At 34.2% G+C, this 72,089-nt stretch overlaps 7 protein-coding genes across 9 annotated transcripts; 1 reads left to right on the top strand and 6 right to left on the bottom strand.

Annotated features, from left to right (window-relative positions):
- The first annotated feature begins 34,346 nt into the window (after positions 1-34,346).
- Positions 34,347-42,647, top strand: LOC111910018 (putative calcium-transporting ATPase 11, plasma membrane-type). 2 transcript variants are annotated; one of them, XM_023905816.3, is made up of 6 exons: positions 34,347-34,756; positions 35,904-35,958; positions 38,649-40,738; positions 40,939-41,110; positions 41,282-41,580; positions 42,184-42,647. In XM_023905816.3, the coding sequence occupies exons 1-6, from the start codon at positions 34,583-34,585 to the stop codon at positions 42,493-42,495; spliced, it is 3,102 nt and encodes a 1,033-aa protein (XP_023761584.1). In that variant the 5' UTR covers positions 34,347-34,582; the 3' UTR covers positions 42,496-42,647. The 2 variants fall into 2 exon arrangements, with proteins under 2 accessions (XP_023761584.1, XP_023761585.1); XM_023905817.3 differs by lacking the exons at positions 34,347-34,756; positions 35,904-35,958 and adding an exon at positions 37,646-37,806.
- A 926-nt stretch (positions 42,648-43,573) lies between these two features.
- Positions 43,574-45,561, bottom strand: LOC111910017 (uncharacterized). The gene is made up of 3 exons (XM_023905815.3): positions 45,405-45,561; positions 44,413-44,697; positions 43,574-43,826 (listed from the first exon to the last, which is right to left on the bottom strand). The coding sequence occupies exons 1-3, from the start codon at positions 45,533-45,535 to the stop codon at positions 43,739-43,741; spliced, it is 504 nt and encodes a 167-aa protein (XP_023761583.1). The 5' UTR covers positions 45,536-45,561; the 3' UTR covers positions 43,574-43,738.
- Positions 45,562-51,228: 5,667 nt separating this feature from the next.
- Positions 51,229-51,845, bottom strand: LOC128127975 (uncharacterized). Its single transcript, XM_052766729.1, has 2 exons — positions 51,629-51,845; positions 51,229-51,587 (listed from the first exon to the last, which is right to left on the bottom strand). Exons 1-2 carry the CDS (start codon positions 51,843-51,845, stop codon positions 51,229-51,231), a joined length of 576 nt encoding a protein of 191 aa, XP_052622689.1.
- A 90-nt stretch (positions 51,846-51,935) lies between these two features.
- On the bottom strand, positions 51,936-54,460 carry LOC111910010 (uncharacterized). The gene is made up of 6 exons (XM_052766727.1): positions 54,437-54,460; positions 54,284-54,340; positions 53,894-53,914; positions 53,473-53,789; positions 52,646-53,372; positions 51,936-52,547 (listed from the first exon to the last, which is right to left on the bottom strand). The coding sequence occupies exons 1-6, from the start codon at positions 54,458-54,460 to the stop codon at positions 51,936-51,938; spliced, it is 1,758 nt and encodes a 585-aa protein (XP_052622687.1).
- A 1,083-nt stretch (positions 54,461-55,543) lies between these two features.
- Positions 55,544-58,884, bottom strand: LOC111910016 (glycerol-3-phosphate dehydrogenase [NAD(+)] GPDHC1, cytosolic). 2 transcript variants are annotated; one of them, XM_023905814.3, is made up of 6 exons: positions 58,720-58,879; positions 57,739-58,645; positions 57,445-57,666; positions 57,106-57,353; positions 56,665-56,804; positions 55,544-55,829 (listed from the first exon to the last, which is right to left on the bottom strand). In XM_023905814.3, the coding sequence occupies exons 2-6, from the start codon at positions 58,583-58,585 to the stop codon at positions 55,709-55,711; spliced, it is 1,578 nt and encodes a 525-aa protein (XP_023761582.1). In that variant the 5' UTR covers positions 58,586-58,645; positions 58,720-58,879; the 3' UTR covers positions 55,544-55,708. The 2 variants fall into 2 exon arrangements, with proteins under 2 accessions (XP_023761582.1, XP_023761581.1); XM_023905813.3 differs by having other exon boundaries at positions 57,739-58,884.
- A 9,703-nt stretch (positions 58,885-68,587) lies between these two features.
- LOC111910009 (uncharacterized) lies at positions 68,588-70,465 on the bottom strand. The gene is made up of 2 exons (XM_023905807.2): positions 70,024-70,465; positions 68,588-69,723 (listed from the first exon to the last, which is right to left on the bottom strand). Exons 1-2 carry the CDS (start codon positions 70,463-70,465, stop codon positions 68,588-68,590), a joined length of 1,578 nt encoding a protein of 525 aa, XP_023761575.2.
- Positions 70,465-71,042, bottom strand: LOC111910008 (uncharacterized). Its single transcript, XM_023905806.1, has 2 exons — positions 70,795-71,042; positions 70,465-70,603 (listed from the first exon to the last, which is right to left on the bottom strand). Exons 1-2 carry the CDS (start codon positions 71,040-71,042, stop codon positions 70,465-70,467), a joined length of 387 nt encoding a protein of 128 aa, XP_023761574.1.
- Between the last annotated feature and the right edge of the window lie 1,047 nt (positions 71,043-72,089).

Raw genomic sequence — 72,089 nt, 5'->3', positions numbered from 1 at the left:
TGGAATGCATAGAGACGTGGAGTGAAGAGCAAAATCAACCCATTTCGTTCAATGGAGACCGAAGCTTTGATGACACGAGTGAAGGAGGTTCGGCAGACAGAGTCTTGCCCATCCTGGTCCGAAGAGTTGCCCGCAATGAAATCCAAGGCAGGACAGCCCTTCAGCGTATCACAAAGGTTGATACAAATGAAGGACTGCACTCCCTTCGCACCAGCCGCCTGGAGCATGCTAGGGAGAGGTCCGTAGCAGACCACGAGGCCTTGCTTCGGGCATTAGCTGAGACTCGGGGTGAAGTCATAGAGCTCCGGGTTCGCCAGAGGGTCTACGAGCGACACCTCCTCGACATGGAACGCCAACTGGCCGACCTTCGAGTTCTCCCGAGAAATATCCGCCGCCGCCGTTAAAAGATGACTAGCGCATCTTTTCTTTTGACTTAGGAATAGCCTTTAGCATCTGCACTTGAATGAAACACTTGTCTATATAATATTCCCATCTTTCAGTATGTTATGTAGTCTTCTAAACTGTCAATCATTTTCCCCTCATATGGTTTGATGTAAGGTCTACTGTTAGGCTATTTTTCCAGAACTTATTTACATCAGTAATACCAGTAGTATTGACAGTTATCTAACCTATTGGGAAAAGTCTATACTCTTATGTCTCCCTACTCGGTATATGACTCTGTTTGACAACTTGTCTGTGGTGATTTAATTCATGACACGCTATCATCATACTCACAATTGTTTCTCACTATTGTCGTCATCCTTATAAATTTTCAGTAAAAGAGGCCGCCTCGCAAGCGTCCAATCAAAGGCATGCCTGCGAACCAAACTCCACCCCCCTCCTCCTCCACAGTTCGATTCGGTGATGTTTCAGACAGCTGTAACCGCAGCTGTGACTGCAGCTATGTCCCAAATAAATTCTGGCGATGCAAGTGGAGCCGGAATGGGCACCAACTCTAGACATGGTGAAATCTACTCTCGTAGATAGGGGTGTACCTATAAGGATTTCATGAGCTGTAACCCCACGTTCTTCAATGGAACCGGAGGGATCATTGCCCTGTCCCAATGGATTGGAAGAACCGAAGCCGTCTTCGAGATGTGCTCGTGCCCCGAGGAAAGCAAGATTAAGTTCGCTGCTTGCACCTTCACCTAAAGGGCCTTGACATGGTGGAATGGCCATGTCAAATCACTCTCCTTGGTAACAGCCAACGCCATGGGCTAGGACACGCTAAAGGACCTTCTGACAAGGGAGTACTGCCCTAGGGGAGAAATCCAGAAACTCGAGGAGGAACTCTGGAACCTCAGGATGAAAGGGATCGACGTTGTGGCTTATACGGCCAGGTTCTGCGACCTGGTAACTATGTGTCCTAACATGATCCACACTGCGGGCAAGAAGATTGAGCGATACATTTGGGGTTTAGTACCTCCGTATAGAGGGAACGTTTTAGCATCACGCCCTACGACCTTTGACAGTGCCAAGGAATTAGCCTAAAGGTTGATTGACAATGAAGCTCCTTCCACTCCATCGATGATAACGACGATTGCTACTACACCCATCAAGACATCCAACAACAAGAGGAAACGGTGGGACCGGAAGAAGGGCAAATCAACCCAATCCTCTTCAAAGAACCAACAAGTGGTAGTTGTCCATGCTGCCACTACTCCTGCTGCCCCTGTGTCAACCAAAACATATGCAGGGAACCTGCCCAAGTGCACCAAGTGCCCTTTTCATCATAACAGCCCCTACCGTGAATTGCACTGCACTAATTGCGACCGGAAGGGCCATACCGTCCGGTTTTGCAAGTCTCAACCCAAACCCATTTCTCAGGTCCCTAGCACGGGAGTAAGCCAAGCCTGCTATGGCTGTGGTGAAGTAGGGCATTTCAAAAGAAACTGTCCGAAAACTGGGAATACTGGAGGAACAGGAAGACTACTTGCTATTGGCCACAATGAAGCAGTAGCAGACCCCATAGTAGTCACGGGTACGTTCCTTCTTGATAACTCTTATGCTTGTATCCTATTCGATAGTGGGGCAGAAAGAAGCTTCGTAAATCAAAACTTTAAACACTTACTTAAACAATCCTCGCAACCGTTAAAAGAAACCTTCGTCGTAGAAATGGCTAACGGAAAGACAGAGAGTTCTAATGAGATCTACATGGGTTGCACTCTCATGCTAGATAATCACTCATTCCCAATCGACCTCATACTAGTATCGATCAAAAGTTTTGATGTCATCTTGGGCATGGACTTGTTGAGTCTTCATCATGCCGATATCCGGTGCTTCGACAAAGCCATCCGTCTAAATCTACCGAATAATGAAACCTTGACGATCTACGGAGACAAGCACAGTACGAGCCTTCGTATCATCTCAAGTATTCAAGCCCAGAAATGCCTGCGTAAAGAATATCGTGTGTTCCTTGCACACGTCGTCGATAAGAGTCAGAAAGCGAAAGATCTAAAAGACTTCCCCGTAGTATGCGACTTCCCCGACGTCTTTCCAGAAGAGCTACCAGGTCTACCTCCCCAACGTCAGGTTGAGTTCAGGATCGACTTGATTCCAGGAGCTACCCCCATAGCCAAATCGCCCTATCGTCTAGCGCCCGCTGAGATGCAAGAACTGTCCGGTCAACTTAACGAGCTGCTTAGCAAGGGCTTTATAAGACCAGGCTTCTCACCCTGTGGAGCACCGGTCTTGTTCGTAAAGAAGAAAGACGGATCGTTTCGTATGTGCATCGATTACAGAGAACTCAACAAGCTAACGGTCAATAATCGTTACCCTCTTCCTTGCATAGACGATTTATTTGACCAACTGCAAGGGGCGAGTTATTTCTCTAAGATTGATCTGAGGTCCGGGTATCACCAGTTACGAGTGCTAGAGGAGGATGTCACTAAAACAGCTTTCCGAACTCGTTACAAACACTAGGAGTTCGTAGTGATGCCGTTCGGACTGACCAATGCGCCCGCAGTATTCATGGATTTAATGAATCGGGTGTGCCATCCTTACTTAGATCGGTTCGTCATCGTCTTCATTGATGATATACCCGTCTACTCTCGAAGTAAGGAAGAGCATAGCGGTCATCTACGACAAATCCTGGAAACCCTACGATCGGAGAAGCTTTACGCGAAGTTCTCTAAGTGCGAATTTTCGATCCGAAGAGTCGAATTCTTAGGACACGTGGTCAGCGAAGAAGGAATCCACGTGGACCCATCCAATATTAAGGCTATTGAGAACTGGTCAGCATCGAAGATGCCTACAGAAATTCGCCAATTTCTAGGTCTCGTTGGCTACTACCGCAGATTCATACAGAACTTCTCTCGAATCGCGAAACCCCTTACAACATTGACTCAGAAAGGTGTGGCCTTCAACTGGGGAGAGAAACAAGAGAAGGCATTCCAAACCCTGAAACGAGCCTTATGCACCGCACCGATACTATCCCTCCCTGAAGGGACAGAAGATTTTGTAGTATACTGCGATGCATCCAATCAAGGGCTCGGTTGTGTTCTGATGCAACGAGGTAAGGTCATCGCCTACGCCTCAAGGCAGCTGAAGACACACGAGGTCAACTACACCACACACGACCTCGAGCTAGGGGCGGTTGTGTTCGCCCTAAAGATCTGGAGACACTACCTGTATGGTACAAAGAGTACGATATACATCGACCACAAAAGCCTGCAACACATATTCAACCAGAAGGAGCTCAATATGAGGCAGCGACGGTGGGTCGAACTACTCAGTGACTACGAATGCGAAATTTGTTATCATCCGGGTAAAGCCAATGTAGTAGCAGACGCCCTAAGTCGAAAAGAATATTCTGGTCGAAGAGTCAAGTCATTAACAATGACTATCCATTCGCATCTATCCGCACAGATTAAGGAAGCTCAGCTCGAAGCCTTGAAACCTGAAAATGTGGCGGGAGAATCCCTACGAGGAATGGATAAGAACTTGGAAGTCAAGGGTGACGGAGCCTTATATCTCATGGACTGAATCTGGACGCCGCGACACGGTGGCTTCAGAGACTTAATCATGAAGGAAGCCCACAACACTCGATACTCCATTCACCCAGGTTCAGATAAGATGTATCTGGACCTTAAAAAGTTATACTGGTGGCCTAACATGAAAGCAGAGATTGCTACCTTCGTGAGTAAATGCCTTACTTGCGCCAAGGTCAAGGTCGAATACCAGAAACCATCAGGTCTACTACAGCAACCGGAGATACCTGAATGGAAGTGGGAGCGGATCACTATGGATTTCATAACCAAGCTACCCAAGACAACAAGTGGGCATGATACCATATGGGTCATCGTCGATAGATTGACCAAGTCTGCGCACTTCCTGCCCATCAAAGAAACAGACATGGAGAAGCTCATATGAACCTACATTAGGGAAATTGTACGATTGCATGGTATTCCCATATATATTATATCCGATAGGGATAGCAGATTCACTTCGAGATTTTGGCAGTCGCTACAAAACTCCTTGGGTACGAGGCTGACATGAGTACAGCCTACCATCCGCAGACCGACGGACAAAGTGAGAGAACTATCCAAACCTTGGAATATATGCTACGAGACTGTGTGATTGACTTCGGTAAGGCATGGGATACCCACTTACCCCTTGTCGAGTTTTCCTACAACAACAGTTATCACACGAGCATTAAGGTTGCTCCATTCGAAGCCCTCTACGGTCGAAAGTGCAGGTCCTCTCTGTGTTGGGCTGAAGTGGGTGACACTCAATTAGCTAGAGGACGAACTCCTAAAAGCACTCTCACGGGTCCGGAGATCATTCGAGAAACGACAGAGAAGATCGTTCAGATTCATGAACGATTGAAAGCCGCTAGAGACCGACAGAAAAGCTACGCAGACAAACGAAGAAAACCCTTGGAGTTCCAGGTGGGAGACCGAGTCCTTTTGAAAATCTCACCCTGGAAGGGCTTGATATGCTTTGGAAAGCATGGAAAGCTGAATCAAAGATACATAGGGTCTTTCGAGATTCTCGCTAGAATCGGCCCCATAGCTTACAAACTCAATCTACCTCGCGAGCTTAGCAATATACATCCTACCTTTCATATCTCAAACCTGAAAAGGTGTCTATCCGATGAGACTCTTGTAATCCCACTCGATGAGATCAAGATCAACGAGAGCCTCAACTTCGTGGAAGAACCTGTGGAGATTATGGACCGAGAGGTCAAACTAACGAAACTAAGTCACATCCTAATTGTGAAAGTTCGTTGGAACGCAAAACGAGGACCAGAGTTCACTTGGGAGCATGAGGATCAAATGAAACTAAAATACCCTCATCTTTTTGCTTAGTTTTTGTGTAATAACTTAGTTGTTTGAACCCTAATTTCGGGACGAAATTCCCTCTAACAGGGGGATGATGTGACAACCCGAAATTTCTTTCTTGTACAAGAAACCAACTAAATCCAAGTTAGACTCATTTTGTTAGCTTTCAACACCGTTTGGGATCTATTGGAGCGTTCTAAACGTAATGCAAATGAGGTAGAAACCTAGAAACAGGATAACACAAAGCGTATCAAACAAAATCGGGCCAAACACTCCAAAACATAGAGTGTGCGGCCACACACTTGAGTGTACGGCCACACACAGGTGTGTGCGGCCGCACACCCGTTTCCAGCCACACGCTCACCTCTATATATAGGGGAGGACCTCCTTCATTCATTCTTTCCTCCTTTGGCTTCAATCTACTTCTCTCTCTACTTTCTCTCCCTAAAAACCTCGTCCAAAGAACACTCTAAGGGCCTCAAGAACGTGAATCACCCCACCAATCAGCTTGTTACTGGTAAAACATCTGAATCTAAGCTTAAAACTCATAGCGTTCTTAGTGTTCTTCATGTGTTCTTCATCCTTTGAAGGAGTGCGGCCGCACACCTTCATATGGTGGCCGCACACCTTCATATGGTGGCCGCACACCTTCATATGACCTAAGAACACCTCAAAAATCAACATTTTGGACACAAATTAGGAATGTACGGTCGCACGCTCTTGTGTACGGCTGCACACACCCACTGTACAGCCGCACACTCATGTGTGCAACCGCACACATGCATTTGTTGTACATTTTGACCATACACTCCCTTGTGTAGTCATATACCACTCATATACAACCTTATATGGTTGTAACACTTCATAATAAGTGTTTACTAGTCCCTAAAGAGGTCCCACTACAATAAATAGTTATTCCAAACACTAATTACACCCATATATATATATATATATATATATATATATATATATATATATATATATATATATATGTCATTATATGGTTAATAGGATTTGTTGGTGCTCAAGTCCGCAATTAACACTCAACCTCCTAAACTGATCCTACCGTCGCATCACTCACTACAGGTGAGTTCATACCCCTTAATCAACCTTTTAAATATTTTTATACGCTTTATGGGGGGGATACAAGTTGAACCAAACAAGTTATAGTACTAATCATATGTGATTTACAACTTGTTATCAAAAGGATTTTCTGTATTACCATGCCAACAAAGTTGTTTAAATGTTTACCAAACTTATTTTCATGTTTAAATATTTCACAAAAACTATTTTCCAATACTTTCAAAACTGTTTTTGTTTTCAAATCATATCTACACCAATATATTTATATAAGTAAGGATTGAAGGACTTAGAACTGATAGCTCACCTTATTTCATGTTCTTGTTTGATTGTGGACTTAGGGTATTCTGTTATCTGTCCGACAGTCGTTGAATTCTTAGTTATATATCATATATATTTTTGTTAGATATAAAAGCCTTCGCTTCATTTCAACACCTTTGTGTATCAAAGGCATTCAACTAACATCTCTATTTAACTATAATAGGTATAGTTAAAGGTTTACACTTATTACTATTGCTACTATGATACTCACTATGGTCAGTACAGTTACGAGTCTATACGTACTATACACTATAATAAGAGAACACTATACACTATAAGAAGAGAATACTATACACTATAAGAAGAGAACACTATAAACTATAAGAAGAGAACATTATACACTATAAGAAGAGAAGACTATACACTATAAGAAGAGAGCACTATAAACTATACGAAGAGAACACTATATACTACATGAAGAGAATGTCATATACTATACGAGAGATGTACCAAAATAGAATGTGATACACTACTTCTCGATACGACACTTAGTTGTGCGATCGTTGTGTAACCAGAGCCTCCTGGAGGGAGAGCGAACGCTATGTGTATAGATCTATACGGGACGGACACTCCCACATTTTGACTGCTAGCTACAGTCCGAGCCGACTAGGCCTAGGGATGACAAAACATCACTACGCTACATGTGACCTGGAGGGTCAACTATTCTACTACTGTCACTCAGTACGGTTACATACGGGTTCACGTTCAGACCTTAATCAAAACCCTAAGTTCTAACATCATTTAAAACCTCATAACTCTTACATGGATGAATACAAAGGACCAAGCTTGCATTTTTTTTAGACCATGCATCCAAAAATGCCTGAAAGAACAACTCAAATTGTCCGGAGTAGTCTATACTCATTAAGACCAAAGTTTTGGACAAAAGATCACAAACTTATAACCAAGGAAGATCGAGCAAAACATGCCATAAGTTTTGAAATTTATACCTGTCACACCCCAAAACCGATTCCGCCGTTCTCGGTTTTGGGGTGTGACAGGTATAAATTTCAAAACTTATGGCATGTTTTGCTCGATCTTCCTTGGTTATAAGTTTGTGATCTTTTGTCCAAAACTTTGGTCTTAATGAGTATAGACTACTCCGGACAATTTGAGTTGTTCTTTCAGGCATTTTTGGATGCATGGTCTAAAAAAAATGCAAGCTTGGTCCTTTGTATTCATCCATGTAAGAGTTATGAGGTTTTAAATGATGTTAGAACTTAGGGTTTTGATTTTGAGCTCCCTTTAGCCATGAAAAGGCATAAAGTTAGAGACTTTATGGATTAGAGTGCCTATTAAGGTCATATATGAGGTTAGGATGAAAGCTATTAATGAGTTAAGATCTTTAAAATGTACTTTGAAGAATTGTTGGTTACGTCGTTCGTAAGTTAAGTTGCGCCCAATGTATCCTTCTGGATACCGTAAACAGCATGGTGCTCTACGCCATGTATAGAGCTGGAGTACACCATGTGTAAGTGAAGCAGGGTTTGATTGTTGACTTTTTTTTTTTACTTTTTTTTAACTATGAAGGTTGGACTTATAAGGGGAAAAATGGTCTTTTTCCCAATTGAGTATTAGTTTGCTATTTGGATTAGTTGAGTTTGGGAAATTACCTTAATTATCAATTAAGGTTAATTGATGTGATTCCTATGAGGAGTCTAGTTCCGACAGCTCAGGTGTGAGTTTGTCATTCTTCTGTGCTAGTTGAGTCTTCTCACTATATTACCTATGTCATAGTATATGTGCATGCTGACCAGCTGGGTCTTATTTGGTATTGCTATTATGTGTTACCGGGCGTTCTGTTAGCCTACTGGGACTGCTGATAGTCTCTAGGGTTTTTGATAACCCACCAGGTGTACTGTTACCCACTGAGACTATTGGTAGTCTCTAGGGTTACTAATAACCCACTAAGTGTGTTCTTAGCCTAATGAGATCACTAAAAATCCCCAGGGTTACGGATAACCCATAACTGATTTTTGTGATGTGTTATATGTGATATTTTGGGGAACTCACTAAGCTTCATACTTACAGTTGTTGAGTAAATGATTTCAAGTACTTCAGAGGATCGCGGGAAGGCGAAGGCTTGATTATTTTAACCAAAGACTAATCAATTAACTAAACCATGGTAAGCCAAAGTGTTCAAAACTTTGTAGATGACTTATTTGATGATACCATATGATATGATAACTAGTTTTCTACTTCTTATATTATTGTTTTCATAAAACAATAATTTTTTGTAATTAAATACAAGAGTTGAATTTATTTATTAGTAACCAACTACTTAATAAATATTCAATAAGTACCAACTTGATTAAGGTGTGACCCTATAGGATCATATGTCATTAGCAATGTCACTCAATAATGATTCTTGAGCATATATACCCAACAATCTCCCACTTGCATAAGATTCATTAAAGACAGATATAAACAGTAGTTGGCGTCTAGCAATAGGCTACTACCCCTAACAATACACGAAGGGGTGCTATAAATCAACATCCAACTCCAAGAGCTTATTAGCTACAATTGTAGTATGAGGTAAGTGTATCAATATTCTCTTTGTTATAAATATCATATTGGATATGAGACATGGTACATGATCATTCTCATTTGACATCCAAAATTTAAGTAAGGAGCCTTAGATGTCTAACTCTCAACACATAAGAGTAACAAATCCCATCTTGACTACATACACACTCTCATATAGTTCAGGTTTTACCCAACAGAGGCTTTTATAACTACATAGTTACGAATAGCGTTTAACCATATCAAAGTATAACAATCTCTATACTTAAGTTCTCCCATACTCATCTCAGGTCAAAAGAAATAAATATATTTATAACTTGTGTTCAAGATTCACTTATGATAACCATGGTTCTAAAAAACGCACCATGGCGCGCCTCAAGGCGTGCCATGGCGTGAGGCGTGGTGTAGCCATTACAAAAACGTGCAAGGCGGGTTTGTTAAGCGTGGCGCTCAAATAACGTGTCAAGGCGTTCCTTATCGCGATATGGCGCGAGTTTTTTTCAAGGCGCGGATTTTTTTGTTTGTTTTTTTTTATCAGGACTAAAATAATTGAGTTTTTGTTAACTTTTTATATTAAATACTAATATAAAACTTCTAAAAACTTGATATACTTGATAAAAATCAATAATTATATGATTTATCTCTTGTAATATATAGAAAATAGTCACGCCTTGAAAAACGCCATGACTCGCCAAGGTTTGTCACAGCTTAACTTTTACCTTGCCGCCAAGCCACGCCTCACGTTATTTAGAACCTTGATGATAACAATCCATGAAGTGACTCTTAATGTAGGTTATATCCAATAGTTGTTCTCTAACAAGTACATATGAATTTGGATACAACACTTTTCTATTTCACCACTTAAAATCAACCAAGCCAATTCATATTAGTCTTAATTCATAGTTGCTTCCAAAAAAGTGACTGGTTATGGACAATTTTGAATAATTTAATTATTCAATGATCAAATAACATGCTAATACAAAACACGATAATATTTAACAAAAAAGGGATATCTAGTTTATCAAAGGATATTACATATCATTGCTACATACTTTTGAATATCCAGATTTTAGTAAAGTAAAGATTTAAATCCAATCACTAGCTAATCATAGACCGATTCCTTTTTCATGACTCTCAAACCTGATTTGAGGAAGAGCATTTGTGAATGGATCTGCTAGATTATCATATGTATGAACTTTCTAAATGTGTACATTTCCCAATTCTAATTCCTGATGAATGAAATTGGATTTCCGTAGAATGTGTCTACTCTTGTTGGTAACCGTCAGGTCTCTTGCGATAGCGATTACACTAGTGTTGTTACCAATCAACTTAATGGCATTTTTGATGCTTGGTACAACATCTACATCACCAATGAATTTCTTCCTCGAATCAACTTCTTGAGATGCTTCACACTCAGCTATATACTTTGATTTTGTTATAGAAAGTGCGACCACTTGCTTTGAACTTTTCCAGGAAATGGATCCTCCATTAAGTGTGTACACATATCCCGACTGTGATTGTGAGTTATCTCGATTAGTGTTAAAACCAGCATCAATGTAAAATCTTACAGTAAGCTCTTCTTCAACTTCCCCATAGACCATAAACATATATTTAGTCCTTCTTAAGTACTTAAGTATGTTCTTAATATCCATCCAATGTTTTTTTGCCAGTATTAGCTTGATACCTATTTGTTAGACTAATAGCTTAAGCCACATCCGACCTTATACATGACATAACATACATAATTGAACCTACTGCTGAAGCAAACGGTATATGGCTCACTCTTTTGATCTCATCTTCAGTACTAGGGTTATTCGCCTTAGAAAGAATGGTGTCAGGCAGTATGGGTACAATTCCTTGTTTTGATTTATCCATTGAAAAGCGTTTTAATACTTTATGAATGTATGTACTTTGAGTCAAACTAATGCGTCTTTGGGATCTATATCCATAGATCCTAATTTTGAGTATGTATGCAACATCCCCTAGCTCTTTCATTTGAAAGGACTTACTAAGGTAAGCCTTAGTCTCCTTAATGTTGGGATATTTTTCCCGATCAGAAATATGTCATCAACATATAGAATTAGAAAAATAGTATGGCTCCCACTTGCTTTGATGTATACACATGGTTCATCGAGACTTTCTAAGAAACCAAACATTTTGATGTTCTCATCAAAACGATGATACCCGGACCTAGATACTTGTTTCAATCCATAAATGGACTTCTTCATGTTACACACATTATTTAGGTTATCTGGTTTGATAAAACCTTCAGGATGTTCCATATACATATCTTCTTCAAGATATCCATTAAGGAAAGTAGTTTTGACATCCATTTTCCATATCTCATAGTCATAATATGCAACTATGGCCATGATAATCCTAATATATTTTATCTTACCAACTAGCGAGAAAGTATCTTCATGGTTAACACCTTGAATTTGATTATACCCTTTCAAGACAATTCATTCTTTGAAATTTTGTACATTTCCATCCATGTCGCTCTTCTTCTTGAAGATCCACTTGCTTCCAACATCCCTGCTATTAGGAGGTAAGTCAACCAAGTCCTATACTTGATTGTCATTCATGGATTGAATTTCAGCTCTCATGGCTTCAAGCCATTTGTCAAACTCTGGGTCTGCAGTAGTAGCCTCGTAATTGATGGGCTCACATTAATCCATCAAGAGTACTTCCTCTTTGGGAAGGACAAATCTGAATCTACCAGGTTCTTGATGAGGTCTACTGGAGCGTCGTATAGTTAGTGTGGTTTCCGTCTTCTGAATGATAATTTCAAGTCAATAATGCTTTGTTGATTATTATTACCAACTAAAGGTTGTGTCTCTTTAGTTTCTTCGAGGTCAACGGGGCTCCCACTTGCTTTATGCAAGATAAAGTCAGTTTCAAGAAACACTGCTTTACGAGCTATAAACCATCGTTTCTCTTCTTTCTTGAAGAAGTAATAACTCATAGTTTCTTTTGTGTATCCCACAAAGGTACACTTTTGAGATCTAGGGTTAATCTTGTTAGAAGTATCTCTTTTAACATGTGCTTCATAGCCCCATATCTTTAAGTAAGACATTGATGAACTTTTCCATGCCATAACTCCTAGGGAGTGTTACTAACCTTTTTAGTTGGGACCATGTTTACAATTCGAGTTGCGGTTTCGAGGGCATAACCCTAAAATGAATGAGGAAGGGAAGCATGATTCATCATCGATTGTACTATATCAAGTAGACTATAATTTCTCCTTTCTGATACACCGTTATGTTGAGGTATTCCCGGTGGAGTGAGCTGTGACACTATGCCACATTTCTTTAGATGTTCATCAAAATCATAGCTTAGATATTCACCACCACGATCTAATCGTATGATTTGAATCTTTTTACCAAGTTGATTATGTACTTCATTTTTTAATAACTTGAAGACACCGAATGCTTCATGTTTGTGTTTCATGAGATGTAATGTAATGAAGTATCTTTCACCGCTTCTGGTCCTTATTCTAAAAGGTCCACGTACATCAGTATGTATGAGTCCTAATAGAACTGAAGCTCTTTCAGCAATACTAGTAAAATGAGCTTTGGTCATCTTGCCATATAGACATGATTCACATACATCAAAAGACTCTGAGCCTATTGACTCTAAGATCCCATCCTTTTGGAGTTTAGCAATGCGAGTTTTGTTTATGTTCCCAAGTCGACAATACCATAAAAAGTTTTATTTGAGTCTAACTTTATCTTCTTATTTAAATTGTACATTGAATTGTCCTGTTGGTATGAACCATTTAAATCGATTTCATATATTCCATTATTACGACTAATCACAAAATAGAACACATTATCTTTAAACACAAAGATGTTTTCAGAATCAAAGTCAAACTAATGAAAACCTTATTCATACGAAAGAGAAGTAGAGATATATTCCTATTTATACTAGCTACATAAAAAAATTGTTCAAAATATGATTAAGGTTATTTGGAAGCAAAAGATGATATTGTCCTATGGAGTTGACAACTACTCGAGTGTCATTGCCCACATGAAGTTCCAAATCGCCATCTCTGATTTTCCTAACATTCTTTAGTCCCTGAAAATCATTGCATATGTTAGTACCACTTCTAGTATGAAATACCCAAGAATTAATATGAAATGCATATAACTCAATCACATATATACCTAAGGTGCCAACCTGGTTGGCCTTGTTTTTCTTAAGTTCCTTTAGATACTTGTGACAGTTACATTTCCAATGTCCCCTTTCATTGCAATGAAAGAAATCAAAGTTAGCAACATGCTTGGGCTTAGGAGTTGGGTTGGTAGCAGGAGGCTTCCCTTGACCCTTTCCTTTTCCCTTTTCTTTCTTGGTAGTTTTGCCTTTCCCTTACCGGTATTAGTAGTGGTTTTCTTCTTGGAGATTTGACCCTCACGGATCATCAGCACTTGATTGTTCCCAGATTTCTTAATGTTTGCCTCAACATTCTTGAGCATGCTATGAAGCTCATTGATGCTCCTGTCCCAGACATTCATTGTAAAGTTCATCACAAATTGGTTGAATGACTTAGGAAATGAGGCTAGGATCACATCAGTTTCTAGCTAATCCCCAAATAGGAATCCAAGGTGGGCAACTTGCACAACATAAGCTTTCATTTTGAGCACATGTTCCCTCACAAAAGATCCCTCATCCATCTTGCAACCAATGAAAGCATTCACGGTCTCAAACCTCTCTTTCTTAACCTGAACTTGAAACATGAATCTAAGTTGTTCAATTATTTCAAAAGCTTCATGAAACTTAAAAGTTTAATGAAGTTCAGGAGTCATAGTCACAAGCATGATGCAAGACACTTCGGTCAAATCATTTACATGCTTCGCCCGAGCATCTTTCAATGCTTTGGCAACATTGATTGGGAGTTCTTCTAGGATAGGTTCATCAAGTACATAGTCCTTTTTCTCAAGCTTGAGGACAATTCTTAGTTGTCTGAACCAATCAAGAAACTTGGGTCCACTTAGTTTTTATTTTTCGAGGATGGATTGATGGTGAGTGATGAGGTGGTTATAGTTAGGGTAGTCTTCTACAAAATAATGAGATTCATTTTAATAACTTTGATATAATTTCTTTTAAATTTAATTACACTTCAAATAAAATTTTGAAAAGCTAAGATCCACATCACCCAAAATAACTTAATGCGGTGACCCACAAGACAAGTGATTTAGTTGATCGGTAGGTTCCGATAACCAATTACAACTCTTATGTAATTATTATATTTATGGGATCCAAAAAAACATTACTTTGTTTTTATTGGCATGTTTATCCCATCTATCCCTCAAAACTCTTATGCTTAGGTGACACTTATCACATAAGAAATTGATTATATCATCTATTTAAAAAACATGTGAGTTATATTTCACAAATGGTTAGGTAAACTTTATCCCACAAGTAAATCTAAAACACCTTGACCATTTTTGACAAACCATATGAATAAGGTGACCCTAAAATCCACATGAATTGCATAAAAATTCCAAGTGATTTTTAAGTGGATTGCATAGATTTGAAGTTTTGAAAATAAAAGTTTTCCATTAATTTTTTTTATTATTCTAACATTTTAAAACATTCTATATCATGAATATTTCATTCATAAAATATTCCATTTACGTTTAAAGTGTTCCAAAAATCATAAAGTTGGATTTATTTTATATACAATTTTACTGGTTAAATTTTTTATTCGATGTTATAACAATTCGAACATGTTTTGAACTTTTTAATAAAATAACATTTTATTATTGAGTTATGGAGTTTAAATTAAGTTTTAAAAATATTTTAAAACTTTTTATATATTTAAAAGTTTGGCTATTTAAGAGTTCTAAATTTTTTAAACTCTTTTTAACAAAAACTCAATATTGACATCTTATGTTGGAAACTTTTATATAAAACTCTAAACCCCAAGTTTGATGTTATTTTTTGTGAAAATGTTTTTAGCATGGAAAACATATTTTCATACATACAACATTGTATAACAACAAAAATAAACATCACAAGCATATATTTAAAGTGTATAAACAAGGCTATTTTTCTAATAATATTTATTATGAGCCATCACAACAAATATTAAGTCATTTCCTAAAGGACTTAATGGGGCACTTTAAGGTCTTCAAAAAGCTCCATGTATTCATATCTTCATAAGATCTCCATGCTCCATCTTGTTACGTTTTTATAAAATAAAATACAACTAGTCTAAAAACTAATTTGTTACATATAAAAATAAACAAATTAAATAATACATATTTATCTATTACATCATCATATTGTTTGAAATATTTTAATGTGATTGTCACTTGAAATAAGTTGTGTATTGATTTACTTATTCTAATAAACATTATCAAAATGTTTCAGGTTAGAAATATCTTGAAGATTCAACAAGTGTTTGGAGAATCAAATGTTGGAGCACTTGATGTTGATATGGAACACTTGATGTTGACATGGAGCACTTGAAGTTGACATGGATCACTTCATAAACAAGGAGCACTTGTTGAACATAGAGCAATTGAATTTGATATAGAGCACTTGAACTTGACTTGGAGCACTTGAATTTAACTTGGAGCACTTGACGAACATGGAGCACTTGCAACTGACATGGAGCACTTGTTGAACATGAAGCACTTGAAGAAAACAATCTGGACCATTGTGATCTCAGATGACATATCTATATCATATCTGGAGCAACAAGATGTTGATGGATCAACATGAATACGTGGTGGCTCATCTCAAGTCAACGGATTAACATGATCACGTTCATGGTTCAACAAGATTGCATATGGCACATCATGTACAATGATAGCCCAATCAAATACTTAACGGTACATGCAATTCGTCCATAGTCCATCATGAACATGTAGTTGTACATATTCAAGCTTAAAACACATTCCATCATTAAAAAACAACTCAACTTGATCAATGACACTTCTGGAAGTCGATGACATCTTAGAAGAGAATGGAGCAACATGATGCTCATGTTACTCATCATACTTTCAATGTTGATCAAGAGAGGCTCAAGAAATATGAAGACTCAAAACTTGGATGGAACCTTAAAATAATACTAACAGAATTGGAATATCCCATCTATTCTCTGTTAAGTAGGGAAAATGTGTCAACTGATGACTAAGTCATGACGACGTGTCAACACCTAATTGGTCAAGCCATGTCATGGGCTTTTCCAAAGCATATAAATAGGACCATTGGGCTCCATTATAAAACTGCTCACCCCCTGCTTCTTCCTACTCATTCTGCTCACTTTGCTATTTAGACTAGTATTTAGAGAGCCACTTGAGAGTATTAGTGTGTTTTACATTCAAACACTTGTAACTGAATTCTGATGAATCTGAGACACATTTAAATCGTTGATGTTAAGCATAAAAAATGTTTTTTCATTTACTTGGTTGATTCACAACTCTCTTTCAGTATTTTCACCACTTGGACTCTTCAAGTCTAAGGTTCATTGGATTTTCTCACTTTCATCACATATGAATAATTAGAAACCACAAATGTCCTAATGGCTTGTTTATACACAACAAACATATCGACAAACAACTCTTTGTTTTTTCTAAGGCAACTTTTATATAACCAAAATGCATGGAAAAATAGTAACATAAAAAATAAATACTTTTAATGACAAGTTGCCAAAGAAAACAAATATAGACATTTCTTTAGCCAAAAAGAAATTCGTGCCTTTTTTCCAAAAACCAAAGATTATCATAACATGAAAAATTAATCTAACATTTAAAAGATGACTCCGATACCACTGATGGGTTTTGATACATAAAATAGTTAGTTTTATTCACAAAAACCGGCAACAGGAGCTATAAAAATTTCTAATAAATTTCAAGTAAATAACAAAACCAATCCATCAATGATCCTTTGAAAGACATTAGAATGATGTTACAAAAAACATAGGGTGTTTAAAATATAACTTTTAAGCTTTGGATCCTCTTGGATTTAGGGTGTTGATGAAGATGGAAAGAACAAGAAGCTTGATCTTCTCTACACCACCAAGAATAAGGTACTCAAATTGAAAGATTTGTTATTGTATGACTTTGTTCTTTAAGCATTAAATTCTTAAACAACTAAGCAATAAAAGGAAGACACAAAGAAACCACTAAAAGCAAGTCACAAATTCAAAAGTGGACCCCATGCACTATGTAGGCAGAACTCCAAACCGAAATCTTGTGATTATCGGGATCTCCGGTGAATCAGGGGCCCGCTAAAACTGCTAAATACTAGAACATTCGGTCCAAAGAATGGATATTTTAGAGGATTGGATTTGGAATGTGTGAGGAATAAATGAAGGCTTAACCTTCTATTTATATGAAGACTCAAAACTTGGATCATACTTTCAATGTTGATCAAGAAGGCTCAAGAAATATGAAGACTCAAAACTTGGATGGAACCCTAACATAATACTAACATAATTGGAATATTCCATCTATTCTCTATTAAGTAGGGAAAATGTGTCAACCGATGACTAAGTTATGATGATGTGTCAACATCTGATTGGTCAAGCCATGTCATGGACTTTTCCAAAGCCTATGAATAGGCCCATTGGGCTCCATTATAAAACTGCTCACCCCCTGCTTCTTTCTGCTCATTCTGATCACTTTGCTATTTAGACTAGTATTCAGAGAGCCACTTGAGAGTATTAGTGTGTTTTACATTCAAACACTTGTAACTGAATTCTGATGAATCTGAGACACATTTAAATCATTGATATTAAGCATAAAAAATGTTTTTTCATTAACTTGGTTGATTCACAACTCTGTTTCGGTATTTTCACCACTTGGATTCTTCAAGTCTAAGGTTCACTGGATTTTCTCACTTTCATCACATATGAACAATTAGAAACCACAAATGTCCTAATGGCTTGTTTATACACAACAAACATATCGACAAACAACTATTTGTTTTTTCTAAGGCAACTTTTATATAACCAAAATGCATGGAAAAACAGTTACATAAAAAATAAACACTTTTAATGACAATTTTCCAAAGAAAACAAATATAGACATTTATTTAACCAAAAAGAAATCCATGCTTTTTTTTTCCAAAAACCAAAGATTATCATAACATGAAAAATTAATCTAACGTTTAAAAGATGACTCTGATACCACTGATGGGTTTTGATACATAAAATAGTTAGTTTTATTTACAAAAACCGGCAACGGGAGCTATAAAAATTTCTAATAAATTTCAAGTAAATAACAAAACCAATCCATCAATGATCCTTTGAAAGACATTAGAATGATGTTACAAAAAACATAGGGTGTTTAAAATATAACTTTTAAGCTTTGGATCCTCTTGGATTTAGGGTGTTGATGAAGATGGAAAGAACAAGAAGCTTGATCTTCTCTACACCACCAAGAATAAGGTATATGACTTTGTTCTTTAAGCATTAAATTCTTAAACAACTAAGCAATAAAAGGAAGACACAAAGAAACCACTAAATGCAAGTAACAACTTCAAAAGTGGACCCCATGCACTATGTAGGCAGAACTCCAAACCGAAATCTCCTGATTATCGGGATCTCCGATGAATCAGTGGCCCGCTAAAACTGCTAAATACTAGAGAAAATCGGACAAATGAATGGATATTTCAGAGGATTGGTTTTGGAATGTGTGAGGAATAAATGAAGGCTTGGCCTTTTATTTATATGAAGAGTCAAAACTTGGATCATACTTTCAATGTTGATTAAGAAGGCTCAATAAATATGAAGACTCAAACTTGAATGAAACCCTAACATAATACCAACAGAATTGGAATATTCCATCTATTATTTGTTAAGTATGGAAAATGTATCAACTGATGACTAAGTCATGACGACGTGTCAGCACCGGATTGGTCAAGCCATGTCATGGGCTTTTCCAAAGCCTATAAACAGACTCATTGGGCTCCATTATAAAACTGCTCACCCCCTGCTTCTTCCTGCTCATTCTGATCACTTTGCTATTTAGACTAGTAATTAGAGAGCCACTTGAGTGTATTGGTGTGTTTTACATTCGAACACTTGTAATTGAATTCTGATGAATCTGAACAACATTTAAATCGTTGATCTTAAGCATAAAAATGTTTTTTCATTTACTTGGTTGATTCACAACTCTGTTTTGGTATTTCACCACTTGGACTCTTCAAGTCTAAGGTTCACTGGATTTTCTCACTTTCACCACATATGAACAATTAGAAACCACAAATGTCCTAATGGCTTGTTTATACACAACAAACATATCGACAAACAACTATTTGTTTTTTCTAAGGCAACTTTTATATAACCAAAATGCATGGAAAAACAGTTACATAAAAAATAAACACTTTTAATGACAATTTGCCAAAGAAAACAAATATAGACATTTATTTAGCCAAAAATAAATCCATGCTTTTTTTTTCCAAAAACCAAAGATTATCATAACATGAAAAATTAATTTAACGTTTAAAAGATGACTCTGATACCACTGATGGATTTTGATACATAAAATAGTTTGTTTTATTTACAAAAACCGGCAATGGGAGCTATAAAAATTTGTAATAAATTTCAAGTAAATAACAAAACCAAGCCATCAATGATCCTTTGAAAGACGTTAGAATGATGTTACAAAAAACATAGGGTGTTTAAAATATAACTTTTAAGCTTTGGATCCTCCTGGATTTAGGGTGTTGATGAAGATGGAAAGAACAAGAAGCTTGATCTTCTCTACACCACCAAGAATAAGGTACTCAAATTGAAAGATTTATTCTTGTATGACTTTGTTCTTTAAGCATTAAAATCTTAAACAACTAAGCAATAAAAGGAAGACACAAAGAAACCACTAAAAGCAAGTAACAACTTCAAAAGTGGACCCCATGCACTATGTAGGCAAACCTCCAAACCGAAATCTCCTGATTATCGGGATCTCCGATGAATCAGGGGCCCGCTAAAACTGCTAAAATACTAGAGAAAATTCGGACAAATGAATGGATATTTCAGAGGATTGGTTTCGGAATGTGTGAGGAATAAATGAAGGCTTGGCCTTCTATTTATATGAAGAGTCAAAACTTGGATCATACTTTCAATGTTGATCAAGAAGGCTCAAGAAATATGAAGAATCAAAACTTGGATGGAACCCTAACATAATACCAACAAAATTGGAATATTCCATCTATTCTCTGTTAAGTAGGGAAAATGTGTCAACTGATGACTAAGTCATGACGACGTGTCAGAACCTGATTGGTCAACCCCTGTCATGCGCTTTTCCAAAGCCTATAAATAGGCCAATTGGGCTCCATTATAAAACTGCTCACCCCCTGCTTCTTCCTACTCCTTCTGATCACTTTGCTATTTAGACTAGTAATTAGAGAGCCACTTGAGAGTATTAGTGTGTTTTACATTCAAACACTTGTAACTGGATTCTGATGAATCTGAGACACATTTAAATCGTTGATCTTAAGCATAAAAAATGTTTTTTCATTTACTTGGTTGATTCACAACTCTGTTTCAGTATTTTCACCACTTGGACTCTTCAAGTCTAAGGTTCACTGGATTTTCTCACTTTCATCACATATGAACAATTAGAAACCACAAATGTCCTAATGGTGTTTATACACAACAAACATATCGACAAACAACTCTTTGTTTTTTCTAAGGCAACTTTTATATAACAAAAATGCATGGAAAAATAGTTACATAAAAAATAAACACTTTTAATGACAATTTGCCAAAGATAACAAATATTGACATTTATTTAGCCAAAAAGAAATCCATGCTTTTTTTCCAAAACCAAAGATTATCATAACATGAAAAACTAATCTAACATTTAAAAGATGACTCTGATACCACTGATGGGTTTTGATACATAAAATAGTTAGTTTTATTCACAAATACCGGCAACGGGAGCTATAAAAAATTCAAAGAAATTTCAAGTAAATAACAAAACCAAACCATCAATGATCCTTTTAAAGAGGTTAGAATGATGTTACAAAAAACATAGGGTGTTTAGAAATATAACCTTTGAAGCTTTGGATCCTCTTGGATTTAGGGTGTTGATGAAGATGGAAAGAATAAGAAGCTTGATCCTCTCTACACCACCAAGAATAAGGTACTCAAATTTAAAGATTTATTCTTGTATGACTTTGTTCTTTAAGCATTAGATTCTTAAACAACTAAGCAATAAAAGGAAGACACAAAGAAACCACTAAAAGCAAGTAACAACTTCAAAAGTGGACCCCATGCACTATATAGGCAGAACTCCAAACCGAAATCTCCTGATTATCGGGATTTCCAATGAATCAGGGGCCCGCTAAAACCGCTAAATACTAGAGAAAATTCGGACCAAAGAATGGATATTTCAGAGGATTGGTTTCGGAATGTGTGAGGAATAAATGAAGGCTTGGCCTCCTATTTATAGCCAATTTTAAGGGGAAGGCGTCGCACTCTAGGTAGGTATGCAGGGTGGTTCTCCATTGAAACGCTAACACATGGTGTAATCTTAGTAGTGTGTGTCGCAAGGTGGTAGGTACGGGTTCAAACTTCAAAAATTTGTATCTCTCTCATATGAGCTCTGATTTTTTACATTCTTTATATCCACGCGTAGGTATTTCCGAGTACTATAACTTTCATTTAGACTATGTCGCTTAATTCTTAGCCAATTTTAGAATTAACAGTCTATAAAGATTACACTGCAAAAGACCATGTAAAATTTATAACTTCTTCATATGAACTCCGTTCTCGACGTTCTTTATATCGATTGGTTGGTATCAACGAGAAATTCAACTCTCATCTAGATTGTTTTGGCTAAAAAACAACCAAACTCAATTTCACTTTTTATGACACCCATCGTAGTATCGGGTTGTTCCTAAAACTTAGAAAAAACATAACTTGTTCATACGAAGTCGGATTTAGACATTCTTTATATTTACGGAATCACCATCATGACTACTACAAATTTCTTTTAGATTGATTGTATTAAATAGTCTTTTATTTTTTACATTGATTTAGTCTTATTTATTAAATTTTAAAATATGTTTTTATACAAACAGTATATACATAACACACACGCATGCACGCACACGCACGCACACACACACACATGCACACACACACACACACACACATATATATATATATATATATATATATATGCAAATAATTATCTTTCATTGATTCATAAAAGATTACAATTATCGACTAAAGTAAATACATATTTTATTAATTTATGCATAGTGAGAAACACGGATGTTACAAACACTCTATTCATAAGGGCTATGAAATTTATTATTATAATAGGGGTTACCTGTGTTTCGCTATGGGTCAAAAATTCAAATAGGGCCTAGTTCAATATGAGAGGTTTCCCATGCAACATTTCCAATTTATATTCACCATCATTATCTTCAATATCTTTAAAATCATATGTCATCCAATATAGTTGCTAATATTAAGGATAAATTGCAGGAAATAACAACATACTTTATTCTTGTTACCAATATGGGTAATGGACTTTATTTTTTCCCACAATAGCAACTTGTTTTATCAATAATAGCAATGAACTTCATTTTTTACCAATATTATAATGTAATTTATCTGTTATCAACAGAACCCCTGGATTCCAAGTGATCAACAAAGCACTACAAGTGATAAGTTGCCTCCTTTTTTGACTAATCTGTTGTAGCTCTTCCACACAAGAAAGGAACCATAATTTTCGATGATAAAATTAGGTAAACTCATACACCAAACAAAGTCGGATAATGTTCAAGTCTTGAGCCGACCAACAAAAAAATCAGAGTTGGCACAATTTTTCACATAATCTATAACAAATTTAAAAAAAATAGAAAGTACGATTTTGATTCTATTACACAAATCAAAGCTCATCCCATCAATAAAGCAAATACACAACTAAACCCAAATTCAACAACAACTAATTTCAATTTTCAACATTTAAACGTAATCAATAATAAAACTAATTATGTAATTTTATGTTTTCAGTAACTAAATCTATCAACATAAACAAATAAACCTAATTTCAATTCAATAATTATCAGAATATCAAATAAAAATTTGCTTCTAACCTTACCTGTATAATTTTTGCTTGCTCCTACTCCAATATGTCACATGTCAGGTGAGACCATGAAATCATAATTGTGAGAGGCGATACTGGGGCCACCGTGTCCATAATTTCTAATTTCAATTTTTTCTCCTCTCTTGATTTCTACTTTCTTCTCTTCTCTTCCTATCATAATTTTAGTTTCAATTCCAAAACAATAGTCAGATGGACGACACTTTTTGTAAGGGATACAAATTAGAGAAATTGGAATCAAGGAATAGGTTAGCTTTCTTTAATTTATTTTTATAAAGCCTTTTGGGTTTTGGAGTAACATGTGGCTAACGGGAGATGAAGAGAAATAATGTAAGTAAGGGGACTAAAAATGACAATGACCACATAGTATTATGACAAACCTCTTAATTAGAAAAACTTTATTGTTCATAAGTTCTATGATATGTAATATTACATATAATTGTAATTACCCAAAAACAACACTAAATTTTTTCATTTAAAAATATTAATTCCATTCATTGATTGTAACAAAAACTATCAATCATTCCAGTGTTCCAAAACATCATAGTACAAATATATCAAGTGAGGAAATCATATGGGTAGGATGTTGTGCCATCACGTCGGATCCTTCCCTTTTGAACTAGAAGTATCTGAAACCATAAATATAAATTGTAAGCAAAAAGCTTAACAAGCTTCCCAGAATACCACATACAGCATACATATAATATAACAACACGTGGCTGTGTCCAGTCTGTAAGAACCAATGGGTCCGTATCAACCCAAACTAATAGCAAGTAGTTGTGTCGGGTACGAATCAACCCCTAAGTCCGTATCAACCCGGAGTCCATAATGACTCCGAGCCTAAAATGGCTCAACACATAAATCATATAATCACATCATACAAAATCATATGACAGCATACAATTTTACTCGTACAATAAAGTGGGCTAGCCTTGGTGCCTTCGACCTACTTAAGGTGGTAAGAAGACTCACCTCACAGACAGATGAAAACTTGAAATGACATGCTACTCTAAAACCCATGCTACCGGTCACCTTAACGAATAATAGTAACCAAAACTCAGGTTGTCACTCAAATACCTAAAATACACCTAGGTCAAACCCTAGCAAAATCCAGGTTAGAGTCAACTTAGTCAGCCGGGTTGACTCAGTCAGTATGTGGGGCGTACTCCTTGTGTATGCAGGGCGTACTTCACAATTGACCGAGGATGAGGGAGCTGACCTCGTACGCGTAGCGTACCCCTCGGTACACCCAGCGTATGTGGCTGCTCACCACCCCTCTTATTAACTTATTCATCCCTTAAGCACTCACGTCCAAATTTTAGATCTAGGTAACAAAAGATGTTCTTAACCATAAAGTTTCCAACTTTACGGTTTAGCATGGCTATTAAGACCTTAACTCCAAAAACCCTAGTCTTTTAACCCGTTAAGACAATCTAGCACTTGCACGGAAAGAAACTAATGACCAAAAACCCAAATTTATGACTTAACACCTCTTAAAACATCAAAAAGAACAACTCAAATTCCTTGGAGTACTTTCTACTCACAAGGGCCAATTTTTGGACCAAAAAGGGTGTAAAACCCAATCTTGAATGTATCAGTCGAACTCACTAGAGTTGGTGCGGAATCCCAATCCAATGAACAACACAAATCAAAAATATGGAGTAAGAATATAGACACGAATCTAAAATGCAAACTATTATTAATCAATAGTTTGGTACATAAGATACACAAAATGCTCTCGGTTCTCTCTTTGTCCCTCTAGATCCCAAAATTAATCAGAGTGTCTAACTATATACACGACTGAAACATATACCATATATATACTAAGACCTAATACAAATCCAGCCCAATAATCTAAACTGAAATCATCTAAGCCTACCGAAATCACATGGTGATTTTGGTCCAAGTACTACCGAGATCACATAGATTTCAGTCCTAAACCAAAAACTATAAAATCTATGAAAAGCAAAGTATAAACCACAAATTTATGTCCTAACAATCTTCCCCTTGGTTTATAGCTTCTTTTCTTTTCAATCTCCTATTTGATCTTGACTTTCAACTCTTTCCTCGATTTCTTCACGACTTGACCACAAGATGTATATAAATTCATCTTTAGTAGTTGGACTTCCTTCAAAATTTGACTTTGAACACACATTGGCTATAGAGGCTTCATGTATAGGTTCTTGTAAATCAACACTTTCAGCTTTGAAATACTTCATAGATAATTTTAGATAGACCGATTCTTCTAGATCACATCAGCAGGTTAATAAATAGCAGCAAATTAAATGAGGAGGCTTCAATTCAATACGTCACATAACTTCAAAAACAGCTTCACCTTGCTTCGGGGGTTGAAAAAATAATCTTTACTTCCAGTTCCCTCGAATGAATGTTCTTCTTCGATCATAGATGCATCTTAAAAGTAACTATGACTAAAAAGTCCCTGTGGATAATGGAGTCATAAAGGCCCTTCTTTCCACAGTTGTTCAAGGACCCAACCTTGGATCAGATGGACTCTACTTGCAGTATCTGTGTGAACACGGAGGAACACACTGTGATTTGTTGAGTATCGGAGAACTACTCGTGGATATTTTTTGATGTTAGCCCCTGCATATCCTCGATCAAAGATCTCAATACAATTTTTTAAGTTAACAAGTTAACTTGGCCCTTGGCAAGACGTTCAACGATAATCGTGCCTTGCAAGGTGCATCACCCTGGTACCTAAACCGTTAATTTATTTACCTGTGAAGAATGTATCCAAGAATACTTTTGAGTCTCCACAGTTTTTCATAAAAAAAGATTGTCAAAACCCTAGGCGGGATGTTTAGCAATATCTATTTCCCGGTTGGGTGAATTGCCCTGGTGCCATGACAGTTCTTAGGTAAAGATAACAGACAAGACCAATTTTGACAATATGTACAGTTTCAAACTTTCAATTCCTTAAATATGACAATTCTTAGAAAGATACTGCCTAACTGACAATTTATACATTTTCAAGTCTTCAATTCCTTGTGGAAGTAATGTGAAGTGTAATGACCGTCTATTCCTTTCCATGTTTCTTCTCCATTGTGACATCCCCATTTTTACGGCCAGAAAAGACCGATTTTGTTTATGCTTTATAAAAATCAGAGTACCTCTGTTAATAAAAATGTTGTGGAATTTGTTCCCAGTAAAACATGATAAATACGTTATCAAAGCATTTCCGAAGAAAAGTATTTTTATTCATTTAAAACATTTGGTATGTCATCGTCAATACAGAAACATAAGCATAAACAGAACTTACATTCATTATCACTAGTGATTTATATCTCCTTAATCTCTCAGTGTAATATGACTTCATATCAACACCTGTGATATAAATAAACTGAGTGGGTCAGGTTGGGAAACCTGGTGAGTACATAAGGTTTTCAACCCACAATAATATAATTATTATGTTTAAACATCAAACAATCAACCAAATTACCCATCCCCATTATCTTCTTTACTCTTAAGGATCTACCCTAAGAATAAGCTATTCCTCGTTCATTTATTCCTAAGGATCATCCTAAGGAATTGACACGAAGTCCATCGTTGTCACGGTTTACACAATAGGCACTAAGTCTGCATAGTCACCAGGGATTAGGCACCAAGTCTGCATAGTCACCAGGGTTTAGGCATCAAGTCTGCATGATCGCCAAGGTTTAGGCACTAAGTCTGCATAGTCACCAGGTTTTAGGCATCAAGTCTGCATGATCGCCAAGGTTTAGAGTACACCGGATGAACACATCGTTCACAACACCTACAGGTTGCGAGCCTGCTAGTGTTCCACTGGACTGTCTAGAATAGTCTGCGGTTGTCATCCATACATTGCTAGATGATGGGGCCAGCATTTAGGAACAAGGCTTCTCACATCGTCCACCTCTCACCCTTATCTCATGGTCTATATCACCTCTCTCAACTCATCATCCAACTCATATTTCATCTACCCATGTTTTACCCAACATATTATGTAGATATAAATACATATATAGTTTAAATCATATAAAACTTGTATAAAATTATATCCAACATAGATAGCAATTATACAGATTGCGAACCTGCAGTGTACCCCTCGGTACGCCCAATGAACGCGACTACTCACCACCCCTCTTATTAAGTGCTTAATCCCTTAAGCACTCACATCCAAATTTCAGATCTAGGCAACAAAAGATGTTCTTAAACATAAAGTTTCCAACTTTATGGTTTAGCATGACTATTAAGACCTTAAATCCAAAAACCCTAGTCTCTTAACCCATTAAGACAATCTAGCACTTGCATAGAGAGAAATTAATGACCAAAAACCCAACTTTATGATTTAAAACCTCTTAAAACCTCTGAAAGGACAACTCAAATGCCTTGGAGTACCTTCCACTCACAAGGGCCAAGTTTAGGACAAAAAATGGGAACAACTTTGAGATAAAACTAGATCTATAAGATTTCTACACCAATGTTAAAGCTTTTTACCTCCACAACATGCATAAGGGGATCAAGATGTTGGATCCAAAGGCTTGAGTGAAACATCACAACCCCAATGCTCTTCCATCTACTCCACAAGCTCCAAATGGCACCAAAAATGGCTCTACAAGCTTCACAATACACTAACACTCTTTAAGTTTTCGAAATGAGGAAGGAGGCTGAAGATAAGAAGTTACATGTGTCCATAAATTTGTTTAAATATGGTCCAAGCGCTAAAATTTAGGGTTTGCACCCTAGTTGTCTACGCCCTACGTACCAGCGTATGCGTAGCATACTAATACGAACCTGGGAACGCCCTACATACGAAGGTGTAGACCATAACATGATTTAATATTGTAAGAATAAATCAATAGTAACATATTTTTCTCAAAAATGTAGACCATAACATGATTTACAGAATCTATGTTTTTAAAAAAAAATATTAAGCATATTTGTTTTCAAATTAAAGTCTTAAAATCTAATTTTGTAGGGTAGTAAATCTGAGAGTTCATCAAAAAGTACATCATAGATTTTTATTTTTATTTTTTGATATTTCTACATATCCCATAGCTCCCCTTTCGATTGTGGTTGTGCTATATACACAACATACCTCATTTACTAGTAGTGTCTAGCATTTCTGCCATAAGCACCACGGAAATTTCTTCATAACGTCATTCTCCTCGCACAACTAACTGAAATTATTTGGCATTACAGTTATAGCAATGTTTTTATTGCAATTTATTTGACCATTTTCTATACCAAGTCAATCTTTACTCATTATTACATCTAACTCCTTGGTGGTAACTAGCTTCAAATCGATAGGGTAAATGGTCCCATTGATTTCTATCTAACACCTATGCATTTGATCGTCAACAATAATTTCAACTTTATTAATAAACTCTATCGTACTACCCTCGTCTACTAGGGTTAAAAGAGCAGTACTCGTTGAGCATAAATTGAGGTAGACACGAAATAAAACATTGCACCCGAATTAAACATCACACATGTCGACGATAAGTTTAAGGTAAATATACCTATCAGTCTATCACCACTAGGGACTAGTGTGGGTCCAAACCTGGACCGGTAGACTCGGAACTGGAAAACTCAGGAATCGGTTAACAATATTTTGTAGGATCGGAAACCGGACCGGTATATAGGAACCGGTTCCGGTTCGGTTCCGTGTAAGGTACCGAGTAAAGTAGGTCTAGAACCGGAAAACCCGAAAATAACAAAATGGTTCGGATGGAACCGGGTAAAGTGGGTCTAGAACCGGAAAAACTGGAATGTTTTGGTAATTACTTAGTGGTTGAACTTTGAAAATTTTCAACTTTGATATCCCAACTTCTTGGGACTGTAAGTCATTACATATTAAACCAAAAATGACAAAATTATAGTCTAAAATCATGTACAAACTCTAAACTACATCTTTCAAAAAACCTCATGATAATTCGACTTCAAATGAATTAGATATGCATGTTTTAGAATTTCACAGAATACAAAAATAAAGCTGAAAAAATCGCAGCTTTAATATCCCGACTTTGGGAGACTATAAATCATAGAATATGAAACCAAAAATTACAAAATTATAGTCTAAAATCATGCACAAACTCTGTACTACACTTTGGAAAAAACCGCATGCTATTCCGACTTCAAGCAAATTAGATATGCGTGTTTTAAATCTATCACAGAATAAAAAGAAAGTTGAAAAACATAAAATTTCTAATTTTGATATCCCAACTTTGAGAGACTCTAAGTCAATGAATATAAACCCAAAAATGACAAAATTATAGTCTAAAATCATGTACAAACTGTAAAATACACTCTGGAAAAAACCTCATGTCAATCCGACTTGAAACGAACGAGATATGCGTGTTTTAAAACTATCACAAGATACAAAAAAGCTGAAAAACATAAAACTTTCAGCTTTGATATCCCGACTTTGAGAGACTATAAGTCAATGAATATAAACCCAAAAATGACAAAATTATAGTCTAAAATCATGTACAAAATATAAACTACAATCTAGAAAAAACCTCATGCCAATCCGACTTCAAACGAACGAGTTATTCATGTTTTAAACTTTTCATAGAAACCGGTTCCGGCCCCTAAAACCGGTTCCGGTTCTTAAACCCGGTTTACCCAGACCCGAAGGACCCGAAACCCGAATTATCCAGATCCCGGATAGAGTCATTCTTTAAACCCGGGACCCGGACCGGTTTTACATATTCCGGTTCTAACGGTTCCGGTTCCGGTCCGGTTTTCCGGTTTTAAATCTCATGCCTAATCACCACTATGGGTTCTTTGTATCCTCCTTAGGCATCATGCACTACTATGTTTATCCCAAAACTCACTAAAATTCTTATTTTCATATTTTCGTCTTATATACAACCTGTAATGATATTCTCCAGTTTGAGAACCATTCCAACGAGTCCAACACTTAATAGTAATAATTACTCTTTTGGTCTTCAACTTGAGAACCATCTAACTGTGTCAAATATCTAATAATCGTTATCAATTTATCCTTAGACAACCCGAACTTGAGCATCTCAGTCTGCTCCAACTTGAGCATTTTCACATCCCCTTTCGGTAGCTCCAACTTGTGCAACCAAGATATAGTCTCAACTTGAAAATGATTTTAGAATTTTGTTTGATAGTCCTGACTTGGCCATACCAAAATTTCTATTTATTTATCACAAAACTGGTTAATACACCTTCCCACCAAGGGACAATTTGTTGTAATACCATGACGAATTATTAAAGAACACCTCATATAAGATCAACATATAAGTGCATCCCTAAATGAAAATAATAGGATTTTGATATTCAAATCAGGAAGGCAAGATATGACATGTTTCTAAATATGTGTTGAGAACTTGAATCTTTCATAGCAAGTGCTAATTGGATCTACTTTGTGTTTAGTGAACTAAACTATTGAACAAACCACGTTGTATGGTAAACTAAACAAGAAGTGTGACACACATCATATCTAGATATAGGTCGTTTATTACCATTGTGTTCATTTTGGTCGTGAACAATCTTTTCTTCATTAGACTTTTAGAGAACTTAGCCATATTAGTTCTGAAAGGTGCGACCTTACATCCATCTCATATGGGTAATGCTAATTTAGAACAATATGTACTATTCCGCTATAAAATTTATCAACATTATTAAGAATAAGTATTATATGAGTGAACATACCTTTGTGTTAGTACTATTTTGAGTTTTCCTCATTTTTAGCTAGGTGGTGATTCATTCTGTTGGCTTTAAGCCTATTTCCCTCCATGTAAAGAGAACTTGTTCTCTACTAATGCATTTTGTCAAATAATAATCTATATAGCTCCAAGTCCCAAATCCTTATTTTTTACTATTAATTATATTTAATGACAAGCTTAATATTTGACTAAATTGTAAGCCCAACCCCATATTTTTGTCTCATTTGATTCATTTAATACCATGTAGAGACAAATCCTTATAAGGGCCTTTAAAATTTCCTACTTCCTTCCGGGCATAAAAAATCCCTTTGCCTTAAGCAAAGTTCCAATAAGAGAGAGATAGGAAATAGTGCCATAGTGGTTTAAGTTTAATAGTAAACAAAACGTAGAATTGAAATTAATTTCATTAAGTTTTTAACAACCAAAATGTAAAAAAAAATTATAGAAGGAAAATCTCCAGAAAGGTCCCAATATTTTGAGAAAATTTTTAATAAAGTCCTAAATTTTATTTTTTGAACAAAAAAAATCCTAAATTTTTTATTTTTTGAATAGAAAAGCCCAATAAACCGGTTAATTTATTCACTTTAGTCATTTTTGACATGTTCAGCACATCATAAAACCAAATTGTTAATTTTTCGAAAAATAATGAGATTTTTTTGCAGATTTTGTCAAAATTTGTAGATAATGTATAAACATATTTTTTATGTATTTATATCTATTTTTATGTATTTGTGTATTTTTTAAGTTTTTATATGTATACATTTACGTATTTTTATGTGTTTTAAATGTATAAACGTATTTTTTACTTACTTATATGTATTTTTATGTGTTATTTTTTATGTATTATGTGTGTGTGTGTGTATATATATACATATACACACGTATTTATGTATTTTTTAAAGTTTTTTATATAGATGTTTATGTATTTTAAATGTATAACATATTGTTTTAAGTATTTATATGTATTTTTTAAAGTGTTTTACATATTTCGTGTGTGTTTTTATGTGTTTTCTATGTATTATGTATTTATATGTATTTTTTAGTATTTATGTATTTTCTCGTTTTTTTATAGATGTTTATGTATTTTTTTTATGTATTTTAAATGTTTGATTGTATTATTTTTATGGATTTATGTCTTTTTTATTTCAAGCCGTCTTCACCGTTTTATCTAATTCGCACAACTTCTTCGAGTATGTCTAGATGGTTTTACTACATACTCATATATTTTAGATTTTTTCCATTCAATGATTAATTTTAAGACAAGCTAAAGGGAAAATTTTAAAATATATGGGTATTTAGGAAAACTATTTAGACATATTCAAAGAAGTTTTAGAAATTGGATGAAATGGTGAAGACAATTTGAAGTAAAAAAAATACATAAATACTTAAGAAAATTGTAGTTATACATTTAAATCACATAAACATCTATATAAAAATCTTTAATAAATACATAAATACATAAAATAAGATATAAATACGTAATACATAAAAAAAACACATCCAAATAAATAAAAATATGTAAAATACTTAAAAATACATATAAATATGTAAAAAAATGTGTATATATATATATATATATATAAATATATATATATATATATATATATATATTTAAAATACATAAAAATATATAAACATCTATATAAAAAACTTAAAAAAATACATAAATACATAATACATAAAAAATAACACATAAAAATAACTAAAAAATATATAAAATACTTAAAAATACATATAAATACGTTTATAAATTTAAAATACATGAACTATGTAAACATGTATGTATAAAAACTTACAAAAAGACATAAATATATGTGTGTGTGTGTCTATATATATATATATATATATATATATATATATATATATATATATATATATATATATATATATATATATATATATAACAACACATAAAAATACATAAAAAAATATGTAAAATATTTTAAAATATATATTAATATGTAAAAAAAATATGTTTATATGTTTAAAATACACATAAAAACTTTAAAAAAATACAAAATTACCGATATATATATATATATATATATATATATATATATATATATATAAAAGTACGTTTATACATTATATATAAGTTTTGACGAAATCTATAAAAAAAATCCAATTATTTTGAAAAAATTAATGATTTCGTCTTATGATCTATTGAACAGGTCAAAAAGGACAAAAATAAATAAATAGTTTTTTGGCTTTTCTATTCAAAAAGTTTAAAAATTGAGCTTTTCTAATTGAAAAAAATTAAGATTTTATTAAAAAATTTCCTAAAATATTAAGAGTTTACTATAGATTTTCCATGATGTGAGCCATATGTTGTAACGGAAGTGAGTTCCTATGAATAAGAGAAAAAATGTTTTAAACTATAAAATGTAATGGCACCATATGGCGATCTATGCTTGAGCTCATTACCAAGTAGTTTCATTTTCTGACCATTCATAGTCGCACATGTGTTTCAATATATCAACAATGTCCATATCTTGTATTATGCTTTACCAACAAAGGTCAACATCGCCTACTAATAATGGAAAGAAAACCATCCGTTCATAGAAAAATTATTCAATGCCCTCGGGCCGTGGAAAGAAAAGTGACCATAGACAGAAAATGATATTGTTTTGATGAATTGCGTGTTTTTTGTCATTTTCCCAAAAAAAAATGCCGTTAATATACCAAAAAGAAAACTATTCACTATTCATTGCCGACCATATTGCATAGGTACCATATTTGAATAAGATTGTACTTAATGTCGAAAACACATTCATAAAAATTTAAAAGAAAATAAGTTTTCAAGACGACATATTCACATTTTAGGTCATAAATAATGATATATATATATATATATAATAATTTTTTGGTCATAAATAATTATATATATATATATATATATATATATATATATATATATATATATATATATATATATCATTTTTGGTCATAAATAATGATACATATTCACATTTTAGGTCATAAATAATGATATATATATATATATATATATATATATATATATATATATATATATATATATATATATATATATATATATATATATATATATAATAATTTTTTGGTCATACACAACAATTTGTGTTTTATATGTACACTACAAACATATAAAACACATTATTGTGTATGGCTAAAAATTATTATATACGGATCAACATCATGGGTCATTTGATCGAGTTTCAGTCCCATGTTTTATGGAGTTGTACAGTATAACTCCATAAAACACAAATTGTTATGGATTACTAAAAATTATTATATTCGCATCAACATGCATCAACATCATAGGTCATTTGATCAAGTTTCAGTTTATTTAACCATACCCTTAGTCAAGGGTTACCTATAGTAATGTCAAGAAAGTTTGGGACAGATTTTAGTAAATTTGGCCACTCATTAATCTAATTATGAAACGGTCAAGCAATTCAAGGAACTTAGTAGCCTACCACTTCGACTTTTTCGCATCGGTTTGAAGATTTCTTCAGAAGTTTAAACTCACACAAAACACATTACACACACAAACACACATTTCTCATATCAAATCAACCTATGCGCATATTCACAAAACACCAATTCTCATGTTGATTGGAATCATTACGAAAAGATAAGAAAAATGGAGAGTTATCTGAAGGAGAACTTCGATGTCGAGCCCAAGAACCCGACAGAAGAAGCGTTGAAGAAATGGAGGTCAGCCGTGTGGCTGGTGAAGAACCCTCGCCGGCGGTTTCGTATGGTGGCTGATCTTGCCAAAAGGGCTGCAGCCGAGAAGAAACGCCGGAAGATCCAGGTTTGATCTTTTCATCTTTCTCTTAATTTCTCTTCAGTCTCGACGTTATGTGTAATCGTTATATATCTTTTTAAATTTATACCTTTCCTGATCATGTTTGTTTGCAATCAGTGAACGTAAAACATTTTGAAAGGCATTGAGATTTATCATATGATTAATCAAAGTTTTTTTTTTGGCATGAGTTGTTTTTTTGAAAATTATGAATCATCGTACTATAACTAGATTCGGATATGACGGAATGTCGTAGATCACATGTTTCTACATGCGAACCACAAATGTCAAATCCATTGGATATGAGCCATTTTCTAAAACTTTGTTTTTTTGTTAGTTTCATCCAAGGTAAATGGTCATATTAAAAAACTATCTGCTGAATTGTAAGATTTAGGGACGAAAGTTGCAGGAAAATAAACTATGGGGGCTGTTCGAGACTGTTTTTTATGGTTGGACTCCAAGTGCAAAATTCAGTAAACCAGAGACCATTTTTGTAATTTATTCTGAAAATATGTTGTATGGCTTTATTTTTCTCTATCATATATTCGATGTAGAGAACAAAAAAATAATTTATAACGACTTTATTTTTCTCATCATATATTCGATGTATAGAACAAAAAAATTAATAAATTAATGTAAAATTATATATGTTTGAAAAGTATTCATGGTTTTTAATAATTCTCTTTGACATTACGCGAAAGTTGAAACCAAAAACACACACACATTTAAGGAACTTCTTTGAAAATTCTCACAAACTACAAGAGTGATATATTTCAATTCAGACAACAAAGTCTTACCAAAACCATACGCATAGACTCTTTGTGTTTTCTTGAAATCCAAGTGATATATTTTCATGGGAATTTTCATGTGCAATGATTTCTTGGTGTTGAAAGTGAGGTGTGTTTTTGTATGTTTGAATTACTATATCACATGCCAAGTGATAAATAAAATGTCACTGTGAGGTTAGACTGTCTTTATTGGCATTCATTGATTCTTTATGTATGTTGACTGAAGTAAATGATTCTACAAGCCATCGGGTTGAAATATATGCATATGGAGGCTTTTCTATATTTAGAAATTTGTAATCCATTGCATATATATGTCATATATTCTTCATTTCTATACTCTAATGGAGTTTGTTAATTCTTTACATCAGGAGAAGATCCGGATAGCTTTGTATGTGCAGAAAGCAGCATTGCAGTTCATTGATGGTATGTCTAAAAAGTTATTGATATAGTAAGTAGGGTAAATTGAAAGAAATATCTAACAAACTTTCTTTTATATGTGTATTATTATAGCTTTCTACTTTCATTTCTCAATATTTTATATTAGAAATTATATTTTAGAAAATTTATCCAATCATACGGTTATAATTAGGTAGGTTATTAAGGTAAAATGTGTAAATTGTAAGAAAAATGAAAGGTGGTGCTATAAAGAACAAATCAGTTTCGTTTAAGTCATCGTAATACCAAATTCATGTACATGTCAAGTTTACTACTATATCTTACTTTCATTTCTTTCTAATTTTGCTTTGTATTTTTTTTTTTTATTATATAGCATTATATTTTTCAATTTTTGTGTTTGAAAGCATCATCTTTCGAAAAACAAAATTATATCTAATTATAATTGTTACTATTGTTTTCTACTTGAATTTTTAAAATAGTTATTTTAATAAGACATAAATGAATTTAGATTCTATCAAAACAAATAAAAAGTAAGTTTCTTTTTTATTTTATTCTTTGTATTTAACACTTAAAAACTTGAGTTGACTCCAAGAAATAGCCTATGTTAATTTATTCATTCAATAATTTTGCCTTCATTTTCTTTCTATTACAATTAATAAAATTGCTAAAACGTCAATGTTTTATTGCGGAAATTATCACGTTGATCCAAAATATTTTGGAGATAAATTTTGATTTTGTCGTAGGTCCAATTTGTTTTGAATTAGCTTTTAATGACTATTTTACCCATTCTATTTTATTTTTTTTAAAATTTTTTTATATTACAAAAATCAGAAAAATACACACACACCCATCTCTCTCTCTCTCTCATCTATTTATTTTAACACTGAAAAATACCACCACCAACACAAGCTCCCGACAACATCGGCACCACCGTTTTCTTCGGACCACCGCCAACGCCAACCTTTTGTTTTTCGTCGAACCACCACCGGATACCCTAATCCACTTACAGTGTCATCGGAGTTGTTGACGTAGATCTAAGCTCCAACCACGTTGATCTTTGGTGGTGGTGGTGATGGATTCCAACGTAAAATTGAACTTTCGACGAAGGTTTTCGACGTAGATTTTAACTCCAACGAAATAGATTTGGACTTCCGATGATGACAAAGTAGATCTAAACCTTTTCTTCGATCTGAAAGAGTGAGAAGACTGGAGGCGACCACCACCATTTTGTCGGAGCTCCACCACCTCTCCCTTCACTTCACGTGAGACATCTGGTGCATCACCATCTCTTCATTCATATCTAAACTTTGCCACCTCCATACAGTAGGTCTCATTCACTACGATCTGGACTTTCAACGAAGACGAAGTAAATCTAAACCTTTTTATCAAATCTGAAGGAGTAAGATGGCTAGACGCGACCACCTCTATTTTCCCCAAGCACTACCATCTCTCCTTTCGCTTCAGCTACCGAGCCCTCTGGAGCACCACCATCTCTTCATTTAGATCTAAACTCTACCACCTCCATATAACAGATCTCATTCACGACGATCGTCTTATCTGGTGATCTTCATTCGTTTGTGTATGTGAGAGAAACACACACACACACACAAAGAGGCATGTCTGAAGCGTTTTGACGGTAACGGTGATTTCTAGCGGTTATGGTGACTATGGAGGTGATTTTTGGTAAACAACATCGGATGAGGAGAAAGGTAGTAAAGAAACAGAGAAACGAAGTGCAAATAGAATGGCAGTTTTGGAGGTTGTTTCTGATAAGAATGGTGGTTGTAGCAGGGATTTCCGGCAGATCATTGTGGTTTCCAACAGGCGGCGGTGGCTTCTGATAGATGGCGTTGGTTTCCAGAGAAAGAGAGATAGGTAATATGTATGTTAAAAAGGTGGTGGGTGGGTGTGGTAATAGGGGTGCATGATTTTTTTTTTCATTTTTTTAATCAGAAAATAAAAAAAAAAAAAAGAGAGAAAATCATATTAATAGTGGGCAAATTCATCATTATAATAAAAAGTTTCAAAAATTTTAAACCAAACTCGTAACAAAACTAAAATTTTGGACCAATGGAGCAACACCAAAAAATTTTGTACCAAAATAGCAATTTTGACAAACCATACGAACATTTTTTGCAATTTAGTCATTACAATATATACTTCTAAGGTTGCACGGTGTGGCATGTCTTTTGCCACCGGTAACATAATGTGGCATGTGTTATCAGCGTTTTTTGTCAGCCCTTAAGTGTTTTTGTTGTAGTCGGCAATTCTGAGTGGCACATATATGCCATTCAGAATGAACCACACTTTACTTATATTGACAAGAATGGTCAAAACTTATATGATATTATGGTCAAAATTTTCATAGACAAAAATATAATGACACCGTTGCGTCTTATTAGTCGGTCAAATAAACTTTAATTTATAAACTCTCCGTATATAAAATTTTCACTGTTTTAATTATATTTTTGAATTTTAAATCTATTTTCATCATTTTAATTATATTTTTTATCATGTTAATTCTATACAGATAACATCTCACGATCCATAAATAAGATTTATGTAAATAAAAAGTTTAATGAAAAAAAAATATTATTATAATCCATAGAATTGTCAAACTATAAATTTTTAAATAAATCAAGTTCATATATTTTTTTAAAAAATTTCACTCCACCATTGTTTCCCTAATTCTCAAATATGTTCTTTGATTAGTACAGCTGCTAACAGAACCGAACATAAGGTCTCTGAAGAAGTCGCTCAAGCCGGTTACGACATCGAACCCGACGATCTCGCCTACATAGTCCGCTCCCACAACAACAAAACTTACGATTTCCATGGCGGACTTCAAGGTCTCGCAAGAAAAATCAAAGTCTCACTTCGCGATGGCGTCCTTTCATCCGATATCTCCAAACGCCAACAAATCTTCGGGTTTAATCGCTTCGTCGAAAAGCCCCCTAGAGCTCTATGGATGTTCGTATGGGACGCGTTACAGGATTTGACGTTAATCATTCTCATGGTGTGTGCTGTGATTTCCGTCGGCGTCGGAATTGCTACAGAAGGGTGGCCGAAGGGGATGTACGACGGGTTAGGGATTATTCTGTGTATAGCGTTGGTGGTGGTGGTCACCGCCGTGAGTGATTACAAACAGTCGTTGCAGTTCAAGGATTTGGATAAGGAAAAGAAGAATATAATCATTCAAGTGACGAGAGATGGGAGTAGGAAAAAGGTTTCGATTTACGATTTGGTGGTCGGAGATATTGTTCATTTGTCAATCGGCGATCAAGTTCCGGCGGATGGGATTTTCATCGATGGGTACAGCTTATCAATTGATGAATCGAGTTTATCCGGCGAGAGTGAACCGGTGAACATCGACAAGAAACGCCCGTTTCTGCTATCGGGAACTAAAGTTCAAGATGGCTCCGGTAAAATGCTGGTGACTTCCGTCGGAATGAAAACCGAATGGGGAAGATTAATGGTGACATTAAGCGAAGGTGGCGACGATGAAACCCCATTACAGGTGAAACTCAACGGCGTCGCCACCATCATCGGAAAAATCGGGTTAGCGTTTGCGATTTTAACTTTTCTCGTCCTCACAGCGAGGTTTGTAATCATGAAATTCCTCAATGACGAAATGGGGATATGGTACATGAGCGACGGTTTGGAGCTTCTGAACTATTTCGCCATCGCCGTCACCATACTGGTGGTCGCCGTCCCGGAAGGGCTGCCATTAGCGGTGACGTTAAGTTTAGCTTTCGCGATGAAGAAACTGATGAACGATCGAGCACTCGTGAGGCATCTTTCTGCTTGCGAAACCATGGGATCCGCCACCTGTATCTGTACTGACAAAACCGGAACTTTAACCACAAATCATATGGTTGTCACCCGTCTATGGGCTGCCGGAGAAAATAAAGACATCAGAAGCAAAGAAAAACTCAAATCGTCGATCTCCGAGAAAGTTTTAACTGTTCTTTTACAATCCGTGTTCTTGAACACAAACTCCGAGATCGTAAAAGACGAATCGGGGAAGACGAACATCATCGGTTCTCCGACGGAAACTGCTTTATTGGAATTCGGACTACTTTTTCAAAGCAATTACACCGCCGAATCGAAAAACGTGAAGATCATCAAAGTCGAACCGTTTAATTCCGTCAAGAAAAAGATGTCGGTGCTCGTCGCTCTTCCCGGAGGTAAATTACGAGCTTTCTGCAAAGGCGCGTCGGAGATTATATTAAGTTTATGCGATAAAATCATCACCGACGATGGAGAAATCATGGAGATTTCCGACAAACAACGGAAAGCGATTACAGATGTGATAAATGGTTTCGCATGTGACGCCCTAAGAACGATTTGTTTAGCTTTTAGGGATTTAGACACTGGTTCAAGCTCCGATAACATTCCGGAGACTAATTACACGATAATTGCAGTGGTCGGAATTAAAGATCCGGTGAGGCCAGGGGTGAAAGAGGCGGTGAAGACTTGTTTGGACGCCGGAATAATTGTGAGGATGGTGACCGGAGATAATATCAATACTGCAAAAGCTATTGCTAGAGAATGTGGGATTTTGACTGCGGATGGTTTGGCTATTGAAGGACCGGTTTTTAGGGAAAAAAGCGTTGACCAGTTGAAAGATATAATTCCTAGGCTTCAAGTCATGGCAAGATCTTTACCTTTGGATAAACATAAGTTGGTTACCCTTTTGCGAAATGAATTTAAGGAAGTTGTGGCGGTTACTGGTGACGGGACAAATGATGCCCCGGCTTTACATGAAGCCGATATCGGTCTGGCCATGGGTATAGCCGGAACCGAGGTTCGTTATTGTATTCGTAACTTTTTTTCTTGAGTTGGCCCACACCGGGCCAACTCAAGAAGTGGCTGACACAAAAACAAGTCAGCTCAAGAAGTGGCTGACATGTTAGATTGTTTTTGTGTCAGCCATGCTGTGGACAACTTCATAGTTGTCCACGGTTTGCTGGAAGGATGATGTATGATGTTTTTTGTGTTTTATAGGTTGCGAAAGAAAATGCGGATGTTGTGATTATGGATGATAATTTCAAGACAATCGTGTATGTTGCTAGATGGGGTCGTTCGGTTTATATAAATATCCAAAAGTTTGTGCAATTTCAGTTAACGGTTAATGTCGTTGCACTCATGACCAATTTTGTTTCTGCATGCACATCAGGTTCCTTCCCTCTTTCCAACATTTTATTTAGGGTTAATGTCGTAAACGGGAACCAACTATGATGATTTTGCGCTTTAGGTCCCTCATCTTCGAATTCATTAACGTTTTAAATTTGTTTCGCTTTATAGTAGTAAAATTTAAGGATTTTAACTAATCTAAAAAAAAATTCAGGATCTGCTCCTCTTACTGCTGTCCAACTGCTTTGGGTGAACATGATAATGGACACATTAGGTGCTTTAGCTTTGGCAACAGAACCTCCTCATGATGGGTTAATGAAAAGACCCCCAATTGGGCGTGAAGTCAACTTTATAACAAAGGTTATGTGGCGGAATATCATTGGTCAAAGTGTTTATCAACTTGTGATTCTTGGCCTTCTTCAATTTGATGGAAAGCGTGTTCTTAAAATCAATGGTCCGGATTCTACTGTGATTCTCAATACATTGATCTTTAATACCTTCGTTTTCTGCCAGGTAATTTGTAATTGTGTTCCATGACTATAAAGTACAATCCTATAAGAAGAAATGAAATGAGAAAGCCCTATATTAATAAGATATCAAAGATATGTTCTTTGATATAATGTTTTTACCATATAGTTGGAGTGGAAAAACGATTTGATACTAAGGGTGCGTTTGGTTGTGGAAAATTTTCTAGTTTTCTAGGAAAATTTTCCAAGAAAAACGGAAATTTTGAAAACGCATTTGGTTCGTTTAGTTTTCCAAAGTTTTCTAAGAAAATGAAAATGTTCAGTTTTCCAAATTGTATGTAAATTAAAAAAGTTATTTTTACGGTTTTCCAAAGTTTTCCAAATTTCTAAGATGGAAAATGAAAACTCCATCCTTTCCAACCAAACGTGTTTTCACTGAAAATTGAAAATGAAAACTCAATCCTATTTTCTGAAAACATTTCCATAGAAAATGAAAACAGTTTTCCACAACCAAACGCACCCTAAACAATCACCATTATCGACCAAAGATTGTTTGGTTAATAGATTCCAACTCCTTTGACAGATTTCATTCCTTCCAAAAACATTCTGCTAACCAAACACGTAATGATAAATTTCTATCATTTTACAGGTATTTAATGAAATAAACAGCCGTGACATGGAGAAAATAAACGTGTTACGTGGAATGTTTGATAGTTGGGTGTTCATGTTAGTGATGATTTGCACGGTGACATTCCAAATCATAATAGTTGAATTATTAGGTACATTTGCATCCACAGTTCCATTATCTTGGGACTTATGGTTTGCTAGTGTTCTTTTGGGTTCACTTAGTATGCCGGTTGGAGCCATCTTGAAGTGCATCCCGGTTGACTCATCTACGAGCCATGGCATCAAGCAACATGATGGCTATGAGCCGCTTGCTAGGGGTCCGGATATGGCTTGAGATTGAGGATTTAATTATTTATTTGTTTATTTATTTTAATTCTTTGTGAGGTTTGATTTTTAAAACCTTGGAACCATTGTTTTTGAGGGAGGGTAGAATAGTTGGTGCGGATTTGAATTTTGAATTTCAGATAAAGAAATTTGTTTGTTATTTTTTGTGGTATTTTATGAGTATTTTGTTTTTTTACATTTATATAACGGGTTGGAAACTCATGACACTTTTAGTACATGATTTCTCAAAAAAGTATTTATTTAAATAATGTTATGTTTTTTTAGAGGAAGAGATTTGTATAAAGGTTATCTATATTAAGGATGTGTTTGGGTTAGCTTTTTTTATGGTAAAAGTGATTCTTAAAAAAAGTGTTTATTAGCTTACGATTTTTCAGGAATAAAATGGTGAAAAAGTTAAAAAGAGCTTTTTGAAAGCTAGGATTTTCGAGACTTTTGAAACTTTTATTTTTTCTTATAAAAAAAGCTATTTTAAAAAGTGTTTTTTAACTACACAAACACTTTTTTTAGTTTCTTAGCTTTTTGAAAAGCTAAAAAGTGTTTTGAAAAGTTTTGTCAAACACCGATTAAAACAATGATTTAAATAATGTTATGTATTTTCGATGCTTTTCCACAACTTTTAATGGTTTGGTTTTGGCGCACACCCTTGGTCCATATTTAGGGTTAACACAACCACTTAAACGTTATAAAATAGTAGATAGAATATGGAAATACGAACATAACAATGTCTAAAACAATCCAAACAAACAAAATAGCAATAATCTAACAAATAATTAGACAAGAGATGTGAAAAGGTTCCAAAATCACCAAATTTAGGATAGTGGCACATCCCATAATAAAATGTCAAGATAAGGTAAAAATTGATGTAACATTAGTTGTTGAATTATTTATTTTTATCACATCATTGAACTTGTTTAAATTTGAAATTTGTGACTATGAATGGTAACCACAAACATTGCTCGTGTACTTGTTCATGAATAAACTTATTTGCATAAGAATCTAACACGAACACAAAAGTCTATGTTTGTGTTTGTTTATTTGTCAGGTTAAATTTTTATGAACACAATGTATAATTCATAAAATCTTCTACCAATCTCTATCATAATCGTAAAAAAATCATTTGCTAATTTCTAAGCACATTCCAATTTGCAAAATACGACTGTCTACTTGAAATCTCTACCAACATTTTATAAAATCCTTGCATATTTTACAAGTTACAAGAAAATAAACAGCCATCATTCAGTTGTAGGTGTGCTAGACGAGGGTTCGGAACCATTTCTTCTTGTAAATAACTTGTTTATATCTTCTGTTACAACATTGCTCCTACAAAATCCCCATTTTAATCATCAAACCAAAATATGTAGCTCAAGAGTAAAAAATAAAAGATGAAAGAGAAAACAACTGTTTTTGTCATGCATTAGACTGATACAGATGTCAATACGACAAAACTTGCAGCTGTTTGTACCACCCAAAAAGGTGAAACAGGGTGAGACAGGGACTCGCTCTTGATCTCTCGTCTGTTCAAAAAAAGACGAAAATGCCCTCCTCATCGTCGTCATCGAAAATAGTCCTAAAAAGCTTGTCCAGTCCATTCCCGTCTCGTGTAGTAAACGCAGCCTTAAGGCTGCGTTCTTTACACGGGACTGGACTGAACAAGCTTTTTAGGGCTATTTTCGATGACAATGATGAGGAGGGCATTTTCGTCTTTTTGAATAGACGAGAGATCAAGAGCGAGTCCATGCCCCACCCAGTTCCACCTTTTTGGGTGGGACAAAAGGTTGCAATTTTTGTCCTATTGACATTTGTATCAGTCTAATACATGTCACACAATGTAAACAAATACAATCTAATAAACAATATTTAACAAGAAATATCTATTTTAAATAAATAAAAAAACATAGAAATTCACCTTCCGCTAAGCTGAGGTGGACGAAGAAGACCACGTGCTGTCTCAGGGACATTTTTGGAATGTGGTAAATTCCCTCTTGGAATTTTTCCACGAGGATTAGAAGTTGTGGTTTCTTTAGTATCCCTTTTTCGTGATGCATTTTGAGCAATGGCAGCTGCAACTCGTGAACTATGATCATAATTTCCACTCATATTTGAAGGCAATGAAGGCGAATTCAAAAGAAATGACGCATCAGGTAGTTTAAAAGGCTCTGGTTGTTGTTGAACAGGCAATTTTGTAGATTTCCTACACATGTCAAAAATAGCAACGTAGGAATTAACTCCTTATCATTCACCAAATCTTATCCAATTTGTTCAAATTCACCAAAATGTTATTCAATTTGTTATCATTGTGTTTATAACTCATTTGTTCAAAAACATACTAAATGCATACAAAAACACAATGAATGCTGCAATTTCTACCAAATACATCCTCTTCAGTCAAAACAAACAAAAAAATTTTAAATCCTGACACGAATTCTAGCAATAATCTTAGTGAACATAACCTCAAGATGCATCCAAATAAGAGCTGCATCTCGATTTTGAAAAGGGGTTATTTTGAAACCCTAGAACTTTTGTTTGTGGATTGAGAACTTTTTGAGTTTCCTTATAGGTCTAATGAAAATGAACACAATGACATAAATGGAAAGATACTATTGGTGACTAAGAAAAAGAAAACATGTATATCTACTATTTATCGGACAAGTAGCAAATTTCAGACGATAACTAACTATGATATCTCAATAAACTGAAATCAGCTGGCAATACATTGGGAGACTTTACAAGAAAAAACAATGAGACTTAAATTGAACAGGGCATTTCATTATTCATAAAGTTAAATTCATAAAAGATTGTTTCAAATCAAAATAAAGAACTTAATTCACCATCGCGGAACTTAGAACCCTAAATCTATACCCTTTTTCGATCAAATTGGAAAGAGAATAAAGAACTTACTCATTGGGAGGATGAGTTTTCTCATGGACCGGATTGGGGGGTGAAATTACAAGATTATCATTGTTGCGCCCTTCTTCTCTACCAACTGCTTCATCTTCTTCATCAGAAGAAGCGTAATCCACCAGCGACATCTCTCCCTCGAAAAGAAATTTTCTCTCCCGCTTGTATATATAATATGTGTTTGGATAAACTTTAGTTTTGGTCCTTAAACTTCTAGATTTTCGCAATATAGTACATACTTCTATTTTTGTAAATTTACCAACGAATCTTTAAATTAAAGGGTTAGCAAGTTATTTCAAAAGGTAATCACAAAATTACCACTTTCTATAAATAAATATAAACCGCTGTCACAGTCAAAGAAAAAAAAACTATCATGTTTGAAAATTGTCAATCGAATTCAATTAGATTTTCGAATTCAATTGAATTGTCGGTACTAACCATAAATATTGTCACCTCATCATCATACATAATCACATTACACTAGGCGTGAGACCCATATGTTATACGGGTTTGATAAAACAAAAAATTAAATATGAAAGTTTAAACAAAAATTTATTTAAATTTGAAATTTTAGATTTGAAATTTCAAATTTAAAATTTGAATTTAAAAAGAAACATATTAAATGATATATGAGTATTAATATTGTAATTTATTGATTATTTTTAATTAAGGCAATTATTAATTGATGTGTAAATATGATGTGTTAATTAAGAAAAGATAAAAAGGAAATGATAAATGAAAAAAAAAATTTAATCAAAAATACCAAAAAATGACATGTGTCAAAGTTAATGAGAGAGTGACATGTGGCAAAATTATTTTCATTTATTAGGGAGAATTGGTACTTAATACTACACATCATTTTTTTTAATCAAAACTAAATAAAAAAAATATAATAAAATTTTTAAGTTTTTAACTAGAATAAAAACATTATAATGCTTAAATTTTAAAAACACCAAAAGCTAAGCAACTTAAATAAAAAGAAAAAAAAAACGAACATTCAAATAATAATCGGAAAATTACATAAAATAGAAGTTCCATAAAAAACATAATTCAAAGATATAACTTGTCTCTGTTCATGTTGTTTTGCTATAGATGGTTCGATAGGTCTTCTCGAAGATATTAACACGTTTTAGCATTTTGAATTTCAACTATTCTTGTTAAGAATTCAACCGAGCTACTTAAGTGTATACTTAAGACATCTACATCCTAACATACAGTGTATACATACTGGAGTGTACAATATAGTGAGATGAATTCACCTGGATGGTTTCTCAAGAGATAAACACTTAACCGGACAGTTTAGCCGATCAATAACACTTCAACGACGATTAGCCTATATTACTATAGTTTATTAGTTCTTATGGTAAAGTAGGCTAGATTTATCACTAATCCCAATGAATAATGATAGTTCTATCATATAAGGATAAGCCAGGCAGGGCAGTTGGGAGGCAGGATCATTTCGGCCTACAACTTTTCTAAAATCCAACAACCAAACCAACATGATCATTCTAGACACCTTTCATATAAGTAGATCAATCAATATAACGACTTGGGGTTACTAATAAATCTTATAAATAAATAAATAAATATATATATATATATATATATATATATATATATATATATATATATATATATTCATAACAATGACTATGAACATAAATATAGTTACACTTAGGATAGAGTAATCATAGCTTACCTACAAAGTATTTTGACGAGAATCGGGAGTTAAACTGACAAAATACTGACTCGGGATCTCCTACTCGGATGCATACTCGAGGGCTTCACCGTTGGTCGAAAACTACGGGAAAATGGCTCTATAGAGGAGAATATCAAGAGAGGGAAGTTTTAGGGGTATGAAGTGAGCAGCTTATACGAAATGTGGAGTATATATAGGCTCACAAGGGTTACGCGTCGTGCATGCATAGGGCGCGTCGCGCACATGTGTGTTGTTGGCTCCACCCTCCTTCTGCAACATGTTACGCCTAGAGTCGTTCACCTCTTACCTTCCAGAAACAAGCCATGTTTCACAAAACCGTGGTGCCACATGTCACGTCCACAACATTCCACGTCGCCTTGACCCTTGGAGGAGTGGGTGGTCGATTTGCCACGTGGCGCCCTCTAGTGGTGCCACGTTATCACCGCACACGAACTTCCATATTTTCGAAATGGCGTAACTTATTTAAACGAGCTCTGTTTTCTACATGTTTTATATCGCTAGACTCTCGACGAGATCTACACCTTTACTTTAGATCCCAAAAGCTAATTCTCAATCTATCACAAATTTATATTTTTGATAGGTTTAGACTATTAGAGATCAATGTAGAAGCATAACTCTAACATACGGACTCCATTCTCAATGTTCTTTATATCGATGGACTCCTATGAAAGAGATCTTCAACTCTAGTTTAGATTATTTTGCCTAATAATCTACCATTCTAAAATTCGATTTCTATATCGCGTACTGTTGTACCCGGTTGCACAGAGACTTCGAAAAATCATAACTTTTGTTCACGAAGTCAGATTTGGACGTTTTATATATCTACGAAAATTGTATTGACGTTTACTATGTGTCTATGATAATTATTTTGGCTCGATAATAATATAATTTTTTTTCCATATTTTATAATATTTACAATCTACGGCTATGGCGAGAATGGGGTGTTACAACTATTTTCCAAGAAGGTTGTAAGATTGTTTTGCTTCTGATTTTTAAGAAGAAAGAAAAAATAAATCGAAAGTAGAAACCCCAAACCTCTATAATTGACTGGTTTTATTCAAAGATTGAGACCATTTTTGTCTAAGATTAAAGACGATTCGGTAGCCATTATTAATATCCGCATAATCAGCAAAGAAATCTAAGCATTTTTTTTTTACTTCCCCAAGTTTTAGTCGATTTTCCCGCTTCTAAAGTAATGATGTGATGCGTGTGTGCTTTCTTGCATGCGTTTCCTATGGCTTTGGCTGGTAGTGAACAAAGAATTAACCTAACTTTATTTGGGTCTAAACTCAACCTAGGCTAAGATATATGCTAAAAAAAATTGGCCCTATGATTTAGCAAACTCTGTTCATGGCCATACTTTCAACTCTCTTTGAGCCGACCCTAATGTGCCTTTTCGAGGACTTCTAGTAATGGACATGAACACCTCAATGTTATTCTTCATTCCCTTTGATTTTGTAACAACTCGAAAGTGGAAGGAAAATATATACTCTTGATGAATATCAAACATGTTCCTAAATTTTAACATGATTCTTCTAAGAGTTCCAAACATATTCATAGTATGACATTTTGAGCTTGTAAACGTTTTTTTGGTTTTATAATTTAATAACACAAGATAGCTATGAGGATATTCTACTTTCATTACTTTCCCGAAATAGATCATATACCACTTAGTATAAGACAATATGACTCTCAAAATTTGAAATACATTTATCCTTGTGTTTCGAACTTGACAAAGTAGTTTTTTGCTTGTATAATTCTAAAGCAGGATACATAGGAGAAGAGCTTACTTCCATGGTATCAACAGTCCAAATAAAAACAGACTCCATTTTAGGTTTCATACTTGTTCTTCTTAGGAGTTCTTCTTTTCGAAAATGAGTTTTGAAAGCCATATAAAGAGAAGTACGAAGGTAAGCCGTGAAAAGAATTTTCAAAGATTTTTTTGGTTTGTGACAATCAACAACTTTAAATAGGGGACCACAATAATGGAGTTCGAAAGTCCAGTTTGAAACATGTAAAGTTTTACAGATGGTGGTTATTTTGGTCTTTTGCTAAAATGATGGTCACTTTGTAATATGCATTTATGAAAAATGATCATTTCGATGACTCTTATTTTAATTTTCTAACTTTATGAGAATTTCACAAATGATTTTTAACTTGGCAAAAACTTCATTATTTTAGTAAAGTGAGATACTTTTAACAAATGTTTAAGCTTCCAAAATTTCACAGATTTTATGTCAATGTCGTTAAAATTAATTTTCATGTCTTTAGTTTAAAAAAACGACATAAGAATATTACTTTTTTAGAATGGTTCAACCTTTAGGGAGGAAGGGATACATTTTCAAACACTTGAATATATACCCAGATACCATTAGGCCAAGGGCTTTTTTGTCAAGAAATTCCATATATGCTTGCGAATTAAATGGTCAGTATTTATTAAAATACTTGCATTATTGTTTAAACTATTTTGTGTTAAAATGAAAAAGTTTACGTGTATTCTTGTGAAGATTGTTAGATACTTAGATTCATTTTATGACATGTGGTAATATTAAATATTGATAGGAATGACGAACAAAATGGGTCGTGACTCTAATGTGTGAAATGCAAATTTGTTTGGAAATTATATGCATTATATTTTACGTTATGACCCTGTGATATTTCATATGCAATAACAAAACCTTATATACATTGTATTAATGCAATTCACATATCATTATGTTATGTTGTATATTATAAACAAGGGACACACCAACACCAAGTCAACTAGGTTGTTTGGTTGCAAAACCCAATTACAATCATCTTATTATTTTTCCTAGCTTGCAAGTAATTTTCCTATTAAAATGCAATGTATCAACATCCTTTCATTAATTTGTTTACTATAAAATCTTACTTTTATATACTAGTTTATAACCCGTGAGAACCACGGTTATAAAATTAATTAAACTCTCATAGTAAAAACTTAAAATTATTAATCAATTATTTCAAATAAATTATTATTTAAGAGATATGTTTTTAGTTATATAAAATTATAATCGTTGATTTAAATAAATACATTAAATTATATCATCTTATAATATATATTAATTTTATTTTATTTTTTATTCTAATGTTATTAATTTAATGTAATTAGAATGTGAAATTTAAAATTTGAACGTTGAAATTTTAAGAGATATGTTTTTAGTTATATAAAATTATAATCGTTGATTTAAATAAATACATTAAATTATATCACCTAATAATATATGTTAATTTTATTTTATTTTTTATTCTAATGTTATTAATTTAATGTAATTAGAATGTGAAATTTAAAATTTGAACGTTGAAATGAAAAATCAATTATTAATTTAATTGATTAGAGTGAGAAATTTAAAATTTAAAATTTGAATAGAGAATTAATAGGTTGACATGTGGCATGATAGGTGACATATAATATTAACTAGGAAAAGGTCCGTGCGTTGCACGGGTGAAAGTTTAGTGACAAAAATATAAAGAAGTAAAAATAAAGTGCCAAAATTATAAAGAGGAAAAGTTTGTTGAAACTTTAGTGGCAAAATTAGTAAAAATAAAGTACCAAAACTATAAAGAGGAAAAGTTTGTTGAAACTTTAGTGACAAAATTATAAAAAAAAAAATAAAGTAGTAAAATTATAAAAGAATAAAGAAAAAGGGTTTTAAATAAGTAAAAGTGAAAGTTTAGTGTCAAAAATATGAAAAAGTAAAAATAAAATGGCAAAATTATAAAAATGAAAAGTTTGTTGAAACTTTAGTGGCAAAATGAAGAAAAAATAAAAATTTAGTGTTAAAATTATAAACATGGAAAGTTTCCTGTTGAACCTTCCATGCGCTTTAATATATATATATATATATATATATATATATATATATATATATATATATATATATATATATATATATGATTTCTAATATTATGACATTTGTCAATAGGCAGGGACGGACGCAGGAATTAGTAGTAGGGGTTGCACAAATATTTTTTTCTGGTCAAACATAATATAGAACGTTAAAAAAATCCGGTCAAACATAATATAAACCGTCTAATACAAATTTTTTTCTGGTTAAACATTATATAACAACTATCTATTATAATTTAAATTTGTCCTCTTCGTGCAGACATCTTTTGAAACCGCTCCATTACTTTTTCATCCTCAACTTTCGCAAGTGCTTCCGTCTCGACATTACAAAGCAATGTGTCTTTCAAAAATTCATCGCCAATTTTGTTATGCAAGTTTGTCTTCAAGAGCTTCAACTTTGAAAAACATCTTTCTACACTTGCGGTCGCTACGGGTAATATCAAAGCAAACTTTAAAAGCTTATAAACCAAAGGATAAGACCGATGCTTCCCCGTACTAACCATCAAACGAGAAAGGTCGAAAATTCCTTTCAAACTAGTGAAACTCTCATCTTTGATGGAAGAGTGATAAAATATCTCAAGTTGTCCTTCGAGGTCTATCATATCTGAATCATCAAAGTCATACTGTATAACTTACCTAACTTCAATAACTTTGATTTGTCAAATTGTGCAAATGAATCACAAGGGCTCAAAGAACCCATGTATTCTAGTAATTGGGTGCTTGTTTCACTAAATCGATCCCGATATTCTATAAGTTGCATATCTACCACCGTGTTGAAGATTTCAACCTCAAAATGAAACCTATTAGTCTTTGTAGTCCTACGGTTTCTCGCACCAATATACAACTCTTCCATATCTAAAGTTTCAATTTCGTGTGTTTGACAAAAAGAGGATACTTTTGGCAAAATTCTATCAAACCCTATGTTTCTAAAAGACTGCAATGCCTACATTGTCCCTCTAACCATCGAAGCCGCTTCCAAAATGTCTAGATCTTTTCTTTGAAGTTGCTTTGACAATGTACCCGTGAGGTGTAAAATGTCATACATCATATGTAAGTAAAATATGAACTCATATGATTTAAAATATGCTAAGATTCCAGATGCTTGTTGATGGTTTGCCAATGACCCTCCCTCCTCTTTCACAAAATCTAAAACTACAAGAACATCCGCAAACAACTTCATCAAACTTGTGAGTGTGTTGAAATGTGAACCCCATCTTGTTTCTCCCGCTCGAACAAGTGTAGTCTCTTGATTTAACCCTCTTCCTGTTTCAAGATCACCACTACACAAGCCTTTTTGCACCCTTTCTCTTGCTTGCTCTCGTAGTAAGTCTTTTCTTTTACACGAGGCACAAACAACATTAACCACCAACGAAATTTGCTCAAAAAATTCACTAACACCATCATGCTTCTTTGCTATAGCCACAACTACTAATTGAAGTTGGTGTGCAAAACAATGTACATAAAAAGCCGTATCATTCTCTTGTAATATCAAAGCTTTCAAACCATTGAATTCCCCTCGCATATTGCTAGCCCCATCGTAACCTTGTCCTCTTATCTATTAAAATTTAAAACAATTAATATATATATATATATATATATATATATATATATATATAATTAAATTGAAATAAAAAAAAGTAAAGAATAAATTACCTGACTAAAACTCAACTTATTACTTGTAAGTACTTCATTTATGGCGTTTTTGAGGGTCAAAGAAGATGTATCCTTCACGTGCACTATTCCTATGAATATTTCTTTCACAAAGCCAAGACTATCGACATAACGCAAAACAATAGCCATTTGTTCCTTTTTTGAAACATCACTAGATTCATCGACTAGTAAAGCATAAACATCTTGACCAATCTCTTCACGAATACTCAAAAGTACTTCTTGTGCAAAACATTGCACAAGTTCTTTTTGAATTTTAGGGGAAATTAGTTGATTGTTTTTAGGAGCATTTTCTAAAGTATTGTTGAAAATCTCTTCACTAGTCTCTCGAATGGCTTTTAACACTTCAATGTAAAGCCCTCTATTTTCCGAGTTAACCGACTCGTCATGACCACGAAACGGTAAACCGGTTTTCAATAAAAATCTAACAACAATAATAGAAACACGTAATCGAGCTTTATATTTATTGTCCTCCGCTTCGCTTTGCCTCCTCAAGACTACATTAATTGCTTGTTTTTCCCTCATTAAAAACTCACACTTTTCTCTTGCTTTGTTGTGAAAACTATCAACACCACCCACATGAGTCCGAAATGCATCTTTTTTATTCCAAGTATCAAAACCTTGGGAAACAAATGCATCTCTCCCTCCTTTTTGTCCCATGAGGTCCCCACACAAATAACAATATAAACAATATGCATAATTCTTTTTCACACTATATTCCAACCAATCAAAGTCATTAAACCATGAAGGAACGAATCTTCTAAATCTATCACCTATTTTTTTTAGGAAACTTATGTGCCCTTACTTGACACGGTCCTTGAAGCAAATATGCTATTCTTACATCATCTCTTATATTTGAATTGTAACTTGTAATCAATGGCCTATCCGTTGGGTCCTTTGGAAGATCTTTCAAGTCAACGTTATCATTAGGTTGGTTAGAACATGGTGTTTGTGGAGTTGGATTAGAAACCGAAGGGATTGAATGATTGTTGATTGGTGTTTGTGGAGTTGCATTAGGATTAGAAACGGAAGGAATTGATTGATTGGTGATTGGTATTTGGGAACATTCTTCACCACTTTCATTAGGATTAGGTCTTTGTCTTTTGGTAAAAAAACCACTTAGTTTAACCTACAAAAACATAACAATTACACCTAATCAAACAATAAAACAAGTTGCTTTCACCTAATTAAACAAAAATTCAATAAAAACATAACAATTACACCTAATCAAACAATAAAACAAGTTGCTTTCACCTAATCAAACAAAAATTCAATAAAAACATAACAATTACACCTAATCAAACAATAAAACAAGTTGCTTTCACCTAATCAAACAAAAATTCAATAAAAACATAACAATAACACCTAATCAAACAATGACTTCAATAAAAACAAGTTGCTTTCACCTAATCAAACAATCAATTCAATAAAAAACATATGAATTTCACCTAATCAAACAATCAATTCAATAAAAAAAACATAGCAATATATGAATATAACCTAATCAAACAATATAACTTCAAGAAAACAAATCAATTTCACCCAAGTCAATCAATAACTTTAAAAAACATATCAATTTCAAATATCTAACTGAATTGGTAAATGGTAATTGGTAAAACTTACTTGCTTTATTGTAGAAATTGAAAGAAGACAGAAGTTGATCGATACTATTGTTGAAACCTGCTTCAAGAAATTGATCAAGATTCAAGGATTAAAATCGATCAAACAACAAAATCGATTTTGGGCTGTGACTCACGATCAAGAAGATAGAAGTACTAGCCGATCGAATATAGAAGTCATCCAGGGGGCAGGGGTGATCGGCAATCGATTGAATTTTGGAGGCAAGCCGCAAGCGCCAAGCAGGAAGTCTGAGTCGACGATCGTTTCTTCTTGCTGTGTAATCGTTTTTTTTTTTTTTTTTTTTTTTTTTTTTTTTTTTTTTTTTTGCTTGTACTGATCAACAATTAGACACTCAAATAATTAGGATGGGCTATCTTTTTTACAAGCAATTAGCCCAATTGCTAATTTATCCACTTAAGTTTTATTTTGGGCTTTGGACAATTGGACTATTAGACAATAATCGATTAAAACATTGGGTTATGGGCTCGTTATTATTTTTTTTCGTTTGGTAATTCCGGATAGAGTGACAATTTTTTTTTTATGTAGTTGCACAATTTTTTTAGTAGTTGCACGATTTTTTTACGTAGTGGCACAATAGGTAAAAATTAAAAAAAAAAACAAAATTTTTTCTACTACGTGCGCGGAAGCTAGGTGTTGCCGGTGCAACACCGGGCACCTAGCTAGAACTGTCCCTGTCAATAGGAAAATAAACCTATTTATTTATTAGAATATGGATTTTTTCCATTAGAGTAAATTACATGAATGGTCCCTATAGTTTGGGGTAATTTGCACGCTTACTCCTTAACTTATTTTTTTTTAGCTCGGAACGTCCATACTGTTTGTTTTTGTTACGCGCTTGGTCCCTATTATTTGTTTTTGTTACGCTCTTAGTCCCTGGTCCTGTCTTACCTAGAAAACTATTATTTAAATATGGAAAAATTGTAGGGTATGTAAGGAAGGCGTGTGTTTATTTAAATAAAGTAGAAAATCAAAGACAAAATAGTCTTTTTAGGACAGAAGCCAAACGCATAAAAACAAACACTAGGGACCTTTCGAATTAAAAAAAATAAGTTAAGGACCAAATACGCAAATTACCCTAAACCATAGGGACCATTCTTGTAATTTACTCTTTCCATTACAACATTGTGAATGGAAAAAAAAACTACCCATCATTTGCAATCTCTTCAAGATTCTAAAAGATTTGCACGGCTATAATTGGTTAAAATTTTCAAAGTATAGCATCCTAAAAAGATAGTATAAAAATTAAAAGAACAATGCTAATGACTTTTATAAATTTCTAAGTACACATCCTTAATAACAAATTTTACAAGAAACACAAAGTAAAGTAACAAAGTTCATCTATAGAACAAAAACAAACAAATATTACATAATCAACAGTCAAAAAGTCAAAACTTTGAACAAACAAAACTATTGTTCCAAGAGTGAAGGCATGTAAAAAGCATGAGTTTGAGCCATTTCAATTCGATCTCGAGGATCATTCATTGTTTCATCTCTCAATGCTTGAAGAATAGCTTGTGTAGGAACCTCCCTGACAAAAAAATCACTTGAGTAAATTACACAAATGGCCCCTATGGTTTGGGGTAATTTGTGCGCTTCGTCCCTAACTTATTTTTTTAACTCGGAAGGTCCCTACTGTTTGTTTTTGTTACGTGATTGGTCCCCTACTGTTTGTTTTTGTTACGCACTTGGTCCCTGTCTTCCTAAAAAGACTACTATTAAATAGGGAAAAATGGTGGGATGGGTAAGATAAGGTGAGGGGGTGGGGTTGGGGTTGGGGGTGTGTTTATTTAAATAAATTAAACAATCAAGGGCAAAATAGTCTTTTTAGGTAATACAGGGACCAAACGCGTAACAAAAGCAAACAATAAGGACTTTTCGAGTTAAAAAATAATTTAGGGACCAAACGCACAAATTACCCTAAACCATAAGGACCATTTGTGTAATTTACTCAAATCACAAAAACATCAAATAGTTGATAAATATTGCAAGATATAGCAATGTACTTTCATTCATTTGTTTACTACTTTTACTATAGCAGCCAACTATTGTTTATTTTTATTAAAGCATTGTTTTGGAAAATCTACATGATTATAGCAATATCATCCAAATATATAAGCACTTTTTAGTTTTCATTGCTATAATTTAGATTTTCAAAACATAATGTCTTAATAAGAAAAATAAAAAGTAGATATATAATGCTATAATTGGGTAAGATTTTCAAAGTGCAATGCCTTAAGAAAAAGAAAAAAAAATTGGAAGTAGGTTGCTATAGTAAACAACTAATTAAATGCACATTGCTATATCTTGTATAACATGAAAATTATCATCAGAAAAAAAAAAAATTATTGTTTTGAAGGGTTTACCTTGAAATTAGAATTTTGTGTAGGGTTTTCAAAATGGGACAAAGCTCAACTGGAGCAACAGGCTTTTTCTCTTCTGGATGAAGGATGCTTAAATGAGATTGACTAAGTAGCTCATAAAATGCTTTCACTGCTGAAATTCCCTGAAATATAATAAATATACAATGTTATAAGTTTCTTTGAAAATGTCACCGTAAACACAAGGGTAAAATGGTCATTTACTCTCACATTCAAACAGTTCATTCCGTCCAAAAAGGAAGAAGCAAACGTTGTGTATAAAGAAACATCATCTAATCCATTAAGTTATATATATATGTGTGTTTCTTTTTTTACCAAAATTAGGGCAAAAAGAGGCTTTCCCATTAAATGATTTAAATCCCAACTTTTTTACAAATTTGCCCCTATGAGATTTTAAATAAGTAACAAAGAGAAAAAAAAACACACCTGAATCATACCCTTTCCCTTAATGCTATCACCCATATCAAGAGTTAATTCTCCATTAGCCAACTTTTGTCCATACCATGCATTCCGACCTTTTAATAATGTCACATATGTATCTGCTAAAAGTGGGCCCGCTAATTTTTCGGGATTTTTAGCCAAAAGATGAGTTATAAATATCATTTCAGATGTACAATGTGCAAAATACACCGATTTGCTAGTTGCACTCTCATTCGTTAAAGATGCTACCATACCTATAAAATCAAAGTTCCAAAAGTAAATATTAAATAAAAGAATTATTTCACATTTTACTAATTTGCCCCTCTCATATATCCTAAATCTTACCAGCTCCAATGGCGTAGACATTCTTCAACCCACCCATGACTTCATGAGTGACAAGATCACCATTATCCCACACAATGAAATGTGGTTGCCTTAAGAACTTCGCTAATGGCTTCCTCCATTTTTCTGATCCACAAATTCTTGCATTTGCGTATTCTTTGTTGTAAATCTCTGATGCGATGTTAGGGCCTCCAAGATATAAAATGTTCTCCATTGAAATTCCAGCTGTTGAACATAATCGTTATTAAAAATTGGGAAAATTAACGAAATGAAATAGTAAAGAAACATGAATCTTACTTGATCTACTAATCATCTGAGTGGGAGTGATTATATGGGGTTCAGGTTCCAATTCAGCTTCGATACCTTTGGATAATGAGATTATAATAGGAACTGTGATTCTTTCTTTCCAATACTTGCTAATTTCTTGAAAAACTTGATGAGTTTCAGTCGATGGTAATCCATTGATGACAATATCAGCATCCCAAACAGCTTCCTGTAAATTCGTTACTACTTTCAATGGACTAAGTGGAGTATCGATCATATTCAAACAAAACCCATCTTTCAAAATCTCATCTGCGTACAATACTCGATCGCCTAATCTTGCTTCGACGTATTTCAAATACGCACATCGTCTAATCAATCGTCTTAACACGTCTTCTCGTGAATTGATTACATCGAATAAATGTTGTGCTGTGGCTCGATCGACTGACCTACCTGCTCGTCTCCAGATCCTGATTTGAACTTTATCTCGAAGATGACCATAACCATCTTGTAACATTGCTGCAAACACACTGCCCCAAGCACCGGCTCCAACGCTCACGATTCGTAAAGGATCGTCGTCTGTTTTACCCAATAGGTTACGAAGCTCGTCGAGTTTTTCCTCTAGAGACCCGTTGTTGATTTGGGCAAAACCATTCGCGTAAGCATTGTTCGTCGAGGTCGATCCCTCGATTTCTGCTCCGACCATCGTTTTCTTGCACAAACCTCGATGAATTTGGTTTTTCTGAATTGGGGTTTGGGTTGATTTGTATCGAGTGAGATCTTCGATTACAAATGATGGTGTGTAATTTCTATAAGAAAACGACGAAAAGTACAGCGGTGGAGGTGAATACGTGTTTTGCAATAAATGTAACACGTTTAACATCTACAAGAAGGTCGGCTGAAGTAAACCCATCAGGGAATTCAGTTTGAAACGGCTGAAAGTCTGAAATTGAACTCGAAATGCATCAGACTTCACACGTTGATTGATATTGAGGAAAGTGGTGAGAAGTTACATACCAATGTAGGTTTTGCGCTTCTTTGTTTCGTGTGGGATTGAGAAACCCTTTCGAAGGATTTGCGAGCCAATTTTTTGACGAATTCCTAACAGAAGTTTGTTTTTGCTTGCAAGAAAACGAAGAACCAATTTAGTTTTCACGTTTCGAACTCACCAAGGGGGATAAAGTCCCATGGCGGTGTTTCCAACGTGGTTGTCCGGAATGTTAAGTTTGTCCAAATTTCAGAGAATTCCTCTCAAGTTTGAGGTAATTACATATGGGTCCTTTATATTGATGTTTATGATATATTTTTAAGGGTTAATACCTAATGGCTTGATATGGTAAATCGTAAGTATCACATATGGTTCATTTGGTAAGACACTAAGGTTGTGTTTAAGTATAGACCGGGTCCCAAGTGAGGACTAGGTCCAAAAATCTGATTCAACATGTTTGTTATGACATTTAAGAGCTTAGACTTGGTCTAAAGTGAAGGCTCGATCCGATGATTTCATCTAACTCTGTCCATAAGTAGAGATGTTAATGGGGGGCGGCGAATACATGGAACCCCAATCCCCATCCATATCCCCGAATTCTCATTCCAATCCGCCTCCCCATCTTCATCCCCATCGGAGAATATAAATAAGACAAAACTTCAAAAGTAGTCCCTATAGTTTCACAAAATCTGAAGTTTGGTCCTTAATTTACAAAAACCTCACAAATAGTCCCTGTGGTTTCAAAACTTTTAACAAATGGTCATTTTCGCTAACTTCGTTAGCTTTTGGCCGCTAAGTGAAGGGGTATTTTTGTCATTTCACAAAAGAGGGATCATTTATGAAGTTTTTTGTTATTTAGAAAAAATAAAAAAAGATAATTATTTAATAAAGGGTCTCTCTCTCTCTCTCTCTCTCAAAAGAACCCATCTTAAACTAGATCTTCACTTCGTCGATGAACTCATCTTCCATCATATCAAACGAAGAAGACTTATCCCCTTTCATCATCAAAACCTTCGCCTCGGGTAAGCCCGAAACCCGACTCCACCACCTCCGTCATTGCATCAGATCCAAAGAGGTTGAGATTGAAGACGTCTGCAAGGTTCATTACCAGAACTTCATAATAGCTTTCGATGACCTCTGTTCTCTTCTTTCAGGCATCGAATCGCTTAAACCATCCATCTCTAATTCAAACTACCAGTTACAGTCTGTTGTTGGCCCTCTCTTAACATTTTTCGATTCTTTCATAGAAGCAATAGGGTTTCTGTGACAACCAGAAATTTCTATCTTATAAAGCCATTCAATTCAATCACAAGTCAGACTTGTTTCTGTTACCTTTTAGCCCTGTTAAGGGTCTGTTTGAGAGTTTCTGAGCCTAGTGTAATGTATGAATGGAGGCTAAGTTGAGTTAGCTTGTGATTGGGAGGATTAATCCGAACCAGAAAACCACTCACTAGGTGTTCACGGCCGCAAACTAGGTTCACGGCCATGATATATATATATATATATATATATATATATATATATATATATATATATATATATATATATATATATATAAGAGTGACCCCTTTTTCTCCTCACTTCTCCTCACCTTTATTCTCTCTCAAAAAACTTCGACCGTGAACCCTCCAAAGCTCTAAAAACGTAAGTGTTTCAACCTTAAACTTATTATACTTGAAAGATTACTAGATCCTAGCCTTGATTCTTTGTGATTCATCACCACCTTCATGAACTTGAAGGGATCACGGCCGTGAACCCTTCATAGGTTCATTGGACGTGAACACTCCTTGGTCGTGAACACATTCTTGTGTGGCCGTGAACACCTTTAGAACAATCATATGTGATTGAAACACTTTATTCCAAGTGTTTCCTAGTCCCTAAGGTGGTTCCCTAACATGATTAGTTGTTATATACACTAATAATATACATATATGTGCCATTATATGCTTAATAGGATCTGTGGTGCTCGAGACTTCACTTGACACATAGCATCCTTTATCGATCTTACATTCGAATCACTCACAATCAGGTGAGTTCATACCCCCTAACTTATCTTTTAAATGATTTTAAATGCTTTTATGGAGGGGGGGTGGTGGAATACAAGTAGAAAACATTATAGTTACTGTATCAAACACATATGATTAATAACTATCAAACAAGTGGATTTCTTATATTTCAAACTGTATTATCAAGCAAACTATTTCAAAACATTTTATAAACTGACATCAAGTCATCTATAACCATTCAAATGGTTAAAACTCTTTTACATGCTAAACTCTTTATCAAACTCTTTTAAACTTATATATTGTCAAAATCGTGTCTATATAGATATAGTTATATAAATAAGGTTGAAAGGGCTTAGGACTGATAACTCACTTTATTTCTTGTTCCTTGTTTGGTTGTGGACTTAGGGTATCGGTTGTTTTTCCGAGTGTCGTTTGAATCTTAGTTGTATATTATGTATATGTGTATAGATATATAAGTTCTTACATCATTTCAACACCTTTGGGTAGCAAAGGTGTACAAACATACTCAGTCATTCAAACAACATTACTAGTAACTATAATAGGTATAGGTTAGAGAATTACTACTCACTATTTCTAGAACAATGAAACATACAAGAGTCAGTTCAAACATACCATAACGAGAAATAGAAAGAACATACTATATTGAGAAACAGGGAGGAACATACTATACACTAGAACAGAGAGAGCGTACTATATACTATAACATAGAGAACATACTATACACTATAACAGAGAGAACATACTATACAAATACAAGAATACTATAACATTAATGTGAGCCACTACTTCATGGCATGGCAATATACTGTTGTGTCACGTTTTATAACTAGAGTCTCCTGGAGGGAGAGCGTGAGTTTGTGTATAGATCTATACGGGATTAACCATCCTACACCTTGCTGCTAGCTATAGTGGGACCTGCAGGTTTACGGGTGAAGAATGCCATACCATTCGACGTCTTGGAACGTCGTGTTTTACTAGTCAATCAAGTATGGTTATAATCTCATCACATTTTACCTTAATTTAAAAACTGGTTTAAGGTAGTTAGTACAATGGTAGTTACTATATTCAATACTAAAGTGCATCTTTATTTTCCCATTGCATTCACATTGTGATCTTCTCACATAAACGGTAATGTAAACTATATTTTGGTAATGATAGTCATACTTGTTAAAAATACTCACTTTTACAAAAGAACAAACACTCAGAACAGTTGGGTCTTGGTAGAAGACTACATTTCATAATAAAGTAGAAAATATAGGATTTTCTAGGAGATACAACATTTACATCAAACACTTACAAACATTTACAAACACTTTCATTCAAACAATGACACTAAAATACTTATGAACTCACCAACTTAAATGCTAATGTACTATTTCAAAATAACTTGTATTCTCAGGTCACCGGTAGACAGGTACATTGGACCAGATTTTGAGAAGACGGAGCACATTCGAGACTCATCTTTTATTTTGATTCATATTTGGTGTCTTTCAAACTATATACAGAACACACTTGTATTGAATTATACTATTAATGCAATGGATGATGTTGTTGCTTGTTTACTATTATGCATTGACATGATACTGTACATGATGTCCTCCACCCCCGAACATTTCCGCCGTTCCGGTTTGGGGGTGTGACAATTTCCACTTCCGCTTAGAATTCACGATCGACTTGACCAGTGTCGTCGCGCAACCGTTTAATAGGGACTTTCCGGCCGTCTGCGAGGGTGGATTTGAAGACAAGACCAAATCCTCCACATCTGATTATGTTTTCTTGATCGAAACTATTGGTTGATTTCAAAAGATCTTTGTTGTTTTCGTTCGATTTATGGAAAAGAACGACTAGTCTCGATTCGTGTTCTTCTTTGTTGCTATTGATTTCATCTTCTTTTTCTTAATCGGCTGCTTGTCTGGTTCTTGTGCGAAAAATGATCAAGAACATGAGTAGAAGAATGAATAATGTTCCATTCTGATTTCGATTTCTATACCTACAATTACACCTTTGCTTTGCCTGGATTTCCTATTTTGGGATTATGGAAAGAGTTCATTTGATTTCTAGCAAGTGTAATCGCATAACTTGTTTCCTTCAAAGCTTGAATTTGTAAACAGTGTGAACTGACCTCCCTTTGAATTGCGACTGCCTGCTATATGTTTCTTGTATTGATTTGGGGGTGGTTGTATACAATTCAATTATAGGGATTAAAGGGGGATACATACTTTAATTTCTTCTTCTGTTATGTATTTTCTTGATGTAATTAAGATGCCGATACTTTTCTTTCATATAAATGGGAGCTAGGTATTTCTTTCGACGACTTTAGAGGTGGAGCTAGATCCTAATCCATCGATTGAACTAGATAGAATGAATCATTAATGTGTGTATGTGAAAGGCAGGGAGAGTGAATCATCAATGTATGTGTATGTCTATGTTGGTCCGATAGAGGTTGCAGAAGAGAGTGATATATCTTCTTCAGTTTGATGTGCGTGTGTGTCTGAGAGAGAGAGAGAGAGAGAGAGAGAGAGTGGAACCCTTTATTAAATAATTATATTTTTATTTTTTTTAATAACAAAAAACCTTCATAAATGGTCCTCTTTTGTGAAATGATGGAAATGCTCTTCACTTAACGGCCAAAAGCTAACGGAGTTAGCGAAAAGGACCATTTGTTAAAAGTTTTGAAACCACAGGGACGATCCGTAAGGTTTTTGTAAATTAGGGACCAAACTTCAGATTTTGTGAAATCACAAAGACCATTTTTGAAGTTTTGACTATAAATAAACTCTCATCTCCACCCTTAGGATCCCAAGCATGGAATTGAGGATTTATTTTCCTCTTTTAATATGAAAAATTTTATGTAAAAAAACTCTAAATTTCAATTTTACCAGCATAAGTTTAAAGATTTTACAAAATATAAAAATATTCATAGATTGCATAAAAAATTCTACCAAATTTAAATAAAAACATGCAAAATCAAGTAGAAAAAAAATTATCAGTATGATATTAGACGTAAAATAGATAAACCAAATAGAAAAAATAATTATACATGAGTTTAAATTAGACAATATATATATATATATATATATATATATATATATATATATATACACACTATCTTATAAAGGATACATCTTTAATGTTTTAAATACAAATTTTTATGCCTTATGTACAATAAAATTAAGCATATCTTAAGAAAATGTCTTAAAGACAAGTTATGGAGCTTGATGTACAAATTTCTATGCATGATCAGGTACATATATTCATAATTTCATAAAAAAGAGAAAGTCACATGGATTGGTGACATGGCACATTAAATGGATTGCCAACATGTTTAATTAGGACTATTCATTTGATATTTGATCTGATGGTTGGTAAGTTTTTTTTTTTTTAGAACCGGCAAATTTTATTGACTAAGCATTACCTAGCAAGATGCTAGGCAGGCCCAAAAGGAAGACACTACATTTGAGTTTGTATTACAGACAATTTAAAGGGCAAACACACCAGTCGTCCCATTTGAGATGACATTCTACTCTCCTATGCCTAATCCAATTGAATACAATAGATTTAACCCTGTCAATAATCTGGGAGTGTGAGTATCGTGTGCTCCTGAACACCAATTCACATCTTGTTTTCCATAGTATCCACATCACCCCAAAACAGATACAAATTAGGTTGTTTCTCCTTCTTCTACATCTCCCCCAAGTTTTCGTTAGCCCAATAAGGTCACCAATGGTTTGAAAATCCGGTTTCGGAATATTACACCACTGAAATATCAGCTCCCATATCTTGTTCACCAACATGATGGTTGGTAAGTGGTAAGGGATAACACAAAACATAAACATACTCCAAAATGCTAATCACTCTTCTCAGCCGCTCTCTCACACGACCCCTTTCCCTCTTCTCTCTGCAACCCGTTTCATACATCCGACAAATCGTGCGCCGTCACCACCACAACTAACCGTGTTCCCCTTATCGTTCTCCTTTTCTTGTTAATGCCACCATCACTCTCTCAGCCATCATTTATAGTTATTCACTACCATCGGCTTCTCCATTGTACACCGTCTAACCTGTCAAAGCCATTCACGGAAGTCCACTCTTGATGAATTTATATGTCTTTTTTTGTTAGCGTTAGATCGATTCAGTGTGACATTTTTTTTAATCGAAATCATTGGCCTCCTTTGATTGTTGCCAATATGTAAAAGTTGATTTGATTTTGTATATGCAACTGAAGACAAAAAGATGAACCGGTAATAATCATTCCATTGTTTGTTGTTTGCTTGTGATTTCTCATAGTATTTTTGTTTTGTTTTGATTCTTGTAATTTGTGTCATTCATTTTACTTGTGTGTGTAATACTATGTATAATTGTCTGATTTTGTTTTGTAGGATGAGAAGGAAGTTAAAAGGCTATACAAAAAACTGTTATGAAAAAGGCAATCTGAGCTTGAAGAGCTTTTTCTGATACGAAGATGGGCAGACAGATGCTAAGGATACGTTTTTCTGATAAAATTGAGTAGTGAAGAGACACCCAATAGTAACCGATGTTTATAATTAAACTATATAATTGATTTCACATTATAGTGTGCGTAAGTTTTTGTTTTATTTAGAATTTTTGTTTGATTAAACCTCTGTATGTATGTATAACTTGTATATATGTATAAACCTCTATATGTATGCATAATAAGTGGTGCATGTTTGTATAAATTTTTGTGTTTATGTATAAAGCTGCATAAATGAGTAAATCGATGTAGGTATATATCAAGTTTTCATTATTTCTTATATGTACAAAGTACAATTAACTTTTATTATTAAGCTAAGGTACCTACATGAACTTGAGCATTTACATTGACGTCGATATTTTATAACTATGAGTTTTTTTATTGGTTTCAATATCTAATTCTTTTGAATAGACATTTTTTCAAAACTATCACTCTTATACTTTAATTATGCATGATACTAATATGTATGTTTCTAGAAAAGAGACGAGATTATATAACATTTATCTAATAGAAAGAAAACATTAATATTACTAAAATAACTACTGCTAACAATAATATTGCTTACCTAAAAAATAAATTAACTTATTTTTGAATTGGTTTATTAATCAGAGTATTAACAACTTTTAGTTTGGAATATAATAGAAAAATATTATTTTTCAAGTTTTCATGTCATTATCTAAAGAAAACATATTTTCATAACTGATAATTAGAAATTTAATTCACTATATAATAGTAACTTTCAAAATTATATCAAACAAATGAACTGTGTATAAACGTTTTAGAAAAAACACTTATTCAATATATAGTTGATTTTTTTTTTTAAATTTAAGTCAATTTATAAATAACTTGATCAAATATAAATTATTAATAATAATGATATATAATTTATCAAAATAGTTAAAAAAAAGGTAAGAAATAGAAGTCGTATGATTAAAATAAATAAGATACGAAAAATACAATAAGATGTGGGGTGGGATGAATGCATAGCACACCTAATATTTTTCTTTATTTGATAGCATATTATGTCTTGATATATTAAACATTTTATCTATATAAATAGTATTAAATATATTCTCCTTAATTATATTATATAATGATGGATATAATACGAATAATTTTCGATAATAGAAAAAGAAGAATAAAGTTTTTACTGTTTTCAAGAAAATAGATGTCGGTTTACTTTCCTTTTTTTTATCGCCATATATGTTCGTTTTAAAAAATGCATAATATACTATATTTGTGTATATTATGATTAACTATAAACAAGTAAGTATATTTTAAAATCTAAAAGAACAACAAAATTTTATTTTTTAATTTCAAACAACAACGTAATTTCAAATATAACCCAAAATATCCAAAAATAATTATTTAAAAAAGATAACATGCTTTTTGATTTCAACCCAATATTAACTTCTTTTTTATACATAATAGAAACGTACTTTTATTTTTATTTCGAAACAACTTACCAACAGAAATAAATTGTTGAAATAAACTGTTTTTCGTTGTCGCATCCGCCAAAAAGAACTATCTAAATACCGGGCGAGCTTGAATTCTTCAATCGATTGACATACATAATTTCGATTTTTTTGTTCTTTTATAACAAAAGTCTGTTATATATTACTACTATTCGTCCGCTTATGCAGTTCATGTAGTGAGTCAATTTGTGTCTGCTTCTATCGGTCCCCTTTGTGGCGTTAGGAGACATTCATTGGGTAATTCCAAGACCACACAGGCCATAGGAACCGGCTCTTATGCCTTGTCGATACAAAACAATCTGACAAAAGGTTGAAATGAACTATTTGACATGAAAATGAAACTAATCGCTGTATGAAAACTATCTGCGGAAATGAATTATTTGGCACCGCCGCATCGCGCGGGTACCCTACTAGAATATATATATATATATATATATATATATATATATATATATATATATATATATATATATATATATATATATAATCTCAACCAAGTAATTACTAATGAGTTAGGTTATTTTTATCAAATTTTATGTATTATAAATTATACTATAGATATATGTTTTGTATTATATATATATATATATATATATATATATATATATATATATATATATATATATATATATATATATATATATCAGGGGCGAGTCCAGGGTTGGGGATTAGGGGTATCCCCGTCCCTATTTTTTTATTCGGAGATTCCTCATCCCCGGTCAACTTGGGGATTCCCAGTCAAAACGGGTGCGAGTTTCGGGTTCCCCATCGGACATGGGTTTTTTTCCCATTCCTATCCACAAGTGAAATGGCAAGGATTGGGAACAAAAATAAGTATGCCCGTTTTGCCCTACCCATCGCAACACAAGAACAAAAGATTATTGTGTAAATGTTCCTCCGCCTCCACAACGCCTCCTTCCTCCATCGTCTTATGAACAAGAAACCTTCTAGGAAGCCTTGTTTGATCGTTTTGGTTGTCATGTTGAGCAACGGTATACTGGGCATAAAAATCATGTATGTATGGTCGTTTTGTTGATGTATTGATTTTTTTTATTTGTGGCATTTTGATGAGTAGATGTATTTTGGGTACAAAAATATTATGTGTATGTTTGGTTCTAAATGTTGAATCAAATTTATGTTTTCCTGTGTGTGTCAACAAATGACCCAAGGAAATATTATAAAAAATATTGTTTGAGGGTAATATAGTTATTTTGTACATTCAGTCAGATGAAAAATCAAACAACAAGTTTCAGTTAGAAGTAATTACAACTTCTAACCCAGTTTGTTCTAACCCAGTTAGAAAGTATCAAATGACCCTTAAAGATACTTATAGCTCATCTGATAAGAAACTGGCTTTCTTATAATATATTTTTAAGGACTAATGCTTATTGGGTTTTAATTAAAAAATGGTCTAATTATATGTAAAACTCCAATCCAGGTATTTACCCTTCAACCCTTTAAATGAAATTTCATTGCAAATTGGTCCCTTTCGTACGTTGGGCGTACTTAAGAGTACGCTTATTGCATAGGTGAACCACGTACGCGGGGCATACGTGGCAGATGGCTAAAACCCTAATTTTCGGACTTGTAACCTATTTAAGCAACCTTTTCACCATTTGGACCAAACCCTAATCAGCCTCTATAGCCTCATTTCGTCCCTTAACCCCATATTTTCTTGTGCAGGGGCGGAGCTTGAACGATTGACTTGGGGGGGGGGGGGGGGCGAAAGTATTAGAAACTAAAATTAACGTTTTTATACATGAAAAAACCAAAAGAAAAATTAGCAATTAAACACCAAAAGTACCTAAAACTACTTCCAAAAAATACCTAAAATTACTGTTCTCACACATAAAAAGAAAACATTTTTTCAACAATTAAACACCAAAAATAACTAGAAGAAGAATTACAACTCAGCCCGACGACCTTTAAGGTCTTTAAATTCATCAATTACCGACTTCGTATCAATGTTTTCAGCAATTTCTCTTTCTATGTAAACCACCAAGTTGTTTGCGAGAAAGTCATCTGACATCTTATTGCGAATGCAGCTCTTGAATATTTTCATTGCTGAAAATCCCCTATTTGTTGTTGCAGTAGAAACTGGAAGTGTCAAGATTAACTGAACCACTCTATCAAGCAAATAATACGTCTCACGTTTTTGAGGTTCCACAAGAACTTTGCATAGGTCAGCAATAGTTGATACACGACTTAGCTTATTATTCTTTATCATATCGATATTAAAAATATCCAACTGATATCGTAATTGAATTCTCTCTTGCTCCGTAAAATCTTCAGGATAATACTTTTCAACAAGAAGACAAATCTGATCAACGTTAATCATTTTAGAGTGTTCTTTTGAAACTAAAGTAGAACTAAGACTTAACAACTCCATCCCCTGATCATTGAATCTACTATTCAACTCATGTAACTGTTTGTCCAATGTGGATGTAAATAAATCTACTCGATAAAAATGTTCCAAAGTAAACTGATTATCGTTTTTTCGAGGTCGGTATTGAGTAGAAGTATATGGAGCTTGCATATATGGCATATCTACTTGATGTTGATCACAAAAATTTTTTACTTGTTCAAGTAAAGAATCCCATCCGTTGTTCCTGAAATCATTTAGAATCTCCTTTGTTGCTGAAACTAACTCCATGACATTAAGAATATATTGGGATTTCTTTTGTAGAGCTTGAGAAAGTATATCAGTTTTTCCCATTACTTCTTTCATCAAGTGAATAATAAGCACAAACTCAAATGATTTCAGGTAACAGTAAGCCACATCAGCATCTCCGCATTGAGAATAAGTAGCAGATACATCATCAATTATTCTTTGGAGAACAACACGAGTACAATCAAACATGTTAAGAAAACTGCAAACGGGATGAAAATAAGAACCCCAACGTGTATCACCAGCTCTTCTTAGTGTCCCAACTTGATTCAATCCTTTATTTGATTCGATTTCACTAAGTTCCAATAAATGTTCAATCTCAGTTGCCTTTGCCTTTTGTAACTCATCATGACGCTTACTGGAAGCACAAACTACATTAATTGTAAAAATTAAGTTTGTAAAAAATTGGTGTATAGGAATAATTTCCCTTGAAGCAGCCACCAGTGCTAGTTTTAATCTGTGAGCGAAGCAATGAACATAATATGCAGAAGGAAAATCCTTAATAATAAGTGCATGTAATCCATTCCATTCCCCCCCTCATATTACTAGCACCATCATAACCTTGGCCACGGATTTTGCTAACATTAAACTGATAGTGCAAAAGTTGTCTCCATATATTTGTTTTCAAGGTTAATGATAAGGGATCCCTAACATGAACCACATCCAAGAACCTTCCCGTATGATCCCTTCTGCATCAACAAATCTCAAAACTATGGCCATTTGCTCTTTTTTAGACTCATCTCGTGACTCATCAACCATGACACAAAAGTATGAATCCCCGACTTCACTACGAATATGCTTCCTAACTTTATTTGCAATAATACTAAGAATTTCTTTTTGAATATCTCCAGAAGTATAATTTGAATTATAAGGAGCATTCTCTAATATAACATTTGCAACTTCATCATTATAAGATGCTAGAAGTTTTAGTAGTTGAAGAAAATTACCTCGATTTTTGGAATTAGGCGTTTCATCATGTCCTCGTAAAGCACAAGCTTGGAATGTCAACCAACGAACTATGTCAATTGAAGCTTTTAATCGTAAACGATTCTTCAATATTTGTGCTTCATTTTGCTTCACTATGATATTTTCAATGTGTGTTGCTTGGTTCATCAAGTTTCAACAAATGTAACAACATTTCTATGTTTTGAACAACCAATGTGCTTCAAGAATGCACATTTTTTCCCATCATTAACGTTTTTCCAATTGTCAAATCCTTTAGCAGTAAACGCATCATAACCATGGCACACACTTGGTTTATCATTAAATATATAACAAATAAAACAATAAGAAACATGTGTTGTTGGAGAATACTCTAACCAATTAGGGAAATTGTTGAACCAAGAATATTGAAATCTACGAGGATGTTTCTTTGAACCTTTAGCTTGATATTCTTGAAGACGTATTTGGAAAGGTCCTAAAGTCATATAAACTCGTCTTACTTGTTCCTTAAATTAACTGGATATTCCCACATTTGTTTTCGCTTAGCGGGATCTCTTTCTAGATGCTTAAGATCCACTTCATTAGGATTTGATTGTGTAGCTTCAGCAATATCATTCTCTTGTTGATTTTCATGTTCTCGCGGTTGCGGCTCACTTGTTGAAGCTTTGTGGTGTTTACTCTGTTGATTTTCATTATGAATTTCTTCATCATCATTCTTTCTTTTAAAAAAAGAATAAATAGTTTTCATCTTTCCCATGAAATTGTAAGATTTTTATGATTGTATCTATAATAATCAAAATTATAATCATAAGCTCATAAACCAACAACCCAAATTCTGCAAAAAAAAATCTTATTTCTACAAATCTTGTTTATGTAAAATTTTGCAAAATTCTAAAATCAGTTAATTAACAATGCTCCTAATTCTACAAATCTTATTTGTAAGAAATAATTCAACAAACATTCTAACAATACTCCTAACAATCAAAAATCTAAATCAATTAACTAACAAAATAACGAATAACAATTGTAAATAGTTAAGCATTGTCTGCACTGAATGAGTTTTTGATTCTGATTTCTAAGATAAATAAATAACTGAGATTTTGATTTCTGCATTCTGAAAAAAAAAAAAAAAAACTGATCGTCAATTGATTCCAGGCTTCCAGCAAGATTTTAGAACTTCAAACTTGGAGAATAACTGAATAAGATAGTTGTAATAAGTTTTATTTAATGATCACTGATCTTCTGATCGGCAAGACAGCAACAGCGTCAGCATGACAACAAGCAGCAACAACAAATGCAGGGTTCAGACTTCAGAAGGGACGAATGAATGAGATCAGTTTTTTTGTTTGATTTGGACAATTGGAAAGCACAGGAGGGGCCAAAGCCTAATTTTTTAATTTCTAAGCCTAATATGGATAAAAAAATATATGGACTATTAGCACTTTTCATAAAAAAATCAGGGGGGGCACAACCCCTCCTGGCCCTTTATATACTTCACCCCTATTCTTGTGAGTGTGATTCTTGAGCTTAAGGAGTGTTTTGGTGGCCATTTTAGAGGGATTTCAAGAGGAGAAGGTGGTGATCAAGTCTTGGGTGTCATTGAGCTTCTAGATGTTGCATCAAGTTCATCTTAAGGAATTTCTAGAGATATAAAGTCATAACCTCGTCATCTCTTTTGTTAGTTTGAGCTAAAGTTTTGTTATGGAGTCCCTTTTTGGTTCTTATACATTCTCTTGTGAGTTGAGCAACTCCAGATACTAGGATGGTTAGATCTAAGCTCTTTGAGCATGCTAGA

This window comes from Lactuca sativa, chromosome 1 (assembly GCF_002870075.4).
Source record: "Lactuca sativa cultivar Salinas chromosome 1, Lsat_Salinas_v11, whole genome shotgun sequence".
Classification (NCBI taxonomy): domain Eukaryota; kingdom Viridiplantae; phylum Streptophyta; class Magnoliopsida; order Asterales; family Asteraceae; genus Lactuca; species Lactuca sativa.
This window is presented reverse-complemented; position numbering and strand designations above follow the sequence as displayed.

Bases quoted from the DNA above. Each gene is read 5' to 3' on its own strand.
- LOC111910017 (XM_023905815.3), bottom strand. From the start codon at position 45,535: ATGTCGCTGGTGGATTACGCTTCTTCTGATGAAGAAGATGAAGCAGTT. The intron at 44,698-45,404 runs GTAAGTTCTTTA...TGACATGTGTAG, and splicing joins AAAACTCATCCTCCCAATGA to GAAATCTACAAAATTGCCTG. The intron at 43,827-44,412 runs GTGAATTTCTAT...GGGATTTTGTAG, and splicing joins CCACCTCAGCTTAGCGGAAG to GAGCAATGTTGTAACAGAAG.
- LOC111910018 (XM_023905816.3), top strand. From the start codon at position 34,583: ATGGAGAGTTATCTGAAGGAGAACTTCGATGTCGAGCCCAAGAACCCG. The intron at 34,757-35,903 runs GTTTGATCTTTT...TCTTTACATCAG, and splicing joins AGAAACGCCGGAAGATCCAG to GAGAAGATCCGGATAGCTTT. The intron at 41,111-41,281 runs GTTCCTTCCCTC...AAAAAAATTCAG, and splicing joins TGTTTCTGCATGCACATCAG to GATCTGCTCCTCTTACTGCT.
- LOC111910016 (XM_023905813.3), bottom strand. From the start codon at position 58,585: ATGTTAAACGTGTTACATTTATTGCAAAACACGTATTCACCTCCACCG. The intron at 56,805-57,105 runs GTGTGTTTTTTT...ATTATATTTCAG, and splicing joins AGGGAAAGGGTATGATTCAG to GGAATTTCAGCAGTGAAAGC. The intron at 55,830-56,664 runs GTAAACCCTTCA...TTTTTTTGTCAG, and splicing joins CACAAAATTCTAATTTCAAG to GGAGGTTCCTACACAAGCTA.
- LOC111910010 (XM_052766727.1), bottom strand. From the start codon at position 54,460: ATGACTTCTATATTCGATCGGCTA. The intron at 54,341-54,436 runs GTACTTCTATCT...TTCTTGAAGCAG, and splicing joins CTTCTATATTCGATCGGCTA to GTTTCAACAATAGTATCGAT. The intron at 53,373-53,472 runs GTGTCAAGTAAG...GTTGGAATATAG, and splicing joins GCATATTTGCTTCAAGGACC to TGTGAAAAAGAATTATGCAT.
- LOC111910008 (XM_023905806.1), bottom strand. From the start codon at position 71,042: ATGAAAACTATTTATTCTTTTTTTAAAAGAAAGAATGATGATGAAGAA. The intron at 70,604-70,794 runs GTAAGACGAGTT...TGATAAACCAAG, and splicing joins CCAGTTAATTTAAGGAACAA to TGTGTGCCATGGTTATGATG.
- LOC111910009 (XM_023905807.2), bottom strand. From the start codon at position 70,465: ATGAACCAAGCAACACACATTGAAAATATCATAGTGAAGCAAAATGAA. The intron at 69,724-70,023 runs GTTCTTGGATGT...CAATTAATGTAG, and splicing joins AGAAGGGATCATACGGGAAG to TTTGTGCTTCCAGTAAGCGT.
- LOC128127975 (XM_052766729.1), bottom strand. From the start codon at position 51,845: ATGGAAGAGTTGTATATTGGTGCGAGAAACCGTAGGACTACAAAGACT. The intron at 51,588-51,628 runs GTAAGTTATACA...CAGATATGATAG, and splicing joins ATCAAAGTTATTGAAGTTAG to ACCTCGAAGGACAACTTGAG.